Here is a 69,851-nt window from a genome sequence, read left to right on the forward strand (position 1 = left end):
TTGATGAATGAAAATCGCTCAAAAAACTGTTTCTTAAAAGATATAACAAACTATGTAAAGGGGTATAGTGTGCGAACAAAGGTATCTTATAAAATTCATTAGATCTTTGTTCATGATTAATTAGTATAACTCTTGGTTGAACTTTTCTTGGAGATTCGCGAATTATGGAAGATTCAGCTATATTAAATGATATTTCAGCAAGACCAACAACCCACTGATCAGTGAGAAAAATTTTTGAAGGTAATTTAGTTTGAAAGCATGATAAAGTATTATTAGGGAAATAATTGCTAGAAGAATTACTTAAAAGAGTTAAATAAAATTCATCTACTGTTGTCATCGACCCCATATTGCTTTAAAATTTCTTTTTTGCTAATCCACTTATTAGGTGTGTTTCCAGAAAACTTCACAAGATACTGAAGATTTTTACCAAGACCACGAGTTTTTATAATTTTTTCCATCGATGAAATATCATTTTGAACTTTTTGCAATTGATTTGAATAAAACCGTCCTGCAATTTTTTTGTTTTTATAATCACGTAATGTGTATAAAGCAAAAGGCTTCTTTCGTATAACATTATCGATATGAAATTTTTCTTTGGTCCACCGTTGTTCAAAACCTTTATCAAAATTATGTTTTGGTTTGGCCACGCGAACAATGTCATTTTTCTTAAGTAATATAGGATCAAGTTTTACCTTTGATAGCAATTTCTCGTACCGCTTTTTATAAATTTCATTCAGAGATAAAATATGTTCATCAGTAACATCCGATGGTCTCATTTTTATAGTTGAATGTATTTTATTATTGTAAGAATTTACTAAATCCTGAAGAACATCAATATAACGTAACGTATTTCTATCTGTAAAATACCTGTACATTAATTGTTTAAGTGTCCGATTAAATCTCTCAACTACTGCACATTTAAGTATAGGGTTGTATGAAAAATAGTGCTGTATATTATTTGCTTGCAAGAGGTTATTGAATGACACATTCTTAAATTCTTTTCCGTTATCTGATTGAACTATTTCAGGATTTCTTCCACTAGAACGCAATATATTCGAAAAAGCCTTTGTGACATCTCCCGCAGATTTAGATTTAAGAGGAATCGCAAAAGCATATTTTGAAAATACATCAACTACAGTCAATATAAATGAATAATTTTCGTTAAATTTTTTAATATGCCTCATGTCACACAGATCAATTTCCCAGAGTTCGTCAATGTTAAAAACACGGTATTGATTTCTTTTAAATTTTCGTATTACAGGAAAGTGCAATGTATATGAATCCTGTTTCTGTAAATAATTCTTAATATCTCTACTAGTTACATTTTCATCTTTAAGAGAACTGTATAATTTGTTAGGAGATGAATATAAATGCTCACTTTTTAAATCTGTATATAAATTGTTTATTTTATCGAATCCCATTTTACTGAAGCAGATTTTAATTTCTTTGCTGGAAAGTTCAATTTGGTTTGAGAAACACCTTTGGCTGTTCTGCTTAAATACTGACGAGTCCTTGGAAGTGATAGTGCTTTTGTTTTATTTGACATCTTTGGTGTAACAAATTTAGCTGCTATTCGTTCTTTTATCCCATTCGTATCTATATGATATACAGTACCATCGTCTCCTAGTATACCAATTGCTGGTGGCACTGACTCTGCACTCGGAGCATTTTTGATATATTCTTTAGCCTTCCGGAGGAAAGTATTCTGAACATCTTTAGGAAGTTCATCATATTCTTTGTCAGGAATTAGTTCTGTAGAATCATTTAAATCCAAATTGTCGTTATAAGATTTCATTTCTAAGCTATGAGGAGAAACAATTTCATTCATAGGCTGACTCTGAATATTTTCGTTATCAACTGTATCAACACCGTTATCGTCACTTTCAAAAATCATTTCGTCTAAATTATGTCTTACATGTTGATCCTTGAAGGGAGATATTTCTGTAGAAATATCTCTTTTCACTATTCGCTTAGTCTGAGTGCCGATATTTACTCTGGATCCATTTTTATTCATATCGTGAAATTTTACTTTTGATGAACTATCATCCGTACGTTTAATTTGTTTTATAGGTAAATTTATATTCTTTCGTTGAATCTCACCCTGGCGCGTAAGAGTTTGCCTATATCTGTACCATTTTTGAGATGTATTCAGATTTTTATCTTTCAAAATCTGATATATTTCTCGATCAAAATTATTCAATGATTTAACCAAACCAACTTGAGACATAAAATTTTCAAACAGTTCAGGAGTAATTAGGACCATACGTTTTAGTTTATCATTATTTTTTATCGCATTCATGATGAAGATAAAATTTTTCCAATAATTCCTGATAATACAGAAGAAATTAGTAACGGCACAAATCCACCTCTTTGTACAACAATTTTTCTCTTTGCACATTGCGATGAATTTGAGCATGTAAAATTTCTCAGCTCCCTTTTATATCTTTTCAGTGCATTGTAGCAAGGAGGTGATACTTTATGATTTCCGTTTAATACATTATGAGCAATTTCTTGAATTGATTTAATAGCAGAAAGAGAACAGTTTTTTAAAATAGATTTACGTAATTTAGGCTTTGCATCTTTAAGTATGAATAAAATATGCTTGTTCTCCATCAATCTCTTGATATTCGCAACATTCTTCTTCTTGTTCCGATTTAGTCCCATTTCTCAGAATATTTTTAGATATATTCTTTAATTCTGAATTTGAACAAAAACAAGATGTAAAAGTATTGTTAAATATATCTGTTCGAAATCTTAAAAGATCTGGCGTCTCTTGGGTTAAATCTATCAACAAATAACCATATGGCATGGACGTGCATTCTTTATATATCCTCAGCAGCTCACAAGGATTTTCAGGATGTAATTGTCTAGCAAGAGGTAAAAATTGTGATTTGTCGCGAACATTGCGAAAAACAACTAAATATTTTGTATTTAAAGAAATGGTACGCGCTAATCTGGATTGATAAAAAATATTTTGGCAGATAAATATAATAGATATATTTTTATGATGCGATTCTTTGATAAATAAATCACATATTCTGGGTTCATATTCTTTATTAGTCATCAAATCATCGAGGATTATGAGTTTTGGTGACTTATCTGATGAACCCTGTCCAATTTTTTCTGGAATTCCTTTACAAATTTCCAAATTGTTTAATTTTGGAAGATTTCCCACGCTACCGTTTTCTGAAAAGCACCAAATAATTTTTGAAAACTCGATGTTTGTTAATTTAGTCAAGTTATTTAAAACATTGTATGCAAAGGTTGATTTTCCACAACCAGAAGGTCCTGCAAGGATTATTGAGAAGGGTACAGGAAATTTTAGATGCATTTTGCGAATATGAATGAAAGACTGGTGTTTGAAAATGTTTTACGTTCTATTTATATCTTTGAAAGTGATAGATATAGAATACATTTGATAAAATATTTTTATTTTAAGATTCAAGAAGAATACATATATATTTATATAAAAAGTAATATAATTTACATTAAAACTAATGTACTTATACCACTTATACATATTTATAATAAATTTAAATTAGATTAAAACTAAATATATTAAAATCCATAGGGTAGAGTGTCATAGTTAGCTGTACATCTTCGTTTGTCCAAAGTGAATTTGACAATCTTTGATGAAGGACCCGATGACATACAAAAATCTGGACCCCGAAATATGGTATCAGTATATTTCACTTCTATCGGCTCTGCACCATTTACAAGTGATTTAAGAGTATCAAAATTTACTTTTTCTTCTACATGGCGATTCATTGTAATACCCTTAAATACAACTTTGTACGAGTGCTTACCTGTCATAGGGTTAAATATACGTATACCATATGACTTAGGTCCAGTTGCCACATATTCATCGATATAGGCCTCTTCACCATATGAAGCTATCTCATCCGTGAGGTCTCCGAGAAAAGACCCTGTTTTTAAAGGATTTTCTTCACCGTCACGAACCACGAATATAATGGAATCTGTATCACAATAAAGTGCATTTCTACCAACTTTCGATAGAGCTTTGTATAGCTCTATTCTTGCATTTGTAGTGGTACAGATTCCTACCCCAATATTTACGTGTTGAGACTCTGGGATGTTTTCAGTTAAATGTGACCAGGTCACAAATATTTTATCTTCGCCACATAAATATAATTGGTGCACCTCTATTCCCTCTTTAGATACGAAAGACATTAATTCTGCCTGCGAATTACAGATTGTTGTCTTTTTTAAATCTTCTCTTTGGATAAATTTTCCCCATAAACTGTTTAGCATAAGCTTTGACAGGTTACGGAGGCCCTTATTTACAGAAATATTTGCCCTGTCGAGTTTTATATGTTCATTCTCGAAATACTCCTGCAAATACCGTTCTCTAGACTCTTCAGATTCGCAATTCTCGGGCCAACCGCTAGACTCTTGTTTTATTTTAAGGAAATTATCCACATAATCTGCAAATAATCCCTTTTCTCCAGAATTACGGTCATATTGGATGGTATCATATACCCATAATTCAAGAGTATCTAATATTTTGTAGCCGTTTTGAACTGCTAGTCTAATCTCGTCTAGAGACCAGTATCCTAAGAGAGAACGTTCATGATCACTATGTGTACACACATCTAGATCGGATTTCTCTAGTGTACACATAGCACAGAGAGGAAATGTCAATCTGTCATTGCACCGATAAGGCAGACATGGTAAATAAAGGTTTCGCGGGGGCAATATTCGACATTTTGCAACACCATCATACTGCAAAATTTCATCCGGAACTGTGAAATTTCGAATTATTTTTGGATGTCCCACGAAATATTTAGTATATTTATTAGCCCAGGGGTACAAAGATGTAAAATCGTAATAATACATCTTATCACCTGGCCGAGCTTTATAATATAATTTAAATACCTCTGTGCGTCCTCCATAAACAGCTGATCTTAAATCAAACCCAGAGTTAACAATTTCTCGATGGTTTTCAAGAAGATTATTCAACTCTGGGTAAGATTTCAGAATTTTGCGAAATTCACATTCCCAGATGTAATTTAAATTGTATCCCAAATGCCGTAATTTGTTTATTTTATGTTGCGTCATTTTGTATCGATTTTCCAATGTGTCTAGCGGGTCTTTGCTGCAACAGTATTTTCGATTAGACAAACAAGTATGTCCATGGTAAAAACATCCAAAAAATTCGAAAACTGTGTTAGACTCTTTATCAAAACCGTCAACAATATAATTTGTATTTTTAATTTTTTCTTCATAGCGCAAATTAGGGTAATCAGTCTCTTTTTGAAAAATTAGCCAACGAAGACCGATTTTGCTCTGTAAATGAATGAAATTCGGATTGTAATTATTTTTAGGTGTAATACTTAGCGTATTCTCCTTTAAATAATTTTTTCTGTATGCTTTCATTACAGCATCCGCGATTGTTATGGACTGTAGAAAAGGATTGATATTAGTGGTTCTTAGAAAAGAAATCATAAAGTTCAAACAACCCGCGCGCAAAATATGTACGTCTTGTTGACAGTATTTTTTTAATTCCTCTTTATTGTTAAACACACGATGTTTATTTTCATCATACCATTTAACAAATTTAGAATACTTATCCTTAGACATATTGTCAATAGGATAATATTCTATCGGAGGATATGGTCCAACATAGTTTTCATTTTCCGGAGTGTTAAACTTATATGGATATTCGCCCTTATTGCAATCCTCTAATCCAAAACTTGAGGCGAATTTAGACAACGCGAAGGGAATGAAAGCAATTGAATCAATAAATTTTACGTCGTTAACAGAAATGCATAAAATTTTTCGTCCGACTAAAATAGGAGAAATTTTTACATCTCTGCTACATAATTCTCGAAGAATAAATTGTGCATCATATCCTTTGGAATTATGTGCAATTGCCACAACAGGCCATGTACGAAATTTGAGAACATAATCAACGAATTTTGACACGCAATCTTTCGAATCATTATTATAAACATTTTCAAATGGATTGCAATTAGGGCAGTTTGTCGGAAATGACGAAGCATAGCAACAAATATGGCATACAATATTGGTAATGCAAAGATTCGGAACGTGACGGTGAATCCCTTGGCCATCTTCAATCAATTGACATTCGAAATCATAAAATATGATTTGAAATTCTTGTGGTGGATTTTTTTTATAAACTTGTACAAAGCAATAGTGTGGAACATCGACTATTTTATTGCAATTGAAACATTTCTTTGTGTTACATTTATGTTTGGTTGATGTGTTTTTAAATAGAATGCCGCAAGAATCACAAATTTTAATTTTGTCACACATTTTTTTAATTTTATGATGATCGTAACATTCCATACCTCTGAAGTGCCTGTTACAATCTTTACATTTAACCAAAGTTTTGGAAAATGAACAAGGGGGTTCACGATCGCAAAATTTGCACTTAAGTGGGCATTTGTGATCGTGATTATACAATGTTTCGCATACAGTGCATTCATGCCTATAATTAAAAAATGACTTTAAATTTCGAATTAAAAAATAATGATTATTTCTTTTATCATAAAATATATTTATATGTTTCGAATTTTTGTCTGCAATTTTGCTGCTTCTATATGCGAAACTTTTATAATCCCCCAATTTATCATAAACGGTTATAATATATTTCGGAAATATTATTTCAAATTTCGGGATGAATGATAAATCATATGACCCATTGGTATGCAAGACCTCACCACATTGGCTTATTAGATCGATAGCGTGGCGTTCCAATTCTCTTCTGTAACGGGTCCAGCTTCTTAGTGTCCTGTCTCGGCGTTCGTGGTTTTTCATATGAATGACACGTCCAAAAAGCAATGCTATTGGCAAACAGAATTTCTCAGCCCCCGTGTCTATTATACTATACTTTTTGAACCTTCAATAGAATAAATTTTAAATAAGTTTTAGTTTTAAAAATATTTAATCATTTATTTATTTATTCATTTTATTTATTTATTTATTCATTTTATTATTTATTTACTTATTTATTTATTTATCAGTATTTAATACCTTCTTATTTCCGCCGGATTCATGTGGGCAGTTCTTCTTCTCCCAGCTCCATGCATCATATGCAAAATATTTGCTGATAGCATTAATTCATCGGAAGCTCCAAAAGACGCATTACTTTGATTAATTTTTTCAAATCGATCAAGTATAGTGTCAGCAGAGAGGGCAGTTATTGGAGTGAGAGGAATGTATAATGGCTTAACTTCTGGTTTATGAGGTAGATAAAATTCTAGCCCTGCCTTATCACCAGCATTACCCTCGCGACTGATCATTTCAATAATCTCCCTAAACGCGTTTTCCATCCACTCAAATCCAGATGCAGCGCCTTCGGGTCTTCTTAGACGAAAATTTAAAGCAAGCTGTGTTAAATTAAACCGCTTATTGTATGATTTCTCCTTGTTCAAAATTTCTACCGTACTTGATGAATTAATATTTGAATCGTTGCCTGTAATATTAATAAAACACACGAATGAAGTAAAAATCAATTAATTGTATAGCTATTCGAACATACCATGTCCAGTTTGGAGAATTTCATGTTCATTTTCAGCATCTTCTGATACAGTATCCATGTTAATAGAATTATCCAAAAAACTAGGTACTGATACCGGTGGAAGTAGCAAATTCGTTGGTGGTGTAGGTAGTGGATTTAAATGAGAAATAGGTAATTGATGTGAATTTTCTAGAGATGTGACAAAAAATAAAAACAATATAACATTAATAATATTCCGTTATATGAAAAAAAATGTAACTTACCTCTTCCGTTCCATAGCATTTTAATGATTCGAAAGCATAACATTTCATATTCATCAATATCCATAATAGCCCGAATGAAGGTGTTTCTTTCTTCTGGAGTCACTGTAGCACCATCGCGTAACACTCTCTCAATTTTTGTTAACACATTTTCTCTAAAGAACCTTAACTGCGGTTCTCCAAGAATCTTAAACAAGATAAGAAGGCTACTTGTAGAAAGCAACACTTCTTCCAAAAAGTTGTTTGAACTTTCCATTTCTCACTGGATGCACGATTAGCGTATTCAATGCACTTTGGGTGATGAATAAAATGAATTTCTCCAGATTATGGTGGAACTGCAATTGAAATATGAACACAAAAGTGCGTCATTTCCATTTTTTTTCGTCAGAAACAAATAAGCCAATGCAGCATTTCAACACATAAATGCACATACATAAAAAACACTTTTTTCTTCTTGCCAAATATTTTTATTATCATTCAGAATTGGTTTAATCTTCTAAGTTAATTTCAGTTACACTTTCGTACATATACGGTATTTCACTAAATAATCTAAAGTAATTTATTGGGGGTCGTAAATCCATTGGTGCTGTATATGATGATGAATCCAGCTTTTTTACTTTCATATTTTTACATGTTGCAATATATCTATCTAAATATTCTTTAATAAAATATTGTACAGAATTATTATAGATTAAAGTGGTATGTATAAAATCGTTTAATATCATTAAGTTTTGAAATTCAATTTTAGTTAGTACTAATGATACATCATTTTGGGTAAAAACTATACATGTAGAATTATTGAAGTCCAGGAAATCAATTTTGATTATATTTCCTTCTTTACTATTTGTTGATAATCCTGTTTGTTTGGTTTTTGCTTCAGCTGCATCTATTTCTAAGCATTCCTCAATAAATGTTCTGTTGCCGTAAATTGTTGACCACTGATTTCGTGTGAAGTTCACAGAGTCGATGCCAAAATGGTAATTTTGAGTAGATATCTGGACCCTTGGTATAAAATCAGAGGTTGAAAATCCCACAGTTACAAAAGTCGAGCAACTGGTATTTAAAAAGTAGACGTATCCTTGAAGAAGGCTCAAAGTATTTCTACTTTTTACTACTGTAACAGTTGATTTAGGATATCCATCTTTTTCTATTAGCAATTCCAGTTTCTTGTCGCTTTCATTTTTGTGGCTTCCTGTAGATTTCTCAAGCAATTTCTTTTTTATGTTCTTTGGTTTCTTTGGTTTAAAGAAATTTTCGCACTGTGTCTTCATTGCAATTATTTGTATATGCAATGCTTACCAAGATTCGATCTTGACTAACATTAATTTGTATGATATCACTTTATTTAAAAAGTTTTCTTAAGTTGAGAAATTTTTTCGAAATAGCTCGGATATTTTTCGGTCGTTTTCGGATAAACGATTTGAAAATAGTTTGGCAAATTTTTCCATCGATTTATTTTTTGACCTATACAATGCAAACATGCAACAGTAATGTCCACATACACTTGAAAAAGGTGACTGAATAACTTTTCTATTAAAAACCACTTTATTTACAGACGTATTTCTTTTAATAAAATTTTTCAAGTATTTGTAATTTAATATCCTTCCATAAGAGTCGAAAACTTCAAGAGGTTTTCTATATGTTAATGGTACATAAACAGCTATCCAATGTTCACCAGGATGTGTAGATATAGCTGTATTTATTATAATTAATGAAGGTTTTTTATATATGTGATCAGGTAGCTTATCTATTGGATAAACTCCATAAAATATTTTTCTAGTATATTTATTTCTTTTTAGACATGTTACTATTTGAATTGTATCCATGACTGAGGAAAAGATAATGTTGGTTTGTCTTTATAAAATATTTCGATTGTTGTACAGTGCCCGCTTTGTAATCCGGATGATTGGGAGACAAAATGACAGATGTCCGCTTCGTAATCCGGATGGATTTTTTGAATTTGTTCAACGTCTCGAAAATATAATACAAGATTTTTTTTATAGAATTAGAATAAAACTTAAAGAAGATTAAAGAGACATAATTGGAGCAGTCTATTCTATTATACTTCATTTAAAAAATATAAACATCACAGGATAGTTCATTTTCATTGCTGAAAACGCATGCATACATAACCTGAAAAATATTTTAAATGTAACCGTCGAGAACTTGTCCGGATTACGGCGATCCGGATTAGAAAGCGGGCACTGTATCTCGAAGAGAGAAAGAGTGAGAGTGAGAGAAAGACAGAGAACATCATATTATTTTTCTAACCTTAAAAGTATGCCTCTGCGTATGAGATTTAGCACTGTACATATGAGAATGTATGCTTGCACACAATGTTTTAAAATAAGGTTTAGTATTGTACAGTGCAAACGTGTACCTCTGTAAAATGAGGCTCAAACCTGCACAATACAAAAGTATTCTTTGAGGGTAAGGTTTGGTGTTGTACAGAGTGTGTGTATTTCTATGCCTAAGGTTTAGATATGCACAAAAAAGGGGGGCGTGCGGTACCATACTTACTACTAACGTCAAATGAAACATATAGGGTAACTGTGCCAAATTTCGGCATAGTTGCATACAAGCGCCAAAGTCTAAAGTTTGAACTGTAATATCTTCAATAGAAATTGTTTTTTTTTTAATTCCTTTTACTTAAGGAGTGTTGCTTAGAATCTTGTAGACCGTTTATCGCCTTTATCTACTCTAAAGCCATTTTTAATACATTTTAAAATGAATAAAAATGTAGACATAGCTTTGGTGCCCTATTTCGGCCACCTTCATTCTCATAGTTTTTTGCCCTTCAGGAATTTTTCCAATGCCTTTTTCACGTCATCTCGTTTGTCGAAGCTACATTTTTTGTTATTCTTTTGCATTGTATAGGGGAAGTTGGGCATGCTTCGCACGCTTTCGTGAAGTCAAATTTCAAGATTTTTTTGCGACCAAACTGTGAAATGTACAGTGGATTCCGCTTTACCTGATAATTCTCTGATCTTTTGGGTTTCTATTCGTACCTGATTCACTCCCGCAAAATCTTTGGTTTTTTCTGGATATGAAAATGAAAAAAGTATGACAATTTGTGCGAACCATGCCTGTGGAGGCAAGGTTCAACCGGTGGGTAGTATAGGTTCGTCATTGAGATTTTTCTTGGAGCACTTCTTCCTCACAATTAAGAATTATGTACCGATTGTTAGATTAAAGATCCATGAATCAGCGCGTATCATAATTTCACTAAACAGAGGTCTCTAAAAGACTTTTTTTGTAATTAATGTGAAGCACTGTTTTTTTTGAACTGGAATGTCGAAAAATCGACTGAAATGTGAAAATTTCAAATACGACAACCCTAAAATCAGCTGTTTACTTGTCATATAAAAAGTAAACAACGACTTTTATTTTGTTTAGTAAAATTAGTAGTTTCAAAGTGAATATTTAATGTTTTCTCTTCGAGGAAAAGCCTTGGGTAAGTTTAAATATGTGTTCCTAGTAATTGCTTGATTGACATATGGTGATATCATTTTTTCAGGTATTGAGGAGTGCAAGAAAAACTCCTGAGCGGTGGCGGAAGCCAATGAACTCGATGAGGCCCGAAAGGCAGGACCAGCAGCAGCTGCTATGGATGAGGAGAACAAAAATATCAATTCTCACATCCCAGTACATCTCCACAATTTCATTGTACTACGGCTCGTATTCTCCCAAGCTCAGGCATCAGCGTCCGCAGGAGAAAAAGACGAATGGTTACTAAGTACCGGAAGGAAGCAATGAGTCATATGAAGAAGAATTAATATAGAACACCCGAAAAATGAGGGAGATCGTCAGTGATTAGGATGGGCAGTGTGACAGCTGGAGTGGATACGATCCTGCATAGGACAGAAAAATTGTGGAGAAGTACCTGTACTCATGGACTTGCATCCTGGCTGAGCCAACAATGTCTAACTACTGCAGAATAAATGCAACAAAAAGTATCAGTTTAAGCCTCACGGAAAATATACGATTCTCGACGAGCACGACGGGGAGGAGAACCTCCAAATCTTTGCAAATTTCTGTTCCTGCACCAGACCGAGGAATATGTGGTGTATCCAGTATCCGGGAAAGTTATTAAAAAGGATGTACTCATCATAAATAAATTATAGAACGATTTTTTTCATTCACTGATTTAATTTTCATCTGTTGGAATTGTCTTTCCTTCCCTGACCCGTTTCATCAACACCATCTCCATCTGCTTTCCTCTTTGAGGTTAGGTTCTTTTTTTCAAGTGGAGGAGTTGCCTGATGGATTGGCGAACCATGGCATTTTTAGAGATTGAACCAATACGCAGTGTAACATTCTTGAACTTTCCACTAGTTGGAAAATAATTTCCCTCTGATGTAAGAAATTATTACACAAATATCAACCCATATTAACCCTTCATCAACTGTTGTAAATGATTTTTTCTGAAAATGATTTAAAGTTTGTGAAATCACATGAAATTTGCGCCATCAAAATTACCAAGTTTGGGTCAATTTTACATTTTTCATCCTAGAACCTAGGAAGTTAAGGCTAGGCTACCTATTTTTGCCATAAAGATGAGGTCTATGATAAACTATCTTTTGGCTAAGAAATTAGGATTCATCTCTTTCCTAACAAAGAGAAAATTCGGAATGTTCGAAGGCTCGCGAGTGCGAACCATGCCTAACTTCCCCTAATGTCTAGAATATGTAAAAACTAAAAATTCATGGAAATTCGAGAAACCAAAAAGTGGCCGAAATTACAAGATGGCCGGAATTTGGCACACTTACCCTACGTCGATGGCCAAAGCGCTACCAGAACAAACTTATTTTGACGTTTATTCGGTTTCAACGGTTCTTGCACACCTCTGATCTAGAAGATTGATTAACTGCGTAATCTTCAAATATTTTCTCAAGATTTAAGTAAGAAATATAATAAAATATTTTCTCATGCAATCGATAGACCTTGTGATTAAATTTTTGTAGAAATTTCTCCAAAGCCTGATGAAATTTACCTCTTTTTACTTTATTATAAATTATCTTGGTATGGAATAAATATCAAACAGAGAGCCAAATATCCCATACCTTTGCATATTCAATACATTTATGGCAAAATTCATAAGCAATCTTATGTTTTTATTTTCAATTCTTTTGTATTGGTAATATAGCAATGAATGAAGAACATCAGTGTCTGATGAAAACATTACTGTGATGCTTGAAATATAAATTAGTCATGAATTCAAGGTTTTTGCAGATTAGATAAAAAATGTGAAGAGTGTAAGTACAAAAGCGGTTGTCGGAAGCCGCTTAAACACAAATTGTGGACTCGGTTATTACTCGAGAAGATCAGTGTTCTGTAGACTTCGTTGTGGGGACACTTGCTGTGAAATAATAGTGCTGAAAAACATAAATAAAAATGATTGGCTTAATACTTATTTTGTTGGTGGTGTTTCTTGTTTACAAGTTTCATGATTTCAATACAAAAAATTCGGATTATTTCGAAAAACGAGGAGTTAAGAGCATTGTAAGGAGGAACTTTTTCAGTGGATTCTTCAAAATTATACTCCAAAAAATATCAATGGTAGACATCGTCAATGATATATATGAGCAACATCCTGAAGAAAAGTATATTATTTTTTTCCTAAATATATTATCGTTAGGGGAAGGTAGGGCTGTCTTTGAAAACATGTGTAAGTAGTCCCACCTCCCCTTACTTTGTTTATTTAAGTTGTAACCTTTTCAGGACGATTTGGCAATCGGGGACCGAAAAAGAATTTCTTACGTTTTCAATTTGGAATATTTAAGATCTTATCCATAGTTTCAGAAAGCCAAAGAGAAAAAGAAGAACAAGAAGACAAGCAACAACTGTTCTTCATGTTTTTTTTTACTTTTGTCCATTTGAAACGGTGAAAGAATTTAAAAATTACAAATTGAAAACTATCCAAATTACATCATTTTACCCTAAAATGTTGTGCTTTAGGAAGTCAGAAAAATGATTTTTATGTCTTCCAATTTCTTTATCCTCTCGTCCTTAAAGGGTAAGGGAGAAGTGGGGTACTTTTGAATTAGGGCACCTTTAAAATTCGCAAGGGGGAAACAACTCGCGAGTCTAGAACATCTACCAACGTGAATATCGCGAATATTGGCATTTTTTCATGAATATTGCGAATATCGCCAATAATTCCTGAATATTGCGAATATCGCGAATAATCCCTGAATACAGCGAATATCGCGAATAATTCCTGAATATTGCGAATATCGCGAATATTTCCTGAATATTGCGAATATTGCGAATATTTAGGGAAATATTCGATAAATTTCTTCTTCTCATATAAAATTGTGAATATTTTGTGAATATTGATTCTACGACATGAAATTTTGGTCAGTTGTTTGCCCATTGAAAATTCGTTTTTTTCTCCTATTTTAAATGTAACTGAACTTTACCATAATATAATTTAGCTCAGTAAACCCATGTGAAGCTGAAATTGTAGATAAGGCTCAATTCCATTTATAAATTTGAGAATAGAGCCCAATTTTGAAGCTGCAACAATTCAAAACAGCCCAACTTCCCCCTCGATCGTTTTATTAATAAGGAAATTCCGATACAGTGATAACGATTTTGTAATGTCTACTGATAAATGATTTTGTGTTATTTTACTTTATCAGAATTATCGGTCTCTGGGATGCTACAAAGCCAACGTTCATGCTTAAAGATCCTGATCTAGTCAAGTTGATCGCTGTGAAGGAATTTGATCACTTCCAAGATCGGCGAAGTGTGATTACTGAGCAAATGGATGAACTCTTTGGGAATTCATTACTTGTTCTCAAGGGTCAAAAGTGGAGAGATATGCGATCGACCCTTAGTCCAGCTTTTACAGGGAGCAAAATGCGTCTCATGTGCGAACTTGTCGTTGAGATTTGTGAACAAATGGTTGAATTTGTTAAACACGATGCCAAAGCTAGAGGTCCTCAAACTTACGAGATGAAGGATCTCTTTTCTCGCTTAACAAATGATGTTATTGCAACATGTGCTTTTGGAGTTAAAGTGGATTCACTGAAGGATAGCAAAAACGAATTTTACGAGTCCGCACAAGAGCTTTCGAATTTCGGAACAGCGAAGAAAAGTCTTAAGATTCTTTTCTTCCGGACTGTTCCATGGCTCATGCAATTATTGAAAATAAAAGTGAATGAAGAACGTGAGGCGACATTTTTGCGCACATTGATAACAGAATCAATGAAGATAAGGGAGGAGAAGCACATCGTGAGGCCCGATATGATAAATTTGCTTATGGAAGCCAGGAAGGGACATTTGGCTCATTCAAATCAAACAAATGTGGATAAGGACGATTCTGCCGGGTTTGCAACAGTTGAGGAATCAAACGTTGGGCTGAAGTCTGTAAAACGGGAATGGTCAGATAATGAAATCCTCGCTCAGTGTTTCCTCTTCCTCCTTGCTGGATTTGAAACTACCTCTTCCGTACTTAGTTTTACAGCCTACGAAATTGCCGTTAATCCTGAAGTTCAAAATAAACTCTACGAAGAAATTAAAGAAATTTCCGAAGAATTGCAAGGCAAGAAGCTTTCCTACGATGTCCTTCAGAAGATGAAGTACATGGACATGGTAGTTTCTGAATCAATGAGAAAGTGGCCACCAGCACCATTCGTAGATAGGATTTGCAATAGGAAATTCAAGCTGGACTACGATGTAGGCCGATCTGTTGATGTAGATGTGGATGTCAGTTGCTGGATTCCAATTGTTTGCTTCCACCATGACCCTAAGTACTTCCCCGATCCTGAAAAATTTGATCCTGAACGTTTTTCTGATGAAAATAAATCTTCCATAAATCCCAATACTTATCTTCCTTTTGGTATTGGTCCTAGAAATTGTATAGGTAAAATTTCATATACTAATATACTCATTAGGAATTATTTCAAATTTTAAAATCCTTTTATTTCAGGTTCAAGATTTGCCCTAATGGAACTTAAATCGATAATTTTTTACCTAATCCTTAACTTTTCCCTGGAAGTCACGGAAAAAACACAAGTACCAGTCAAATTGGCCAAATCACTGGTCAGTTTAACGGCTGAGAAAGGTATCCACCTGCAATTGCGGCCCCGTGAATGATAAAGTACTATTCATTAGTTCTCACAAAGGCAACCAAAATCGATTTCCTAATCTAATTGCCGCAACAATTTGTTACCACTGAGAAAGTTAATAAATTTTACCGTAGTGAAAAGATGAATTTTATTAGGTCATTGTTAGTGACTTTGAAAACTAGTTGTGTAAGAAATGAAACCAGGATCGACTTGTAAACCTAAGCCAAATAATATTGCTTCTGCTTTGAAGGAAACCTATAGCTTTCCTTTCCTTAAAGACTACTTCTTTTGGGTTTGCAGACACTGTTCCATGCATTGTGCAAAGCATGTCGGAGATCCTCGAAAGCATGTTCTAGAAAGGTATAGTCGGTGTAGTATAGGCTAAGATGGGGTAATTCGGAATCATGTCTGTTTTGGAATTTTGATATTTTCTCGGTATTTCACATGGTCAAAGAGGAAAAGAAAACCACGAAGAAGTACAAGCCTTTACATTCGAGAGTACTTCTTCATTTTTTTCGTTTTGCCATCTAAATCTGTTAGGAAATCTGAAAGTTTAAGATTAAACCTGATTCCAAATTACCCCATCTTAAGCCTAAAATAGACACTGGCTGATCCTCGAGAATATTTAGTCTGTAAAATTTGGCAGTACACTGAAAGAAATCCGAAAAAGTTAAAATAACATTCCAAAAATGTTTATTTTACCCTGCATTATTGATCCGAAATCGGTGTAAATATTATGCTTTTTAGGTGTATAATGGGTTAAAGTTACCCATTTTCATGTAAATTTTACACTTAAAAGGTGTAAAATTAACATTAAAAAATGTTGATATATTTTTACACCTAAAAAGTGTTAAAGTTATGAGGAAAAAAAGTTAATCGCACCCTCTTTTCTTCTTAGTGTAAAGATTTATACCAAACTGTCATACTCTAAGGACTCAGGATCATCAATTAGAGGTCCTTTGAATAATTTTCCTTTATCTAATTCTTTACTGCAAAATTTTATAAACTAAATATTCTTGAGGATCAGCCTAAGGCCGGCTTCAGGCCTAAGGTTTAGCCCAGTTTCTGATGGTCTCAAAATTCAAAATAGCAACAAATTTTATTGGTTTTTCAAAATTTAATCGATCACTAACCCATGTTGACCAATCCTAAGTGATAATTTTCCAAAAAATCTTGATTAAGAAGAAATCAGAGAAGTTAAGCCATATGGCTAAGCCTTAGGTCTGAAGCCCGTATAAGTCTATTTGGGCGCTTATCCTACCAAAGTAAAAATATTTTTCATTTTTAAGACTTTAATATTTCCAGGTTTATCTGCTTGGTTCTTCTGTTCGTCGCTGCAGGTTGTGCTATTAGTTGTGCTGTAGTTTTTCTCAAGAGACACCTTTTCCGACCAACTGTTGTCTCAATCGATCGGGATTATATGAACTGGGGCACTATTCTACCATCCCTTACCCTATGTGAATATGAAAAATTAAATGAAACTGCACTTGCAGAATATTTAAGCAGAAACGAAAATTCTCCGGAACTGGAAAATTTTCTAAGGCACTTGGTTAACCTTTCAATGTATAATCTTGAATCCTTACCGAATTATCCGAAGATCAATCCCAAAAACTACCTCAAGTTAATGAACGATCTTACTAATGTTTACGAAAATCGAGTAATATCAACTGCAACGAATATCTCTGTGCCTTTTGTTCGTGTTGTGACGGAAATGGGAATATGTTGGGCCTTCAATTCACTACAGTATCCCTATACATCTCCTGAGTATTACATTAGTGGAAAGAAAAAGCCTGCGCCTAATATTTTGCAAGCTATCTATCCTCAAGGGGACAATTTTCTCATCCTTCTGGCAGTCAATGGGACTTCATTCGACATTTACTGGCACAATCCATACGATTCCCCGTCGACAGATAAAGTGATACAGATGGAACGAGAGTATCCTACCTATACCTCTCTGGTTTTCCGATCCTTCCAACTTTACTGCACAAGTAAAGTTCGTAGGTTGATATTTTATCAGAGGCAGTGCCGTTTCGATGATGAATCCAATCTAAGTCACTTCCCTTACTTATATTCATTCAGTATTTGCCGAACTGAATGTAAAATTAAGATGATGCTGGAATTTTGTGGCTGTATACCGATTTTTTATCGGGCAATTAAGTCGGAGAGTTATTGTGGATATCGAGGATTAAAATGTATAGCCCACCACCGAACAGCTATCGAAATATTGAGTCGAAAGTGCGACTGTCTTAGTCGATGCGAAGGAGTGGCTTACAACCTAGACTCCGTGAAGTCATTATTCTGGATCAGAAAGAGCACCATCAAATGGGAACTTGCAACATCTAAATCGAGATATAGAAGAGATGTGGTCTATGGAATCGAAGAGGTTTTAGTGGCAATCGGAGCTAATGCTGGACTATTCCTAGGCCTTAGCTTGCTTTCTTTTATCGAGTTCATCTTTTTCTACTTTATGCACATCTTTCATTTTGATCGAAATCGATTGAATAAGGAATAAAATATTGTTATACCACCAAAAAATCAATGATTGAAATCTTTTCAAATGGCGTAAAATTGTCACAAAGCCAAAAACAAATTAACATTGTTCGTATTATACAAGTTTTATTGCAAACTAATACTGCATACATTGATGTCTTTATACTTTGCGAATTCGCTTATGTAAAAATAGATTACAAGTTTCTGGGTTTGAGATCAACCCAAAAACCCTTTTCTGGTTTTAAGGCAAATCCTGCTTTGGCCAATTTCAGCGGAACTTGCGTCTTCTCAGATACTTCAAAGGTGAACTTGGTCAAGATGTAGTAAATGATGGCTTTGGTCTCCATCAACGCAAATCTCGATCCTATGCAGTTTCTTGGACCAACTCCGAAAGGAAGATATGCGAACGGATTTATCTTGTGCTTATTCTCCTCACTAAACCTCTCAGGATCAAATCGAGATGGATTGGGAAAGTATTTCGGATCATGATGTAGGCTTACAATCGGAATCAAGATAGCTTCCCCGACTTTCACGTCACAGCTTATCTCGTCTGTCTTAATTCTGTAAGGTTTCACACATTTCCGATCCGTTGCAACACCAGGCGGCCAATAACGAAGACTTTCTACAAAAATCAAGAAATAAATGGACACGAGATTAGATAGAAATATTTTGCAAACTAAGGATGACTAAGGCCATTTACCTGAAATAACCATATCCAGATATGTCATTTTCTGAAGAGCTTCGTATGTCAATGGTTTTCCGCCAAGACTTTCTCTAGTAGCATCGACTTCTAGTAGAAGTTTCTTCTGGACTTCTGGATTAACTGCTAATTCATGTGCTGTAAAGCACATGCAAGTACTACTAGTATCGAAACCAGCCAGGAAGAAAATCAAACACTGGGCAGTTAAATCATCGTCTACGAATTCTAGGAGTGTAATGGATTATTTAAGAAAATAAATTTACAAAGATTTAAAACTATATTCATTCTTACTGCTTTGATGAATAGCTTCTCCGATTTTGGTTTCCTGAACAACGGCAAATCCTTCACTTAAACTCTCTTGTCCTTCTTCTTCATGATGAAGTTTACCCTTTCGAGCTTGAATTAAAAGATTAATCATATCGGGACGATAAATGTTTTCACGTTCTCGGTGATGAATTGTATCCCAAACAAGATTTCTGAAGAATGAACTAAATTCTTTAGTAAACAAAGAAATTCCTAAAGCCTGTAAATAAATATACAGAAGAAATAGTATAACACATCCTGAGAGATTACAAGTTCAACAAGATTCTCACCTTGGATATTGTGGGAAACTGAAGCAACATGAAGAAATATAAACTACGGATTCCACTAAAATCTGATGCTTTCTTTCCAAATTCGTAAAACTGATTATTTTTCTCATGAAAAGAATCAACCTTAATCCCAAAAGCACACGTTGCAATAACATCATTGGTGAATCTTGTAAAGAGATCCTTCATTTCCATTAAGATTGGTTTGCCATTTTTGACATCCTTTTCCAAAAAGTCCACGGTTGCGGAAGAACATTCAGAAACCAGTTGAAACATAGTTCTCATCTTGCTTCCTGTAAAAGCCGGACTAAGAGTTGATCTCATGTCTTTCCACCGTTGCCCCTTGAGTGACAGTAAGTTCCGTCCGAATAATGGATCATGAGTTTCGTCCAAGTTCAGGCGATGATCAAGAAAATGATCAAAATCTTTCACTGCTATTTGTTTGATTAATTCAGGATCTCGAACTAAGAAAAGCGGTCTTCGAAACTCAAAGATACCATAAAACCTAAACATTAGAAACGTCATTATTAGATATATATCTGAACAAGTTTCAATGGGATGTTTTTTTTCTTACTTTTCGGTAGGAAAATAATTATACATCTCAGAAATAGCATCTGAAAAAGATTTCGTTTGTAGAACCATATGCCTAAAGTTCCCTAAGAGTGGTACTGGCGGAATGAACTTGAGGTTCCTCCTTTTGAAAGTATCGTAAGTTGCAGTGCTCCATTTGTAGACAAAATACCCAAGAACAGCTATTAAAACGCTCCACTTGGAGAATATCAATGCGACTAAAGAACTTATTATAAAATAAATCATTTTCACTTAACTTTTACTGAAATCAACTGATCGCGATGGAAATTCTACACAGGTTTATATACACTTGGTTTGCCGATAAAATGTTCAACAGATAAAAATTCACACAGACCATTTCATCAACAATTAGGTATATACTGAGAATACACAGCCAAAAATACATAGTAAATGGGCAAATGAGTTAAACATCAAAAAATTATGACTTTAGCGACAATGTTTGGTCAAGCAAACATTTTGTATTATGATGAATAAGCAGATTTTCATTCAATTCCATGAACTGTACTAAGAAATTAGTCACGAACCACCCAGATTTTGCTATAAAGCTTTATTGACGTGTGCCTATCCACGTATTCATTAAAATTAAATCCCAAACGGCTAAAGATATTGACTTGGGGTTTTTTTTTGAGAACCTCAAATCAGTGAATTCTAAATAACAGGTTTTGCAACTTGAAAACAAAACAAAGAGTTTACGCCTAATGCCCAGCGCACAATAACATTTGTTTAGTAAACATGTTTTTGACACTTCAATGAGAGTGAATGAGATCTAGATCTAGTCATCTCGCTCATTCTCATGGTAAATTTTGAAAACATGTTTACAAACAAAAGTTATTGTGCGCTGGTCATAACGCACAACAACTTTTGTTTAGTAAACATGTTTTTGACATTTCAATGAGAGTGAGTGAGATCTAGATCTAGGAGATCTAGTCATCTCTCTCACTCTCATAAAAATTTTAATACATGTTTACAAAACAAAAGTTATTGTGCTCTGGTCATTATACGAGTATTTAATGATAATTTATTTTTCCTCTTACATACAAGTCTATAGGAAAGATACAAATGTATAAGAAGACACATACAAGTACAGAGGTGTGCAAGAACCGTTGAAACCGAATAAACGTCAAAATAAGTTTGTTCAAGTAGTGTTTTGACGACTGACGTACAAGTTTCTAAGTTTATAGGAACGAGTATTTGATCTGCAATAATTTTGAAATGAAAATTATATGAAAAACTCCATTTTGTAATGATTTATATTTTTTAAATTATTTCATCAAAATGTATTTAATTAACTTTATTTTTTTTTCTGACCAGTTACAGTTTTTGCTTTTCATTTGTTTGTGACCACTCTTAATTCCCTTCTCTCAAACCATTTTAAGATATTTTTAAAATGAAAAAAAAAAACTTTTTTAATCCTTGGTAAGGACAAGAAGACCCGATATTCTGCATATTTTCGAAGCCGAAAAAAACTGTGCGCAATAGCTTTTTATGCACATAAAAAAAATGTATAGGGTAACGAGTGGTATTTCGGGACATTTTTTAGGACTTTCAAGTTTCAAACAGCTTAACGACTTCTCAAATATTTTTTTTCTTTGTTGATACAAATATTTATGTTCCTTATGCTATCCAGACTGAGATTCTTATCGAAAAATTTTGAAAAATGCATAATTTTTTATACAAAATAGCAAAAAATGTAAAAAAGTAAGAGTGGTATATTTCGGGACAGTTGCGTATTTCGGGACAGACAAAAGTCGCTATTATGCAAATAAATTTCACCGAGCCTGATTATTTACCTTTAAGTAGAAGTTTTAAACTTTACTCTTTCATAAAAAAATTGTTTGAATTTCACTTTTAAAGTGACTTAAATCGAAAAAACTAAGCACTGTTTGTGCTGACATCTGCAAAATTGACCACACTGAAAGTTTTTTTAAAAAGTGAAATGTGACACTCACAATTCACGCGTATTTCACGCTTTAAAATAAATAAAATTTCAGAACTTTTATGCTTTTATGCTTTTCTGATACGTAAAGAGCTTAATATTTCATATAGAACTTAAAAATAATTAGAAAACAAATATTTATAGGATTTTTGATGTGTCCCAAAATACCTATATTATGTGCCGAAAAGCACCTTGTCCAGAAATACCACACGTTACCCTACCTATAGGAGATTCCTTTCCAATTAGTTACATACACGTCGTAATATATGCAAACATTATTGTTGCAAACACAATGTATGCAACATAATTATGATTTTATAGTATTTGGCATCTAGAATGACTAGGTACCTAATTCCTTGCTTTAAGATAAAGCCAGAATCCTTTCTCTGGTTTCAAAAAGAATCCCGATTTAATCACTTTCAGTGGAACTTGTGTCTTCTCGGATACTTCAAAAGTGAACTTAGTCAAGATGTAGTAAATAATGGCCTTGGTCTCCATCAACGCAAATCTTGATCCTATGCAGTTTCTTGGACCAACTCCGAAAGGGATATACGTGAACGGATTTATCTTGTGCTTATTCTCCTCACTAAACCTCTCAGGATCAAATCGAGATGGATTGAGAAAGTACTGGGGATCATGATGAATGCTTACAATGGGAATGAAGATAGTTTCTCCGACATTCACATCACAGCTTATCTCGTCCGTCCTTATTGTGTAAGGTTTTACACATTTCCGATCGGTTATAATACCAGCTGGCCAATAACGAAGACTTTCTATTAAGTTCAAGGAAGCAGACATGATAGTCTTTTTTAAACTCACGAGGACTGAAGCCATTTACCTGACATTACCATATCCAAATATTTCATATTTTGAAGAACTTCATATGTCAATGGTTTTCCGCCAAGACTTTCTCTAGTAGCATCGACTTCTAGTAGAAGTTTCTTCTGAACTTCTGGATTAACTGCTAATTCGTGAGCTGTAAAGCACAAACTGGAGCTAGTCGTATCGGAACCAGCCAGGAAGAAATTCAAACACTGGGCAGTTAGGTCGTCTTCAACTAAATCTAAGAGTCAATTTGGAAGATTATTAATGCCAAACTTTGATATTTAATTTATTCTTACTTCTTTCGTGAATAACTTCTCCGATTTTAGTGTCCTGCACCACGGCAAATCCTTCATTCAAAGTTTCCTGTCTCTCTTCTTCGTTTTGAAGTGTCCCCTTTCGAGCTTCAATCAGAAGATTAATCATATCCGGACGATAAATATTTTCACGTTCTCGATGATGAATTGTATCCCAAACAAGATTCCTGAAGAAGTCATGGAACTCTTTCTCAAATAGAGAGATTCCAAATATCTACACAAAATATTTATATACACAAAATAGACACTTAAAAACGTTTTAGAGCTCAACAGGCTTTACCTTATATAGTATGGGAAAGTGAAACAATGCAAAATAATAGAGACCACGAATACCACTGAAATTGGTTATTTTCCTTCCAAATTTGTAAAGCTGATTATCTTTTTCATTGAGAGAATCCACCTTGATCCCAAAAGCACATGTTGCAATAACATTGGTAGTGAATCTTGTAAAAAGGTCTTTCATGTCCGTTAGAAGTGGTTTTCCATCTTTTACTTCCTTTTCCAAAAAGTCCACAGTTGCAGAGGAACATTCAGAAATCAGCTGAAACATGGTTCTCATCTTGCTACTGGTAAATGCTGGTCCAAGTGTCGATCTCATGTCCTTCCACCGTTGTCCTTTGAGAAAAAGTAAGCTTCTTCCCAATAATGGATCATGAGTTTCATCCAAATTAATTCGATGGTTAAGAAAATGATCAAAATCTTTCACTGCCATTTGTTTGATTAATTCAGGATCTTTGATCAAGAAGAGTGGACTTCTCATCTCAAATATTCCAAAGAATCTAAAGAAATTTTGTTACTAAAGCTGTCTACACATATGCGCATTTTTTAAAAAAATTCTTTAAAAAAATTTTTAAAAAATAAGAATGGGTCGGTTTTTTTTACAAAATTGCTTACATACTAGGCAAATTTCTGTAAAAAATCCATTTTTTTACAAAAATTTTCACTAGTGTAGAGCCGATTCTTTTTAAAAGCCTTTTTAGGGTTATTTTTTAAAGAATTTTTTTAAAAAATGCTCATAGTGTGTAGACAGCCTAAAGGAAAATGCGTTTCATATGCAAGCTAATATCATCGACTGACTTTTCTTTTGGATAGTAGTTATAAAGATCACGAGCCACATCTGAAAAGTTTTTTGTTTTAAAAATTACGTGGAAAAAGTTTCCAAAAAGTGGTACAGGCGGTATGAACTTGACTCCTCTTTTTGCAAAAGTGTCGTAAGTTGCAGTGCTCCATTTGTAGATAATATATCCAAAAAGAAGTGCAAAAACTGTCCAGATAGATAATATTATATCTACTACATTATTAATGTTATATCCGAGCATTTTTAAACTTCTAACTTCACTGTCAATTGTTAAACTGATTTTAAACAAAGTTATGTAGTCTCTTATATACCTCTCATTAATTAGTAAAAATACCTTTAATAGCTATTATATAATTACGACAGAGCATTACATTCAAACTACTATTTTTAACTCGTAGCTATAATTTTTAAGAATATAGGGAAAACTGGGGCAGCACTAAATATGGAGTAGTACTGAACAGTGATTTTTGTTTCTAAACCACTTGGGCTATGACGAACATTGCTTCATTGGACAATCATCCCTTCAGTATCTATGAATTCATACAGGTCTCGTCCTCTGAAGTCTAATATCTAATTAAAAAATCGCAGTATTCGATGCTACACCCTGTTCGGTAGTGCTCCAGATTCCCTTATACACTGAGAAAACTTTGAAAGGTATTTTCACAAATCGTATGTTTAGAGTTTAGATTATACTCCCTCAAAACATAGTAAAAAACTAGTGATAAGCCCAGATAAACTTATGGTAGCTGAGATTCTTTACAGGTGACCTCGAAATGCGTGCAACTCGGGGTGCTTGCAACTCGGAATACGTGAAAATTCGATTGTGAGTTGAATTTTGGGGGTAAAGAATCGCGTCGAGTAAACGGTTCTCGGACACCGAAATGGATAAAATTGACTCCTCGCGATTCTTTACCCCCAAAATTCAACTCACAATCGAATTTTCACGTATTCCGAGTTGCAAGCACCCCGAGTTGTACGCATTCCGAGGTCACCTGTAAAGAATCTCAGCTACCATAAGCTTATCTGGGCTTATCACTGGTCATTTACTATTTTAAATAGTCTGAGTGGGGAAGACCAACAAAAGAAAAAAAAGTTCATTGAAATCGGTTAATAAACATAAGACATAGAGTCCGGTCCATATGGGTATAGTAAGGGTCGGGGTACAGTGGGTTGGGGTAGAGACGGATGGAACCCATCGTTAGAAAGATCTTGATCTCAGATATAATATAAACTAAAATTTTGTCATAATCGCTTCAGAAACACCAACCAATAAAAAGGCATTTTTATTTGAAAATCAAAAAAAATTTCAAAAACGGGAAATCGAAAAATTTTGATTTTTAACTGTTTATAAGTATTGTGGAGTACTGTATTCTCTGAAAAGTTGAACTCAAAATTTTGAGTTTAACTGGTATTTTTTCTTTTTTGAAAATGTTGTAAAAATTTGAATATTTTTTTTTTAAAAAATAAGCGCAAAATTGGAAGCTCGCCTTTTCAGGGAATGTAGTACTCAATGTTATACTGATCAACAGTAAAAAAATGAAAATTTTTGAGATTGGGGTTTTTAAAAAAAAAAATTATTTTTTAATTTAAAAAAAAATCAAAAAATCGTTACAAAAAAACTTGAGCTGATAATACGAAAAGTAAGATATCGTTTTAAAGAGAATAAAATTATCTTTCAAATAAAAAAGAATAAGAAGAAATCTCAACCCGTTCGCAAGATAGAGCATTTTGAAAAATTTGCCAAAAATCTCATTTGATGAATGAAGCACGAGACGCCATCTTTGGCGCCGTGTATCTCCGGCCAGGAATTTTTTTTGGGCGAAAACAAAATAGGGGTATATTATTTTATCGTTTATTTTAACATATGTAAAATTCAGAAACATCTGAGACCATGAACCCGCGATTTGCGATTTTTTCGGTCGTCTTGAGATGGATTGGCCCATATACTTATTTTTGTTGCGTTGATTAATTTAGTTAGGGCACATTAAATCTTTGTTCCAAAAGATTACTTCTAAATAATCTGTAAATTTATTTTCAATTTATCATATTTTGGCCAAAGATGACTTTTTTCATTGTTTTTATTCGTTTGTATTGGAGCTAAATAACTTGATGTTCTTGAAGAATCATCTGTTATCACAATTTCCGGTAAATAAATTCTTAATTGCCCTTAAGGAATAATTTACAGCATATGCTACATTGCGAAATTCGTATTTAAAAAAAAGTCCAAATAGTATAATTTGTTCAAATAATTTTTATTTTAGTATAGTTTTTTAAACAATATTCTTATTTCTTGGCTTAAGATCTACCCAGAAGCCTTTTTCTGGTTTCAAAGCAAATCCCGACTTAGCGAGTTTCAGTGGAACCTGCGTTTTTTCGGATACTTCAAAGGTAAACTTGGTCAAGATGTAGTAAATGATGGCCTTGGTCTCCATCAATGCAAATCTCGATCCTATGCAGTTTCTTGGACCAACTCCGAAAGGAAGATATGTGAACGGAGTAATATCGCGCTTGTTTTCCTCACTAAATCTTTCAGGATCAAATCGTGATGGATTGGTAAAGTATTTTGGATCATGATGTAGGCTCACAATCGGAATCAGGATAGCTTCTCCGACTTGCACATCACAGTTTACTTCATCCGTTTTTATTGTATAGGGCTTGACGCATTTGCGATCAGTCGCAATAGCGGGTGGCCAATATCGGAGACTCTCTATTTTACGAATTTATTAAAAATATATTAGCTTATATTTGAATTAATTTAAACACTGTGTAGTTGATCACGTACCTGATATTACCATATCAAGATAAGGCATATTCTGTAGATCTTCGTAACCCAAAGGTTTTCCAGCCAGTTTTTCCTTTGTAGCATCCACTTCTGCAATGAGTTTCTTCTGGACGTCTGGATTAGCTGCTAATTCATGAGCCGTAAAACACATACATGTACTAGCTGTATCGAATCCAGCTAAGAAGAAGATAAGGCACTGGGCCGTTAAATCGTCTTCTTCGAGTTCTGAAAATGTCAATAAAAAAATATTAGTTCTGTGTAAAAAGAGATTATCAGGATGTTACATACTGCTCTGGTGAATAGCTTCTCCAACATGAGTTTCCTCAACAGTAGCAAATCCTGCATTTTCTGTTTCCTCTTCCTCGTGCTTTAGCTTTCCTTTTCGAGCTTGGATCAGGAGATTAATCATATCCGGCCGGACGATGTTCTCACGTTCTCTGTGCCGAATTGTGTCCCAAACGAGGTTTCTGAAGAACGCACAAAATTTATCCGAAAACAGTTTGACTCCTAAAGCCTGCAAGAATATCGATTTTCAAAATGTAAAATCGTAAGTGAGGTTATTCACTGAGAGGATGAAACCTTTGCAATTGTTGGGAATTGGAGCATAATAAAGAAGTACAGGCTTCGGATTCCACTAAAATCTGATGATTTCTTTCCATGAAGATAAAACTCGTTATCTTTGTTGTTGAAAGAGTCCACCTTGATCCCGAAAGCGCACGTTGCAATAACATCATTGGTGAATCGTGTAAAGAGATCCTTCAATTCCATTAAGAGTGGTTTGCCATCTTTTACTTCCTTTTCCAAAAAGTCCACGGTTGCGGAAGAACATTCAGAAACCAATTGGAACATGGTTCTCATCTTGCTTCCTGTAAAAGCTGGACTAAGGGTTGATCTCATGTCCCTCCACCGTTGACCTTTTAATGAAAAAAGATTGCGTCCGAATAATGGATCATGAGTTTCGTCCAAGTTCAGGCGATGATCAAGAAAATGATCAAAATCTTTCACTGCTATTTGTTTGATCAATTCAGGATCCTTAACCATGAAAAGTGGTCTCCTCATTTCAAACATTCCATAAATCCTAAACAAAATTTTAATTATAAAGACAAATGTCTTTCATGTCTTTTGGAGACTAAACTCACTTTTCTTTCGGATAGTAATTGTAGAGATCTCGGGTCGCATCTGAGAAATTTTTAGTTTGCAAAATTATATGATGAAAATTGCCAAGAAATGGAACAGGTGGAATGAATTTGAGGCCTCTCTTTTCGAAAGTATCGTAAGTAGCTGTGCTCCATTTGTAGAAAATATATCCAAGAACAGCCACCAAAAGAGTCCATTTGGAAAATACCAAACCGACTACACAACTTATTGCGCAACCGATCATTTTACGCACAATTGAAGTTGAAGTTCACGGTCAAAAACAGAAATGAACTAATGGTATTTTAATGCTACCCGGTCTTTTATACCAGAAGATGAGTTAACTGTTTACTATCTTATCGACTTCTTCTATAAAAGAGATATACATGTATGCAATATAAGTCTACGCTATTGTTACTAATATGAGTGTTTAATACATATTTTTGTGATTTTTTTATTCTCTTGTGTGAATTTAGTTGTAACTGAATAGTAGTATATCCAACCACGGAACGAAGCTATACTCCCACATATCACAACACATACATATACACTATCATCTCTATATACCACAGGCTTGATACAAACCAATGGAGAACTTTTTGAATGTCATAGTGGTCCATAAGACCGATACTTTCAAACCAAAAGAAAGAAAAAAAACAATATTTTCCAATTTTAATCATTATTAAAAGAATTATAAATGTTTTTCCTTTAACCTTTTATTAAAGGGATAATAAATTTTTGGTGAAAATGAATCTCAAATACAATTTTGCTGTCAAATTGTTTTTCTATTAAAATTTTATTCACTTCGCGGCTTAAGATTTACCCAGAAGCCTTTTTCGGGTTTCATAAAGAACCCAGATTTGGAAAGTTTTAAGGGAATTTGTGTCTTCTCGGATACTTCAAATGTGAACTTGGTCAAGATGTAGTAAATGATAGCCTTGGTCTCCATCAATGCAAATCTCGATCCAATGCAGTTTCTTGGACCAACTCCGAAAGGAAGATATGTGAACGGAGTGATGTTGTGCCTATTCTCCTCACTAAACCTCTCAGGATCAAATCGAGATGGATTGGGAAAATACTGTGGATCGTGATGAAGGCTCACGATAGGTATTATAATAGGCTCTCCAACTTTCACGTCACAGCTAGTAGTGTCTGTCTCAATTCTGTAAGGTTTTACACACTCACGATCAGTTCCAGCAGTCGGTGGCCACTTTCGAAGGGTCTCTGTATTAAAACCAAAAAATATTGTATAATAGCAATTACAGCTTTTTGATATTAATAAAATACAAACCCGAAATGACCATATCCAGATAATGCATATGTTGAAGCGATTCATAAGTTAGAGGTTTATCACCGAGCTTTTCTTTCATGGCATCTACTTCTACAAGGAGTTTCTTCTGAACTTCTGGATTCACAGCTAGTTCATGAGCTGTGAAGCACATACACGTACTACTGGTTTCGAATCCAGCCAAGAAAAAGATCAAACATTGGGCTGTTAAATCATCTTCCTGGAGCTCTGGAAAAGTGTGATTGAAAATTAATGTAATAACTCTAAAAATTAAAGAATAAATTAATAAATGAAGTGGTGTTTTCGGAGGGAAAGTCCGTCCGGATGCGGCAACACTATTTGGGGAGTTTTCAATCCAATATCAAAAACTACTTCTTCTCCAGAGCTTTCGACACGCACCGTGTCTTCCTCAGTGGTCGAGTGTTGTCAGAGATCTGGGGGTTTCATTGGATAAGGACTGTTTTGCATTATTGGTGGGAAATTTCCAGGATTTTCACAAAAAATATCAAAGGATGCATCAAACCCTCTTCAATTATTAAATGATTGAATGCACCAATGCAAAACAACCCCTATCCAACGAAACCCACAGACCTCTAACAACACTCGACCACTGAGAAAGACACGGTGCGTGTCGAAAGCTCTGGAGAAGAAGTAGTTTTTGATATTGGGTTGAAAACTCCTCAAATAGTGTTGCCGCATCCGGACGGACTTTCCCTCCGAAAACACCAACACGACAATTTTCAAGGGGTTACTAAAATTTGAAATACCGACACATTTTATCGTTTGAATCTATAGGATCCACGGAATCACTCGTAAGATTCTAATAGAATCTGAAATGATATTCCTTCAAGAATCACTGGAATCAAATGGAATCACAGACACATTCCTAATCAATATTTCGCGACAGATAATGATAAGCTATAGGCTAATTCAAAACCTGCTTCAATTGGAAATTTTTCGCTACTCCAAATGGAAACGTCATTGTTTTCATGATAAATACAGTACTAAATTGCTATATTTATATATATTCTATACCACAGTTTCATTATTTAGTTAATTTTGCTCCAAATAAAGCAAAAATCCATTCATATTCACAAGTTTTAATTTGTTAATTTCTCAGAAAAATTAAAAGTGTACCTTTTCACCATTGAATTTTTCATAGATCGACCATGTTTTCCAATGAAAAACACAATAAGGTGACTGTTGTTTATTCGTTTTGTTTAATATTTAATGTCATATTTCTGGCTAATTTTGGTTAAATTAAATGCTAATCTTTATTGTTAACGGTACGTGAAGTTTTCAAATGAAATAATTACCTATTTTGTGAACAAAAAGAGTTTTTCTGAAGTATCTGCAAATGCTTCAATAGGAAACCCCGGAAATATGATTTTTTTCTGGAGAGATTTTCTTATTGTTTTAGATGGGAAAAGAGAAAAGACCAAAAATAAGAATAAATTCTGCACTCAAGAGCAACTCAACAAGGTTTTGGAAGCCTTTCGCCGTGGCTTCACTTACATTATTTGTCTCCAATTAGAAAATTTCCCTTGTCTCCATTTGGATTAATTTATTTCCAATAGAAGCATTTTACAGTAACAGTAACATTCTAGAAGAGTCAAGGAACAAATTTATGTAATTCTCTTCAGAAAAAATATCAACTTAATGTGTTGAATCTTCTGTCAGAGTTAAAGCGTCTGGAAATGGTTTTGAATTAGGACATTTACCCTAGTACATTACAGATTTCTATGGATATGTTTAATTTTTCAAAGGAATCCAGTTACGATCTGTTTTTCGAGGGAATCACCGTGCCGATTTATACGATTTTGTCGGATTTAGACAAAGGGTACAAAAGCGTTTTCATGGATCTGAGTGAGTAGCTTTCCGTTCCAGGAAATTGCATTTTAAGTTTGAGGATCCCAAAGCGATGTTCTTCGAGACCAAAAGAGCTTTTAAACTTTATATGCTTGAAAATCAGAATCAATCTTATTGCAATCATATCTTTTTGATGATTTTAAGTGGTTTTGATAGCACATAATCAGATTTAATTGATTTCCAAAAATAAGTACTAGCTTTTTTTTATTTCAAGGAAAAGGGATTGAGATCACCTTCCCTTTTTTAACTTTCTTGCTTTCTGTTAAAAGTTCACAATAAATTAATTTTCAAATCGTTTTTTTTTCAATGATATCAACATATTTTCAGATAAAAGAAATATTTTTCGCATGTTTAAAATCAAAAATTTAATTAAGGCTTTTTCTTGAAGCTGGAAAATTTTGATCAAAAATGGACTAATAATGCTATTTTTAGAGTTTCTTTGAAAACTTTCTTTCAAAAATTGAATTTTAACCCTATTTTGATTATTTTGAAGCCTGATGTAGAAAGCTTTCTGACTAGATATTTCTTAAACCTGTTCCATAGCAACATTGTATAAGGGGTCTCGGATTTATGCATATCGAGATTCGGGATTATGCAAGCACATCTATGCATCTTTGCCTATCACAAGGAGCTTATTTGTGAAATCATTTTTGATCTAATCCCTAAATGTATGCAATTTTTTGAGGCGATAAATTTGAAATGTATAACTTTATGAACCGTGGACGCTGAAAATAAGCCAAGAAATTGGTTCCAACAATATTTTGCATATTTTACAGTGTTTCCGTAACTTATTCAAAAGAAGTCTCTTAAAAGTATGAGAAAATTCTTTAATGTATAAAGTCGTTTCGCGCGTTTTTTTCTCCGTGACGAAAGCAAGCATAATCCCGGGATCCCCTGTAGCTCTTCCTATTGTTCAAAAAGTACCTTGATCGTATTTGGCAACATCTAAAATTCGATAAATTCGAAGATATCGGGAATGTCGGGAATAAACAGAATCACAGAATGGAATAATTAAGAATCACAGAATACCGAATTGAATTATTAAGAGAATCACACATTTGGAAGCACTAGAATCACATTTGGGATTACAAGGAATAAACGGAATATGGACACAAATTTTCGATCTTGACTAACCCCTTGGCAATTTTCTACAGTAAATAAATAAATACACAATATTCTTACTACTCTGGTGAATAGCTTCTCCGACGTGAGTTTCCTGGACCACAGCGTATCCTTCCTTTTCATTAACTTCATCGTCATGTTTAAGTTTTCCTTTTCGAGCTTGAATTAGGAGATTAATCATATCCGGACGGACTATATTCTCACGTTCTCTATGTCGAATGGTATCCCAAACAAGTTTCCTGATGAATGTTGAGAATTTCTCTGAGAATAGAGAAATTCCTAAAACCTAGGAACCACATTATATCAGAAATTTTTAGAGGATATCGAGTCTACTATAAATTCAAACCTTATATAATTTTGGAAATAACATCAGCATGAAAAAGTAAATGGTGCGGAGTTTACCAAAATTGGATCCTTCTTTCCCGTATAAGTAGAATTCATTGTTTTTGTCTTTGAGAGAATCAACTTTAAGCCCAAAAGCACATGATGCGATAACATCATTGGTATATCGTGAGAACATATCCTTTAAGTCTGTTAAAAGGGGTTTGCCTTCCTTAATTTCTTTTTCTAAAAAGTTTACGGTGTCAGAACAGCATTCAGAAACCAGTTGAAACATGGTCCTCATCTTGCTACCGGTAAAAGCTGGACTTAAGGTGGAACGCATATCCCTCCATCTTTGGCCTTTCAGAGTTAAAAGATTTCGTCCGAATAGTGGTTCATGACTCTCATCAATATTTATTGGATGGTCGGAAAAGTGATCAAAATCTTTGACAGCAATTTGTCTGATCAACTCTGGATCACGGATCCAGAAAATCGGCCTTCGCATTTGAAACACACCACAAAATCTAAACAAGATCATACATCAGCAAAAACTTTAATATATTTTTAGATAATTTTTAAACTCACTTTTCATTAGGAAAGTACCAGTAGAGTTCATGAAATCCATCCACGAAAGTTTTCGTTTGCAAAATAATATGTTTAAAGTTCCCAAAGAGTGGTATTGGTGGGATGTACTTAATACCACGCTTTTCGAAGGTATCGAACGTTGCAATGCTCCATTTGTAGGCAAAATATCCAAGAATAGCTGATATAAGGGTCCATTTAGAGAATATTACATGCACTAAACAATTTATTGCACAACCGACCATTTTGCGCGCAATCTTAATGAAAACTCTGGACTTCTACTCAAATTCAAATGATGATATTTTTATTCTTTACACTCGTTTTTGTGTATCATAGAATGACTCGAAGAAATTTTACAAAACACTGAATACATTTGAACTGTTATCAACTCGTGATGTGAGAAAGGCACTCAGACAGTTTTGATATCGCAAATCGTAAATAAGAAGTGTTAAATAAATAATATTCTCTCAATGGATCTTGACACCTAGAGCCAAAATTTAATAATGAGTAGTAGTGGAAAGCTTACTGCTAAAAGAAGTCTCACGCCGACAATATTATATGATACCAGTACACATCTGAGTGTATGTAGTTGTTTCATGATATCACAAAAATTTGTGAACTTTATAGGAACCACCACAGAAATAAAAGGCAAAAAACAAATGGTCAGTAAAAAGTCAAAAGTGGTCAGCAGAAAATCAAATTTGATCAGCAAATAATTCGAAATAATCAGCAAAAATTTTCAATTTTGTCAGTAAAAAGTTAAATTCGAGTTGATCAGTAAAAACTTAAAAATTAATCTGCAAAAAATTAAAAATGATCAGTAAAAAGAAAATATGGTCAGTAAAAAATTAAAAATGAACAGCAAAAATATTCGAGTTGATCAGCAAAAAATTAAAAGGTCAGTAAAAAATTAAAAGTGGTCAGTAAAAAATAAAAATCGGTCAGTAAAAAATTAAAAACGAGCAGTAAAAAATAAAAATCGGTCAGTAAAAAATTAAAAGTGGTCAGTAAAACAAAATAAAAATTGGTCAGTAAAAAATTAAAAGTGAACAGTAAAAAATTAAATGTGGTCAGTAAAAAATTAAAAGAGGCCAGTAAAAAATTAAAAGTGGTCAGTAAAAAATTAAAAGTGGGCTCTAAAAAATACAAATTGGTCAGTAAAAAATTAAAAACGAGCAGTAGAAAATATAAATTGGTCAGTAAAAAATAAAATTTGATCAGTAGAAAATCAAAAGTGGTCAGCAAAAAATAAAAAGTGGTCAGTAAAAAATAGAAAGTGATCAGCAAAAAATTAAAAGTGATCAGTGACTTTTTTTACTGACCATATTTTATTTTTCACTGATCACTTTTAATTTTTTTGGCTGATAACTTTTAATTTTTTGCTGACCACTTTTTATTTTTTACTTACCACTTTTTGTTTTTTACTGACCATTTTTTAATTTTTTACTGCTCATTTTTAATTCTTTCCTGATCACTTTTTAACTTTTTACTGATCATTTCGAATATTTCTACTGCTCGTTTTAAATTTTTTGCTGACCACTTTTTATTTCTTACTGCTCATTTTTAATTTTTTGCTGCTTTTTTAAATATTTTTACTGATCATTTTTAATTTGTTGCTGACCAAATTCAATATTTTTACTGTTCATTTTAAATTTTTTACTGACCACTTTTTATTTTTTACTTACCACTTTTTGTTTTTTACTGATCATCTTTTATTTTTCACTGATCACTTTTCACTTTTTACTGATCATGCTTAATTTTTTGCTGACGACTTTTTATTTTTTACTCACCGCTTTTAATAAAGTACTGCTCTTTTTTAATTTTTTACTGGATCTTTTTAAACTTTTTGCTGCCCTTTTTTAATTTTTTACTGACCATTTTTTTTACTGATCATTTCGAATTTTTTGCTGACCAAATTTGACTTTTTACTGCTCGTTTATTCAATGCCGAAATAAAACAACACAGAATTATATTCATATTCATGTTTTTTCTTTATCTCCACACATCATGAAAGAAAACATAATAAAATTCTCAAAAGAAATTTTTATGTATTCCTTGGTTTAAGATCTACCCAAAAACCTTTCTCACCCCTCAAAAATAGTCCAGATTTGGCAAGTTTTAAGGGAATTTGAGTCTTTTCGGATACTTCAAAGGTGAACTTGGTCAAGATGTAGTAAATGATGGCCTTGGTCTCCATCAATGCAAATCTCGATCCTATGCAGTTTCTTGGACCAACTCCAAAAGGAATATACATGAACGGATTTATCTTATCCTTGTTCTCCTCGCTGAACCTTTCAGGATCAAATCGAGATGGATTGGGAAAATACTGCGGATCGTGATGAAGGCTCACGATAGGTATTATAACAGCCTCTCCGACTTTCACATCACAGCTAATAGTGTCTGTTTTAATTGTGTAAGGCTTACAACATTCCCGGTCCGTTGCAACAGCCGGTGGCCACTTTCGAAGGCTCTCTGTATAAAAAAAAGAAAACATTAACTATTGCTTTAGAATTTTAGCATTTGGGAACACAAACCAGAAACTACCATATCTAGATAATGCATGTCTTGAAGCAATTCATAGGTCAAAGGCTTCCCATCGAGCTTTTCTTTCATAGCATCTACTTCTACAAGGAGTTTTTTCTGAACTTCTGGATTCACAGCTATTTCATGAGCTGTGAAGCACATACACGTACTACTGGTTTCGAATCCAGCCAAGAAAAAGATCAAACATTGAGCTGTTAAATCATCTTCCTGGAGTTCTGAAAATAATTAAAACTCACTGCTTAACTTATGACAGAAATCAAGTTTAATATTTACTTACTGCTCTTATCAATAGCTTCTCCGACGTGAGTTTCTTGGACCACGGCGAATCCTTCCTTATAATTTACTTCAACTTCATGCTTAAGCTTGCCCTTTCGAGCTTGGATTAGAAGATTAATCATATCCGGACGAATAATATTTTCACGCTCTCTATGCCGAATTGTATCCCAAACAAGATTTCTGAAAAATTTTGAAAATGCCTCTGAGAAAAGGTTGAGTCGCAAAACCTGAAAAATGAAGATATTTGAAAATATTTGCAATATCAATTGCCCAATTACTCATCACCTTAGATAATTTTGGAAATATCATTTGCATGAAGAAGAATAAAGTACCCAATCCTTCCAGATTTGTAGCTTCTTTGCCATACAAATAGAATTCGTTGTTTTTATCTTTGAGAGAATCAACTTTAAGTCCAAAAGCACATGATGCAATAACGTTGTTAGTATACTTGGAGAAAAGATCCTTAAGATCAGTTTGTCGAACTTTTCCGTTAGCATCGTTTTCTAGGAAGCTTATGACTTCGGAACAGCATTCAGAAACCAATTGGAACATGGTCCTCATCTTGCTTCCGGTAAAGGCTGGGCTTAAGGTGGAACGCATTTCCCTCCATCTTTGACCCTTGAGTATCAAGAGATTTCGACCAAAAAGCGGTTCGTTTCTCTCATCAATGTTGAATCGATGATCGAGAAAGTGATCGAAATCTTTCACAGTAATTTGCTTGATCAACTCTGGATCACGGATCATGAAACGTGGTTTCCTCATCTCAAATACACCAAAAACTCTAAAAGGTATAATAAAATTAAAATTATCACTTTTGTCTTTTTTTTTAATTGAAAATAAACTCACTTTTCATTAGGAAAGTACCGATAGAGTTCATGAATGCCATCCATAAAATTCTTCGTTTGAAAAATAAGATGCTTAGTGTTTCCAAAGAGTGGTATTGGAGGGATGAACTTGATACCACGCTTTTCAAATGTATCAAAAGTAGCCGTGCTCCATTTGTAGACAAAATATCCAAGAACAGCCACTAAAAGACTCCATTTGGAGAACAATAAACCGGATAAGATACTAATTGCAAAATAGATCATATTGCTAATTTTGGTCCACTGAACTATTTGCGAGCGCACACACAGGTCGACTGAATTATCGATAGAACATTGCGAGATTTTTATACTTACTTTGATACTCTATGAGTCACAAAACCTGTGTAAGTAAAATTCAAGAGCAATAAAGTTTAATTCAATCTTGGTCTCCTTAACGATAAGGACATGCAAGAATTTAAGTAAAATACAAAATTGATCTTCTCAAAAATACTTTAATGCTTAATTCATACTAAATACTTTAATACTTTAATTCAATCAAGAATTGAAAATTTGTAATATTAGTTATACATTTTATGCAATTTTACTCATGCTTTTTGTCATTTACGCTTCTTGAGATACAAAAAATTTACAGCCATCCGGCGTTTTTGGGAGAAACCGTGACGTATATAGTTTTTAAAGTAGTATATAAGGGAAGAGCACCAGCGATCGGCAGTGTTCCTCGGATCGTCAGGTTAATACCGTATCGTTGCGACTTCCTGGCATTCAAGACTAGACCGCCATTGTAGCAGATAGTGGGCGGAAAAATAGATCCCTCTTGATTTTTACTCTTTATGAATGTCCTCTTCATTAGGTTTCGAATTGAAGGGAAAATGCCTGACACAGAATTCTGTGTCAGTCTTTTAGATTGTGAACATCTCCGTGAAAAATTGTGAAAAAGTTCAAGTGAAGTGCAGCAGTAAATTTTCCAACCTATACGTGATTTTTCCTCCAATTCGAAAACTGATGAAGAGGACATTCATCCTCGAAACGTCGTCGTGAAGAACTAAAAGAGTAAAAATCATGAGAGGTCTATTTTTCCGTCCACTATCTGCTACATCTCATCAGACCGAAAATTCATTCTAGACCATTGTTGTCGGCCCAGTGTAAGATCCTCTCCAAATCATCAATCACAGCATCGAACGCGTGAGATAAATTTAATGGATCTCCAGAGCGATAAATCTGAAGATCGTTTGCATAAAAATGGTTCCCACAATATCTGGGAATCTGTGGAAGATCATTTATGAAAAGAGAGAATTGGATAGGTCTCAAAATGGTACCTTGGGGTAGATCCTTCATCATCATTATAGGCTTCACGGGCGCGCGGCGGCCAGGGCCATATGCACCACTTTGCACTTGTACACTTGTGACATTGTGTAGGAACCCCCAGCGGAGAGCCCCTTTGAACTTACATGAGTTTGGGGTAGATCCTTTGGGTATCTTTGAGATGGTACCTTTGAGCAAGATCAAAGGCAGACGAGATTGATTGACTAGACCTTACAATCTGAGATCGAGATGCAAGTCCTGAGTTTAAAATGCAATATTTTTAATACAAATTGATTTTTCTTGTACATGGTTTATCGTCTTTGTTTACTTTAAAATCATTCTTAATACATTTTAAAATTAATAAAAATATAGGCATAGCTTTGGGTAATATTTCGGTCACCTTGACTCTCATTGTTCCATGCCTTTTCGGAATTTTCCAAAATCTTTTTTTTCATCATCTCGTGGAAGCAACATTTTTGCTTTTTGCATTTTTATAATCCCTATGGGATTCAAAAGCTAGAAATTTATGGAAATTTGAGGAGCTAAGGTAGTGGCCGAAATTGTAAGTTTTCCGAAATTTGGTACAGTTACCTTATTTTCTGATAAATTAGGTCAGCTTTACTAAAGAAATATGGAAAAAATATTAAGTGTTCTAAGCTAGAGTATGTACGAAACCTGAAAACCTTCCCCTACCAAATAGGGAGACGTGAGGTACCATTTGAAATAGTGTACCTTTGAAATTGGTATTTCTTCACTTATTTTTGAATAGAACTGGACCTTACAGTGATGTAGCTTAGCTTCATAAAACCAATTGCAAAGCTAAATTACATTATGATAAGCCTTAAATCCTTTTAAAATAGGAGAAAACAAATTTCAAAGGTTTCCCTATTTGAAAGATGCTCCACTTCCTGTTTTTTTACTACTCCATCCAGATATATTTTCAAGCAGTCAGTGTACCAATCGGGTTAAAGCGCTATAAGGAATAGTACAATGGAAGAAGTTTTGCAAAATATTTCAATACGTAAGTACTAGGGCAATGTTGGCATGGTTCGCACAGAGCGAGCCTTCAAACAATGCAAATTTTCTCTTTATTTACAAAGAGCTAGTTCGTAATTTCTTAGCCATAAGATAAATAATGATTAAGCTCATCAAACGAGATGAGAAATGGTTAGTCAGCTCTTTGCAAAAAAATAGAAAATTTGCATCGTTTGAAGGTTCACTCTGTGCGAACCATGCCTACATTCCCCTATAAACATCGAACTGATGAGTTTGAAGAAATGCTCTTCAATCATTACAAGAAATTTTATTATCTCCAAAAACACGAGACTACTTAAGACGTTACTTTGCTATATAGTCAAGTGATAAGAAAATGAGGGAAAAAATCACTATCGAGGATATAATTGGATTATAAAGGTGCTAAATAATTCAGCTTAGACTAGGCATTACGACTCTTGCAAAAACGGAATTGAAATTTAAATAATCTCAGCTAAAAGTATATTTTTGTTGTCAGTATTAAAATTGAAAAGTCGAGCTGTTTGACAAAACATAGTCGTTAACAAGTCAGATAGTCAAAATATATTTTATTTAAATAATAAAGTTCTTTACTTAAATTTTATTTCCGTCAATTTGGTAAAAGAGTGCAAAAAATATACCATGAATTTCGAATATAAAAGAGCATGATTCGCAAAGGAAGAATAAATAAAATTAAACTTGCCATACTATAGTATTAGGTAATAAATTTTTTAATTTGACAATTTCATTTCAACTGATATTCTTTATTTTTTTACTGTTTGATTTTCAATATTACATACTAAATAAAAAAGTAATAAATTTAGCATCAATTTTATACACTATGCATAAAACTACTCATTTTGAAGAAGTGTAGAATTCCCGAGAAATTTAGAAATTTTTAAAGAAAATATAATTTAAGGTAAGTTTATTTTCTTCATTAAAACCATTAAAACATTCAGGAATCATTTGGGATTTATTGGGGAAATATTTCGGATCATGATGAAGTTTGACAATCGGAATCAATCTTCACCTTTTCCTTCGCATTTTATCTTTTATTTTAGTAGGGTTTAACCGCCTTAACAGACAAAAAAATTCAAAACAAAATATTGATAAGATAAGATTCCGGAACTAAGCAGAATCCAGAGATACTAACCTGACGTACCATTACCTAGATAAGGCAATTTTAAGAGCGTCGTTCAGTTGTAGCAAATTTTTTTATTCTTTTTGTATTTTATAGAGTTCCCCTGTGATTTAAATTACACAAGTCGCAAAGATAATTGTTATAGTAATTCACAAAAAAGACCTTTAAGTTCGTATAGTATGTTGTTTTATTTTTTTATTTATATTTTTTTATAAATTGATTTGTTTTTCTGAAAGTTCACTGTTATAGAAGTTACAAAATAATTTTCGGAAACACGTCCATTTGACTTTATGTCTCCTTCATTTTGGCAATAAACTGTTCTATTAGTTGTTTTCATTTTTCTTTTGAAAATTTTTTAAAAAGTTTTTCAAAAGTCTTTTAAAACAGTAAAAAATCAACACACGACTTGCCTTCAGGAAAAAGAAGTCAATTTGAGAATTTTGTTTTGCAAATGTAATTCTAAGATCAATCACATATTTTTATAATTATTTTCTTTTTAATTTGATCCTTTATACATACGTAAACATCAATACTTTTGCATTACTAACTCCTAGGTTTCAAATTTACCCAGAAACCTTTTTCAGGTTTCAAAGCGAATCCGGTTTTGGCAAGTTTCAGAGGAACCTGGGTCTTCTCTGATACTTCAAAGGTAAACTTGGTCAAGATGTAGTAAATGATGGCTTTGGTTTCCATTAAAGCAAATCTCGATCCTATACAATTCCTTGGACCAACTCCGAAAGGAAGATATGTGAACGGAGTGATATTGTGCTTATTTTCTTCATTAAATCTCTCAGGATCGAAACGGGACGGATTGGGGAAGTACTGGGGATCATGATGAAGACTCACAATAGGAATCATAATACCTTCTCCGACTTTCACTTCGCAATTAATCTTGTCCGTTTTAATAACGTAGGGCTTAACGCACTGTCGATCAGTCGCAACTGCCGGTGGCCAGTACCGGAGACTCTCTGCAAAATTTATGTGAAACTGATTAGATAGGATTCAGGAACTGAGTAGATTTGGGAAATTCTCACCCGAAATAACCATATCCAGATAAGGCATTTTTTGAAGAGCTTCGTAAGTCAGAGATTTTCCACCAAGCTCTTCTTTTATGGCATCGACTTCGAGAAGGAGTTTTTGCTGGACTTCTGGATTAGCCGCTAGCTCGTGAGCTGTGAAACTCATACATGTACTACTTGTGTCAAATCCAGCCAAGAAGAATATAAAACACTGGGCAGTAAGATCATCTTCTACGAGTTCTGAAAAGAAGAATATGGAATCACTATGAATATCTTTAAACTTTGATATTGTGTTAACTACTGGTGTGGTCAAGAGCTTTTCCAACATTGGTTTCCTGAACAACAGCAAATCCTTCTTGATCTGTTTCTTCATCTTCGTGCTTGAGTTTCCCTTTGCGAGCTTGGATTAGGAGATTAATCATATCAGGACGAACAATACTGTGCCTTTCCCTTTCCCTTATTGTATCCCATACAAGACTCCTAAAGAAGTTACAGAATTTTTCTGAAAAAAGTGTTAGTCCAATGGCCTGAAACAAGAAGAAATATAAAGAAGTAAACTCTCGGATGAGATCTGGGATTTTTTAACCGACCTTGCATAATTTGGGAAACTGGATAATGAGTAAGAATTTGAGATTCCGAAGTGCACCAAAATCCGAAGCTTGTTTTCCAGCCATATAGAATTCGTTGGTTTTGTCATTGAGAGAATCAAGTTTGATTCCAAAAGCACAAGTTGCAATGACATCGTTAGTGAATCTTGTAAAGAGGTCCTTCAAGTCCGTTAAAATCGGTTTCTCATTTTGGACTTCCTTCTCCAAGAAGTCCACTGTTACCGAACAACATTCAGACACAAGTTGAAACATCGTCCTCATCTTGCTTCCGGTAAAAGCTGGACTGAGGGTTGATCGCATATCCCTCCATCTTTGACCTTTGAGGGCAAAGAGGTTGCGTCCAAAGAGAGGATCCTGATCCTCGTCCAGATTGACTCGATGATCGAGGAAATGGTCAAAGTCCTTAACTGCCATTTGTTTAATCAACTCGGGATCCCGAATTAAGAAAAATGGTTTCCGCATCTCAAAGATACCATAGGCCCTATATTAGTTACGTGATTGAGAACTATTCAGAAAGAACTTATGGTAAATACCGTTTTGACTTACTTTTCTTTAGGAAAGTGCCTATAGAAATCGTGTATGACATCTGTGAAGGTTTTTGTTTGAAAGACCATATCTTTAAAGCTCCCCAAAAGTGGTATAGGGGGGATGAACTTGATACCACGCTTCTCGAAGATGTCGTAAGTAGCAATGCTCCATTTGTAGGCAAAATATCCAAGAATTGCCGCAATGAGAGTCCACTTGGAGAATAACAGTCCGGTCAAGCAGCTTATTGCGCAACCGATCATTTTGAGCGCAATTTTATTGTGAAAAACTCGCGAACATACACAGAACACAACTGATAGCTCGTAAAATTTAGCAAGGTCTTTTATACCACTGTGCCTTGTGAGTAATTTCACAAAAATCACTAATTCACTTTTGATAAGACCATTGAACCCTTATCAATTTACGATAACACTGTCTGTAATTTCTACTATTTTTGGTAAAGATCTCTTGTGCTCCAAGAAGATATACTATACCTTGTGCACAGAGAAGTGGTTTAAGACTGAGACAAGTGGGAGAGATTGCGTGCTTGGATGTGTGAGGAATTCCCACCACCATCTGGCCAAAATATGGTAGGAATCGTGTTGCTATATTAATCAACTGAATTAAGAAAATATATACTTAATTATTAACTCTACAGTTCCCGCCAAGAATATTATAAAAGAGAGAAGCTCTGATACAAGATCAAATCTTTATTTTTATTTCATGTGTACAAAAAAAATTTACAAATCCAATCTCAAGGATTATGCGAACAAATTCCACCAACTCATAATATGGGAGTTCATCATATTAATCAATTGTGTAAGAGATTTATGATTTTCTCCAGAATGCTCCTCTGAACTCGTTCTAGCCTCTTCCTGCTTTGTCACTTCAATAGGATCAATTTCATCTGGTGTATCTCCCTCGATGAATGGATTTGTCTTCATTGGGATGATTTTATTTGTCTTAAGAGCTTCAGCAAGATCCTTAAGGAAAATAGGTCGGTCCTTAATCTCATCGCTCCAAGGAGAACTTAAAGGACTACGAGTGAAACGACGACGTTTCTTAAGGAAGATCTTACGAGGCAGGAACCAATCCAAGATTTGCATCAACTTCTTTCGACTGATGTACTTCGCAGCCCTCTTGGCCATATACCGTATGTCATCTAGTGTATCATGGAGGCATTCGTTCTCCATGGCCACTGACAGGATCTTACATTGCTTCTTCATTTGATTACTATCACTCTGGATGGATTCTAGATGAGGATTTTCTTCTGTAGTAGGCTTTTTAATGCCCTTAGGAATAAAATTCAGCAACTCATCGAGAGAATTTCTTAACTTATTGATTGCGTCGCCTTCCGCAGGACTCACTGGCTCCTCCAAACTGATTGATGGAAAGACATCCAAATCCAGGACATTTTGTTTAATGTCAGAGAAGATTGACCTGCGTCGTCTGCTATGGATCTTGCTCGAAGCTTTGTCCTCGTCCTCAACTTTCTCAATTTCATGGTATCCCAATTGAGCGAGGATTGAGAGCTCATCAGCAAAGTCATGATTCTGGGAATCCTTATTCTTTCCCAGATACTTCACCTGGTCATTTTTATTCAACTGAATTGCAACCTCTGGTTCATCTTTCAGGAATTTTCCTGTAAGAAAGCCAGATCTGATTTTATCTGCTGGATTTGGCGAGGTATCACTGGCAGGTGCTTCATCGTGATTATCAGTAGATTCCCAAGCTCTATTATAGGGTTCTATCATATAAACCATTGGTTTATCTTGGTTGCCTGAAGCAGGCAAACTGTAAGGTTGCGAAGTTTGGAATAAAGAAGACAAATCAGGATACGATAACTGCCCAGTTTCTAGCTGATCATCTTGATAGGGATTAAGATAAATCGATTGGGTATTTGCATACTGATCTACTTGCGATTGGGTATACTCCGAAGGTGATTGATAGGCCTGCTCTCCACCAATTCCATTTAGATAGAGTTGAGCTTCAGCCTCGGACATCTCGTATGTTTGTCCAGGGAGGATTTGTCCTGTGAAAGGGATCTCTTGAGTACTTTGAACAGGAAGAGCATGTTGAGCTGTGAAGAATTGTGGCTGAGTCTGTACGATTTGCTGTTCTGGAATCTGTATGGACTGGATGGGTATTTGGAACATACTCTGTTGAGTCTGATGAACCGGTTGCACCGGCTGATGCACCTGCTGAACCTGCTGAACCTGCTGAGCCTGTTGCACCTGCTGGACCTGTGGCATTATTTTCTGTTGCTTCAGGACACTCACCGGGACTACCGTTGCTCCTCCATATGATTGTCCAAAGAGTTGTTCAGGGTTCAATTGGATAGGATTCTCAAACACCTGACTAGCACTTTGCGGGCTGACCGTATAGATCAAGGGTTTCTGATATGCAGAATAAGTTTGGGTATTGTAATCGGAAGTTTGACTCTGTTGATTTTGGTGTCCTGCGAATTCACCTCCAGCTGCAGAAAAGAATGCATTTCCCTGTATTCCCCTGATTTTCTTGTTAAACAGCCCTCCAAGGATTTGCTTAAATTTCTCAGATACATCTCGCTTCTGATGCTGAAAGAGTCTTGGAATTGATCTTCTTTCCCTCCTAAGAGACTCTCCTGAATGCTGGGAGACCTCATGAATTAGTTCCTGAAGAAGATTTGACATTGACGTCTCAATAGGATTTCTAATCTTGGGTTTGGCGATCAGATCATTTTCTGTGCAGATTGAAGCATTAGCTTCGGGAATTTCCCAAAAGCCTACAGATTGTGGTGGAAGGGTCAGAGATAGTGATTCATCCTGGATGAGCTTCTCTAGGAACACTGGAGAAATGTCAATTGGAATATTATCTTTCAAGAGGTGATCATTCAAGTAAATACGATCATTTTCAGGACGGAAGATCATTTCTTTAATTGCTTTTCCGAGGATTAGTTCCGGGAATTTTGTCGTGGTCTTTAATGATTTATCTGCAGAATTGATTCCCATCAAGACCAATCCTCCAGGATTTTCTCGAGAACAATAAGCGTAGAATTTTCCAAAAAAATGATCACTAATTGATTTTATCTTCAGTACAGTCGATCCTATCATTTTCTGATAAACTTCCGAGATGTAGGAACTGAAATCATGATGCAGAAAATCTCTTCTGCTCATTGATCTGAAGACATTGCTAAATCCTCTCCCAGTGATTTCTCCTAACTCTTCTGCCCATCTCAATCCCTCAGAGACACAGTCACGATCGCACTTTTGAAGATCACGTGGTTTGTAGGGATAGCGGTAAGTCACGCTCACTGGCAGGTAAGTCTCATCCATTAAATGTTGAATTGTTGCGCTCAAGTCTGAAGCTGAAGAATCGAGACGCCTGGAAATTTCAAAAAAGATTATTAGATGCTCTCAAGAATGATCTACAAAAAACCTTAAGAGAGGAATGAAGAGTCAGTCCCCTGGCTATACTTACTGTTTCCAATTGAAAGACGCCACGTAGTTCCTGGCCAATTTAGTATAAATTCTCGCATTAACCAGTGATACTGTGTCTGCAAGATCACCTCCTACAATTCTCCAAGTATTGTCGTACTTCCTATAAGCTTCGATCATATATCTGAATGTTGAAAGATCATCGGCATATGTGAAAGTGTCTTCCCCGTTGAAATCTTTTAAAAGAAGATCGCCAGGTAAGTTTTCAATTTAATTTTTTTATGAAGATTTTTTCTCATTCTAAACTTTAACCCTTTAAGAAAGAGCAAGTAGTATATTTTTTTCTAAACATTATTGGCATAATTTTATATTAGAAAAAATCATTAAATCAAAATTTCGCATTAAAATTCTAATTAAATTTGTTATAACGCTTACAATAGGAAGCAGATAAAGAAAGATTAGCACAGACATACATAACGCTTAAGGGATGAATATTTTGATCTCATGAAATTTTTCTGTTGTACAAGGTGTGCCGAAGTTAAGTTATGTTTTTTCAACTTTAAATGCAGCAAAATTACAATGTAAATTTTAGTAAAGAAAAAATAAAAGGTATTTCGTTACCATTTTAAACCTAAAAGAATTTTTTTGCACTCGCGACCGTTACACTAAATAACAAAAAAGTGAGAAGTTTTTCCGTATTACAAGATACCTTTCCGTATGGAGGGATAGATATACTAAATTTTTGTTTAAATAAATTTTTCCTCGTAGCACTGTGAGCTGAATCCGAGATCAATTTAGGAATTGGCTTCAAATACAGTAGAGTCTCTCAAATCTGAATCTCTCAAATTCGAACGACGTTTGGATTTAAAATGTCATTTGTGGGGTTATGTCAAAAATTCTTATCCTCGTTGAAATAAAATCATATTTGTGTGCTTCTTCCTGAATATTTACATACATTATAATCGTATAAAATGAAAAGGAAGTATGTTAGCACTAAGACTTGCGAGAAAATATGGGAATTTGATTCAAAGTACATTTTAATTTCACATAAATTTCGTTAGTTTTGAAAAAATTTTTTGAATTTGGGAGGTGAGAAATGTCAAAAATACCCCCCGAGCGTTCGAATTTAGAAGACTCTACTGTAGCTCCATATAAAAAAATTAACCTGCCACATGCTTGACTAAGATGATTTTAAACAAAAGATGGGCTGTGAATGAAAACTTTTTTGGGATAGAAAACGACGAGTACAAAAAAAATTAGTAAAATTGTTCGTATAAATGTTGTTTGTGAATTTTTACTGCGATTTTACAAAATGCTCATAAATCAATATACTGCCTCTGTTCCCAAAAAAGTCTTACGGCGTTATCACACTTGCATATTAAAATTTAAATGTGATTCACATTAATTGTCGCTTGTCAGCGTCCAAATATGTTATTTCCGTCTTTGAGTCACTTAATATTTGGGGCTTTTTTATTTATTGATAAAGAAATGGACTTGTCCTGCAAAAATAAGTTTAAACTTACCTAAAGCATAAATATTTTTCACATTAAAAAATTAAAGAGAAAATCACATTAATTTTTCGTATTAATGCTATAAATCAATTTATATCAAATTTTGTGGGCCAAGTCTACCTTTTTATCAACAAATAGATTAAATTTTGAATAGAAAATTATTCAAATACACAAATTACACATTTGGACTCTGACCAGCGACAATTAATGTGAATCATATTAAAATTTTAATGTGGCAAATGTGATAACACAGTTACGTTTGCTAGCAAATTTTGTCAAAAAAATGTACGACTTTTTTGCGGAACGGGGTAGTAACTCTCTAAAAAGTTCGTAAAAGTTTGTAATTTTTCACAAATATTGTTCGTAATATGAACATTTAACAAGCATTTAGGGGTTCTTTTGAAAACATTTGTTAATAAATGATCGTAAACAGACAAATTTGTAAAGTTTGGTCATTTGTTCCGGAAGTTTTGTCATCCAAGCAAAAATGTACGAACAAATGTTTGTAAAAAAAACAAAAAATGTTCGTTAAGTGATCATGGCACGAAAAATATTTGTGAAAAAGTACAAAACTGTACAAACCTATTTGTAGGTTGTACGATTTACGAGAATTTCGTAAGTGCCCTGTAGGAATTCACAAATATTAACGAACAATTGACAAAATATTTCTTCCTGATTATTTTCTTGTTCCTTGGTATGACCTGTACATTCCTCCTGAAGAAACTAATGATCCATCACGTGAAGTTTCTGAGATATCTTAAAATTATTATATTTTTTTAAATTGATAAAAAATATTTTGTGAAACTTGTGTTATCCCAATAGCGGTACATCCTACGATGTTATCAAAGGATTGTTTGTAGAGGAGGACTCTAAGAATATTTTCCTACAAAAAAAATTATACCCCTATCTCTTCAATTTTCCTGAAATTTTCCAGTTTTCTTTATAATTTCTTAGATAATCCTTCAATTTCACGAAAAAATTGCGTGGGGCGACTTGTCTTTTTGTGAGTCGAAATATAAGGGTAGGGGAAAGTACTCTTCCTTCGATCATTCATGCCTTCGAATAATGTGAATTTTCTTTAAGTTTTCCTAAGAGACTTAAACATTTCTATTAAATATATTAGCTAGCTTATTATCAATTATTTATAATTATATGACAATCATGTGGAAGTCTCTTAGGAAAGGTAAAAGAAATTCACATTATTCAAAAGCATGAACGTTCGAAGGGAGAGTACTTTCCCCTATCATGTTTAATACGTTTATAAAATTTTTGATAATATTAATATTTTATTTGATTTCAAACTACCAAAAACTTAACGAAATCCAAATCTTCATCCCAAAATTCATAATTTCCTTAAATTTAGATTTCATAATTTTTGTCAAAACTAAAAGATCTGCCGCAAGAATTTGAAATTTATTGATCTTATTTTAATTTTTTTTAGAATAAAAAATCCAGAAAAAATTTTAAATTAGCTCTTACTTAGAGTTACGAAAATGTTTAAGTTCTGAAAACTGTAAAAATCTTTAGCGGAAAAAGTTAGATAATATCTTGAGAGGGGATAAACTATTTCCGGGTGAGTTTAGGACAACCGCGAAGGAGTTTAGTGCTTTTACGATTATAGGGGAAACTGGGGCACCACCAAACACTAATTTTTAGATCTAAACTACTTGGACTACATTGATCATTTCTTGAGTTTAAAAGCATCTCTATAATGCCTATAAATTTCTATAAGTCTTGTCCTCTGTAGTTGAATATCTGATTAAAAACTCGCAGTGTTTGGTGCTACCCCGTGTTTGGTGGTGCCCCATAGAGCATTAAGTTTTTATTAATGCTCTAAAGTAAAGTTTTAATAAAAAGAAGTAATGGCTCAGTCAGAATATAAATAGCTAAAATTAATTATTTCTCTTTGACGTTTAATTTAATCGTGAGAATTTTACGAACTTTAGTTCAATGTTAATTGTATTTATGTACAGAGAATTACTCTTTAATTTAATCCTTCAAATCGTTCAAAACGCATCAAGTACTTTTATCATTAATTCTGGGGCCTTAAAACCCAGTAAAAAAATGATAAATGTTATGAAACAATTGTTAACCAGATTATTTATAATTCTTAAAGGGTTAACTGATACAGTTTGAAAAAACCAACCTGTTCCAAGTTGAAAAGTGCACCTCTTAATTCCAAAATCGCTGATTTTCTGCAAAAGCCTCAAATGCTGACGAGGATTCCAGCTGTTTGTTTGGTAATTCAAAACAATAATTGGCTCAATTTTCGCTGACCTAAATTGCAATGGATTTAAAATTAAACATCGCACTGTGACCTTAAAAATATTAAAGGTATTTACTTGGTCAATTCTTTAATTGCTGGAAGATTTTCGTAATCAGAAGGAAGATCAATTCCATGAATCTTCACATAAATCACATCTTGAGCGTTTGAAGAGAAATTCCTTAAAAAACACAGATTATGATCACTTCAAAGATAACGCTTGGAAGATCACCAGTAACTCACCTGAGACCTTCGACACATTTTGAGTAAGTCAAACATCCCGAATCAATGGCAAATCCTATAAAATCTTCATTCACAACACTTAGAATTCTTTTGGTATTAACTTCAAGCACATTTTCCTCCCCGAGACTTCCTCCGAGAAGAAAAAGTCCAATAATCCAGAGGATCATCGCTAGATCACTATTTTTGAACCACTCACAGTCACTTTCCACGAAGAACTGAAAGCTCTTTGGACAAAATGCTAGCTTAATTAACTGAAAATTCTTGCACGAAATTCTTTCACAGTGCAAGTCGGAAGGAAAATATTTACAAAACAGAGCAGAAAAGCTTATATGCAAGAAAGTAATCAGCAAATTTTTGTGAAATTAAAATTTGCGTAAGCATCGAAATACAATGAATAATGAGTCAGTATTTGCGGAATTGTTTTTTACTTTTATTTCCTTTATTTTTCTTCTTTTTTAAATGGCTGCAGCGATCGTGAAAAATTGAGATTTACGTGCACTTAATAATGATTCATATTTTAAATGACATAAAAGAATAATATTTTGTTTTACAAAATGCTTTCTATTGATGTTTCTATGATCTTAAATGTTAGAAGATCACGACATTCAGGACTGTTGAGTGGGATGATATATCAAAGAAACATCATCAAACAACATTTAAGAAATTCATTAAAAAGGTGTTTGAAATAACAAAATTTAATGTATTTCCAAAATTTCTTGTTTTGTTTAGTTCCAATGAAATGCTTGTTCTAAAAGTTACGTTCGTAAAAGATCACAATCCTGATATTATAAGTGATTCACAAACGCTTTTCCCTTAAAAAACTATTCTTGAAAATAAATTTAAAAAAATGACAAATTATTCTTGATTGAATTTTTTAAAGGATTTTTATTTTTTTATTTTTTGTAATATTATAAGTATAAAATATCTTCGGTCGTAATGAAACAATACAATATATGTAGAATTTATAAGTAAAAGTTTAGAGGAACCTTTCCTAAAAAGAGAAAATGTAGGGGAGACCGGGGAGGTGTGGGACAGTTTTTCATGTTTTGACTTTGAGACACTATTCCAAAAAACCACGATAGTGTGCGTCTATAAGATATACTTATGGGTATTGACTTTATAAAAAGTACTCGATAGAACTTGGAAAACAACTGAGTTTTCTTGGAGAAGATAAAACATTTTACTTGACGCTTTGTCCCAAACCTCCCCGATGTGGGGCAGTATGGGACGCAAAAGGGGATGTTTGGGACGCGTTTTTTCCCGCATAATTTGTATTACTGGAACACGTTAATTAATTTTAAATACCAGATTAAAAATATTTCTGATAGAAATAAAAATGGTTCATCTTTTATTTACACTTAGAAATTAATATCAATTTTATTTGTACAGTAGTCATTTATTGTCAATCAATTATTTAAAGTATTTTCTTCTTATTTTCCATCTACCTTTCTTTTCTTTTCTTTTATTCTAAATATTGCAATCATGATTATCAAATTCCTCAGGCGAGTAGATTTTCTTGAAACTCTTAATTTTGAAGTCATTGATGGATTCCTGTTTGATTTTACGACAACTGCATTGTACCTGTTTTCTCATTATTTCTCTGTATTAGGGGAGACTGGGGCAAAACTTGTCAAAACGCATATTTAATTCTTTCACGAGCTCTGAGAAAACTTAAACATTTTATAATGAGCATATTCTTATAGGAAATTTAGTGCTCTACAACATTGCAGAAGACTATTTTCCTCTATCTCGAAAGAAATGTGATTTTCGAATCATTTTCTAAAAGTCGATTTTGTGGAGATTCTCAAAATTTCTGGGGCAAATTTTGTCAGTCTTCGGATAATTTGTGACGTTTTACTCTCGTAAACGTTAAAAATATCAAATAAACATATTTTTATAGGAAATGTATTCCTCTACAACTTTGTCGAATATAATTTTTCTCTATCTTAACGAGAAATGTGCTTAAATTGAGCTAATCAGTAACTGATATTTTCTGTAAGCCAAATAGGGTGAAGTAAGTACTTTTGGCCACTTTAAGGTTTCATGTGTTTGTAATTTTTATGATCTTTATTTAAATAAAATGAAATTTTGTACAAAGATATGTTAAAGCCGTTTCTGCCTAATAATCCAAGAGAAATCCTAATTTTTTTTGGATATTTTAGGGAAAAATGCATTTTATGCAACTATGCATGTTTCAGTACTTTTGGCCACTTTGTAAGCACTTTTGGCCATTGTGTGTAAGCACTTTTGGCCATTTGTTTCCAATAGAATTTTAATAAAATAATAGAAGAAATAGCTCTGGAAAACTTTCACAAATACACGGTACAAGTCCTATTATTATTTAACACCAATTTTATGCGATTATTAGAGTATTTTAAACGACTTTTTGCACATTTTCTATTTGATGTAAAAATCAGTCAAAAGTCACGATTATTTTTACTGAAATCCGCGAGGTGCGCCACGTGTAAAATGTATGGGAAAATGAATGGCCAAAAGTACTTACACAGCCGAAAAAAGTAAGCTCTTTTAGCCACATCCGATTTTCATTTAATTTGTTAGAAAATCTTATTAAGGATGATATCACAATAAGATTTAGTTAATTAAGAAATGGACTTTCATTGAATAACATCAAATATTTTCATAAAAAATATGAAATAATGCAAAACAATTTCTCTTAACTTAACAAGTTTCTTAAGGATCCCATGTTTTTTTAGTGATTGTTTACCTTGTCGAGAATTTCTTTCAATAACTTAGAACTAATCAAGTCGATACAAAATCAAATATGGTTTTCTGATTCGTTAAATTAGAGGTCACGAAATAAGACCCATTTTCCTGTTCTAAATAAACTCATAATTGCCTTACAATGTGATTTTACCTTAGGGTGCCAAAAGTGCTTACATGGCCAAAAGGGCTGACTCTACCCTACAGTAGATTCTCGCAAATTCGGCTCTTTTAAGATCGGGCTACTTTTTAATTCGGGCAGCGGTTACATTTGAAAAAAGTTTGTTGTCATTTTTCAAATTTGATTATGACTATCGAATGAATCAAATATGCTCAAATTTGGCATGGTTTGTCTTAATTTTGATGTGATTTTGCATTATTGAGGGAATTTCATGCAATTTACGTTATATATATGAGTGTGTAAACTCAATATCTATATGCACAGCACATGAATAAAAAATCGTTGCATTTCAGAAAGTTTGTCGCCCGAATTTCTGTCTAATTCGGCTGACATTTCGGTCCCATATGCCCGAATTTGAGAGAGTCTACTGTATTTCAAAAATAGGGCTCAAAATTTCATTATTTTTTATTTTACATAACCCTTCCTCGAATCCCTTGAAACTTTGTCTCTTTTATTTTAGAAAATAGTGAATATTGAAATTTTCGTTTTGACAGATTTTGCCCCAGTTTCCCCTACTTTTGAGGTATATCGTCTAAGTCGCGAGTTCGAGCATTTCGTAAACGCTTTGCCACCCCTGTTTACATACCATTTTTACCAAAATACTTACCAATCTGCTACAGCCTGAAATATCTTAGATCTCGCAGGCATCTCGGGTATTAACTCTTTCGTCTCCTTTGGGACTCTGGGTACCCATGGAAAAAAGATTTTTTTTAGACTATTTAGAATCAATAAAAATCCGATTCTTGTGGATGATTACAAACTATAAGGATGTCCAAATCTAGGATATATTTTGCAGGATCCTAATTAACTCCTGAGCTTAGATAGTTTTGGTCAAAAATCGTAAATTTTTGATCTTTTGCTTCCTTGCAAATATTGTGACTTTTTTTGATATTTCTAGACCCGAATAAGGAAAAAACCTCTCGGGACCAATAAGTATGATAACTAACAATTACAGATTACATAAATTCAAAAAATAATTTTTTTCTTAAATTTTCAAAAAACTTGTTCAAACTTTATGGGTACTCTCGTCCACAAAAATCTAGAGGTCAAATGTAAGGTTATTCCGCCAATGCCCGCCATTTGCTTTTTGACACCAACCTTGTAACAAAATTCCAAGCGGAAGCGATATTTTTGCCAATATGGCCGATAATTTTGACATTTGGCAGCGCGGGAGATTATTTTTAGGGAAGTTTTTCCTATTCTTCCAGATTTTGGTGAATTCTGATTATCCAGGAAGTATTTTTCTGGCTCTAGAGAAAGCTTAATGTGTCTACAATAACATCGTGTTGAGAAAAATGAGTTTTAAAGTGTTTTTGTGTAAAATATTATGAGGAATTTGTTGGCAAGCAGGAGCTGGGTGTCCTTTTTTAGCACTTCCTGGACATCCCACAAGATACTGGTCAATAATTCTTCTTGTTTTAGTGATCAACATTGTAAAGGAGTCATTTTACCTTTAGCGTTTTTGTTTATTCCAATTCGTTGAAATAATTTTGATATAGAAATGTTCAAATGATTACTTTACGCCAAATAAGTATTGTTTTGACCGCTAGAGGTGTCTATTTTCCACAGAATAGATCAATAGTGAAATTTGGTTTGAACAACATGATAGGACCACTTTCATTTAAATTTAAATTAAAGAATGCGGTCTATAAATCGAATAAGTTTAAATAAAGCCATATTTTGAAACCTTAGAAACCATAAATGACAGTTCCCAATTTTTTTGGCCGAACTGAATTTCAATATTGACTCTGTGTAAAATAGAGACCTCTACCGGTTAAAACAACTTATTCTAAGATTCTAATACAGTAGAGTTCCTCAAATTTGAACATTTGGGGGGTATAGATGACATTTCTCACTCCTCAAATTTGAACAATATTTTCAAAAACATAACGGAATTCATGTAAAATTCACTTTTCCTAAATTAAGATAAACAATTTTAGAGAATATATAAATGTAATTTATTGTGAAAAAGATGGAATTTGTTGCGGAAGTTAATATAAGACGATAATATTAAGGAAACTTTAGAGAAAAATTGTTCTAATTCAGACTTTACGCAAAACTTTATTCACATAACCTCAAATTTTACATTTTGAACTCAACCGTCGTTCAAATTTGAGGAACTCGACTGTAATTTGAAGATTTCCACTTAAGAATTATATCAACAAATTGGGGAGAAATACAAGTTAAAAAAAATATAAACTTTGCAAAGTGATTCTACTATTTTGGCCGCCACTGTATCTCAGGTATTAAATAAAGTCATGCAGACCTGAACTGCCCCACTTTCCCCATGTCAAAATAAATAAAAATTGGACAAAATTTGCTTTATTTTTTTCACTTTATTATTTTTTCTTTTTCTTTTACAAAATGTCTTCAGGATGATCTTCAATTCGCACTGATTGGATGTCGCTGGCTCTTGCGGGATCGGACTTTGATGGGTGCTTGGGAGCTGGGTCCAGTTGTTGCCTTCCAGCTCTCCATTGCATTATCAATGATTGACACACTCTCCGCCATCATTTCCTTGGCCATGGCATAGATGCTGCTGTCCCTTCTGTGGAACATCATGGCATTGTGACACATGAGCAGAACATCCCTCTGAAACTCTGCTGTCGTCCTCACTGCTCCCGTTTCGATATTCCTCTTGATCGTGCTGAGATCCATTGGTCTGAGTATCACTGATCGATACCTCGCCTGCTGATCTTCTGTTGCAGGGCGCAGGAAGATTGAGGCGTATTTGTGGGTGCTCAGGAGATTGTAGGCCGGCATAATGGCCTTCTTCCAGGCTTTGTATTCGCGATCTTCGCTGGAAGCTGGAGAATTGGGAATTGAGTCTGTGGCATGAGTTGAAGAATATCGTCTTCTTGTCCGTGGAATTACATCGCCGGCATCATCATCCGTGACTAGAGGACTTTCTGATCTCTCTCTTTCCTTCAGACGCATTCTGAGGCTGATATTGGACTTGCTATCTTCATTGCTGTCCTCACTCTTTTTGCTGTCCACACTGAGTGTTTCCGGCTTTTTCCTGGAGTAATCTCTCTTGGTGCGACCAACCTTGTCCTCCTTGATCACTTCGATTGGATAATCATCATCTGTATCGACACTGGTGAGTTGCTGTCCGAGATCTTGCTGCGGAGGATCTTCTTCTGGGTCTTCAATGGTTTCCTTGGCGTCTTCAAAGATATCCTCATCCAGAGATGTCTTTCTTTCGATTTCCTCTTTCTGAGAGTGTTCGGGGACTTTAGCTTCTGCTACAGCTTCCTTTTTTTCCTCTTCAGATGGCTCGAGGTCCATTTTGTCGGACTCCCTGGAATGACCATCTGCCTTCCCGTCATCCAGGTCAATTGTCACTATTTCTTTTTCTGCTTCTTTCTCACACAATTCACTCAGCTTCATGTTTGAATCCTCATCATCTGTTGACGTTTCAATCTTAATGGGCTCTTCGGATGTTTTTGGCGGGATTTCAGTTCCTCCGGAATTGCTGGAATCACTGTCTTTCTTCCCTTCTTCCGACCTATTTTCTCCCTCATTGCCGCTCTTTGTGCCGTCGGCTGATTTGGAGTCATCCGGAGTTGTGGCCAGATTCACTGAATCCTCCTGGGCCGGCCGGGAATTCTCATCACTTCGAATTTCACAATCCGACGAAGATTCCGGCTCACTCTTGATCTCAATTGTCTCGGATTCGGCTGAAACTGTTGGAGGTTTTTCTGTCTCTTTGGACTCATTGGAACTGGAATTGTCATTTTCGGACATTTTGAGCTCTTTTGACTCTTCCGGAAGGCCCTGGACAGGGGCTTCTTCTAGTTTTAGGGACTTTTCTTCTCCCGGACTAATAACAATGACATCCTGCTCCGTTCTGGTGTCCAGGACTTCGGAGATTTCATCCTTGACTTTAGGCTTGACCTCTGTGGATCCGATCAGGGAATCCACATTCTCAAGGATCGATTCCTCCTCCAGTAATTCCGGACTGAGAATAATGGCATTATTGTCTGTTAGAATGTCCGCCAGCTCGTCAATATTGTCCGGGATTAGTCCATTGAAGTCATCCATGAGCTGCTGATCCTCATCTTTGATGTCCGGAAGTGTCTGTGAAATCTGTTGGATATTTTGCTGGCTCTCCTGGACAATTTCCATTGGTTCGGGCTTTGTTTCAGCCGGAAGGGAGTGCACTTGTGTCTGCATCCGGGACTCAGTTTTCAATCCGCCTTTTGTGTCCAGGAGCATTGAGAGCGTCGGAGCTGCCTGGGAAGGCGTCGCCTGGGGACTCGTCATTGTGTCCAGCATCCCCGGAATAAATTGAATGCTCGAGGTGATTTCCGGAACACTCTGAGGAGTACTCGTATGGATCTGGCCATGCCCAGTGAGAAGATTGGTGATTGTCGGAGCTGCCCGGGAACTTGTCGGAGAACTCGTGGTCAGAATCTGCTGGGTGGGATTTGGTGCAGGAGATGGAGATTTCAGCAGAGAAGTTAGCAGAGGGGATGTTCCCTGCTTCGCTGCCGAATCATCAACTTCCATCTCTTCCTGCTTGATCTTCAGACTCGTCAAAGGGATCAGTGGCTGCAGTGGAGATCCCCTTGGAGATGATCCTGGTGACGATGTTGCATACAGATGCTGCTGACCCGGACGCCAAGCCTTCTCCATCTCCAACTTCCTCTCTTCCCTCTCCTTCAGCCATTGCTGATGCTGAATCTGTTCCCGCTCCTTCTGCTTCTTCTCCTGCTCAATCTGAGCCCACATCTCCCTAATCTTCCCCTCATCCGTCGTGGCACTGTGCAGATAGACGATATCCTCCTTCAGTCGACTGAATTCCTTCTGATCCTCCTGAATCTGCCTCTTGAGCTCCTGAATTCGTTCCTGTGTCAACTTCCTGTAAATTGACTCACCTGGTGTATCTGCAGTCGGTGTATCCCGCTCAGACGCCGTACGCTTCTTCCTCTTGGGCATCTCCACATTCTCCAGGAGCTTCCCGTACTGAGCAGCACAGGATTTCTGCGAGAACCAATCACTGGGTCTGTTAGATCCGCAGTACATCTTCAGGGAGCGACTAACTGACATCCAGTTCTCCCCACTGCAGGCTACAGCTGCCGCTAGGAAAAGCTGCTCCCGGATGGACCATTTGTCCAGTGGAATCCTCTTTAGCTGCAATCTCTCCTGAATTGATGCCATCTCAACTGTAAACAAAAAAAATGAGGTTAGGTTTCTCCTTTATACCTTTCTTTGAATTAAAAAATAAATTTCTAAAGATTTCTCCTTAGAATATGATTAACTTAGTTCCATAGAGCCAAATTTTACAAAAAAATCTAAAATAAATAGTTTAATAGTGCAGAAAATTGAGAAAAATAACAAAAGTTATGTTACAAAAGTTTGTATTGTTGCTTATTTCAGAGAAAAATTACCTTTCAACACAGTATGGGGGATTATTTAGTCGTAGATTGATTAAATAAGATTCACTGCACCAATTAGCACTAATTTAAAAGTAATTTTCTTTAATAATTCGCGTTGTTTGTGAAAACTTGTAAAAAGCACAACGCTTCCCAGCAGCGAAAGTAAAACTTACATGTAAGGCATGTAAGTGATAGTAATTTGTAAGGCTTAGTGTAAGCCTTACTTTTCAATGACATGTAAGCCATATGAAAGCTTTACGAGTGTACAGTAGAGTCTCGCTAATTCGGGTCTTTTAAGATCGGGCTACTTTTTAATTCGGGCGGTAGTTAGGGAAGAGTAAGTACTTTTCGCCACCTTAAGGTTTGACACCTTTATAATTGTTACACTTTTTGTCGAAATAAAATGAAAATTTGTGTAAAAGTGCTTTGAAGCATTGTCTATCTATTGAACCAGGAGACTTTCCGGGGACTTTTGAGTATCTGGTTGAAAAAGTACATTTCCTGCAACAATGCATGTTTCAGTACTTTTCGCCACCTTGTAAGCACTTTTTCGCCACTGTGTAAGCACTTTTTCGCCACTTGTTTTCAATTGGTTTTTAAGAAACAGCTGCTTTCGATAACCTTCAAAAATACATGGCACAGTACTTTTTCACATTTAACACCGATACCAGACAATTATTAGAGTATTTCGAATGATTTTTTGCACGTTTTTTTTATTTGCGACAAAAATCATTTGAAAATTACGCCTGTTTCAACTAAATTTCGTGAGGTGCGCCACTTGTAAAATGCTTGGAAAAATGAGTGGCGAAAAATACTTACACAAGTGAAAAAAGTAAACCCTATTTCGCCACATCCGTATTTCTTCATTTTTTGGAAAACAATATTAAAAAATGATATTAGTACAAAGCTTAGTTAATAACAGATTGACTTTCAGTGAAAAAATACCAAATATTGTACTGCAAAAACATAAAATATTGCAAGACAATTTGTCTGAGCGTTGACAAGTTTATTAAGAACTCCATATTTTTTTTTTGGTGACTGTTCACCTTCTCAGGGCCTCGAGTGGGTCAGTGGATAGAGTAGTAGCTCTATGACTGCGAGGTCTGGGGTTCAAAGCTGAGCAGCAGCAGAAAAAGATTTCTCATGCCATATCGGCTTTGAATTCGTCCAGTGAATGAATGAATAGTAATGTCAATGGTGCATATTGGCAAAAAAAAGTGAACCGCCTAAACAATAGATGCTGGTACGAAAACGAGTTTCGACATGAAAGTGGTACTTCAATCGATACAAATATTCGCTGTCACTGATCCCAAACACACACCGAGAAGGGATGCTGTGATATAGTAGCGGCACTGATAGCCCACAGAGCTGAGATATGAGCGGCTACCCGTATCGGGGGATAAGATAGAATAGGAGTGGGGAAGCATAATGGGCCCAATTGGTGGCCTGGATGCATCGGAATATCCGAAATGGAGAACTGACCCCTGGCAAAATCTTATCTTATCTTCACCTTCTCGACAATTTATTTAATTAACTCTTTCGTCTCCTTTGGGATTCTGGGTACTCATGGAAAAAATATTTTTTTTTAGACTATTTAGAATCGATAAAATCCCGATTCTTGTGGATGATTACAAATTATAAGGATGTCTAAATCTAGAATATTTTTTGCAGGATCCTAATTAACTCCTGAGCTTAGATATTTTTGGTCAAAAATCGTGAATTTTCGATTTTCTGCTTCCTTGGAGATATTGTGACTTTTTTGATATTTCTAGACCAGGATAAGGAAAAACCTCTCGGGGCCAATAAGTATGGTAACTAACAATTACAGATTGCATAAATTCGAAAAACATTTTTTTCTTTAATTTTAAAAAAAACTTGTTCAAACTTTATGGGTAGTCTCGTCCCCAAAAATCTAGAGGTCAAATATAAGGTTATCCTGCCAATGCCCGCCATTTGCTTTTTGACACCAACCTTGTAACAAAATTCCAAGCGGGATCGACTTTTTTGCCAATATGGCCGACAATTTTGACATTTGGCAGCGTGGGAGATTGCTTTCGGGGAAGTTTTTCCTATTCTTTCTGATTTTGGTGAATTCTGATTGTTCAGAAAGTGTCTTTTATGCTTTTGAGAAAGCTTAATGTGTCTACAATAACATCCTGTGGAAAGAAATGTGTTTTAAAGTGTTATTGTGTAAAATATATTATGAGGAATCTGTTGGCAAGCCGGAATTTGGTGTCTTTTTCAGCTCTCCCTATACATCCCACAAGATACTGGTCAATAATTCACCTTGTTTTAGTTACCAACATTGTACAGGAGTCCTTTGACACGCACAAATAGTTTACAAAATCGATAATATTGGCTTTGGGAAAATTGAAGTTTGTCTCCTTTTCGTTCTTTTGGGGACGAGAGTACCCATGAGTTTTCCAATTTCCCAGAGGAGGAAAAAATTCTTTCTATGTAAAAGTATCATATTTGACCACTAAGAGTTACAATAAAGTGAGTTTTACTGAAATTCGTTCGCTGGATATGTTGTGGTCCGGAAAGAGTTAACTTGCAAATAATCTAGTCGGTGGAGCATCTGATATGGTTTTCTGATTCATTTGGTTGTAGGTCACGAAATAACACTCATTTCGTCGTTTCACGAACTCATAATTCTCTTAAAATGTGATTTTAATTTAGGTGGCGAAAAAGGGCTTACTGGCGAAAAAGTACTGACTCTACCCTAGTATATACATAGTACAGTAGACTCTCATTCAATCGGCTCTTTTTCAATCGGGCGACAAATTTTGTTGACAATTTTCACGTTTAATTATGAAGCTAATTCGCTCAAATTCGCTGTGGTTCTTCCTATTTTATCGTGATTCTTTATAATTGAGCGCTTTTTGTGGAATTTACAAAGGCTTTGACGCTTAATTCTATCGCTAAACCGGATGACATTTCGCCCCGTATTCTCGATTGAGAGAGAGTCTACTGTAAGTGCGGAAATTAATATTTTCCTCACATAAATACACTGTATATACTCAGTACGATCTGTGAAGTCAGTACGAATAGCCGGCCGGGATGTAATACATGTGTAAGGCATCTTTTAGCTGCTGGGTTTGTTTGTTTTCCGGCTGTCATTGCTAGCGCCTCTCGCGGAAAAAACAGTAAACAGCGTGACGGAGTAGGAAAAAAATCGGGAGACTCATCTTGTACGGTTTTTGTTAATAAAATTGTGAAGAATCCACTGATTAAAGTAAAAGTGTCCTCCTGCGGTAGAGGAGGTACTATTCTATCGATACCGTGTGGAAGATTTGGCGGAAAGTGCGTGAGAAAGTTGTGTGAATTGGTCAAAATAGAGGATGCTTCCATCAACTGGCTTGTTTAAGTCCATCAATTGTCCATTCTTCGCCTCTGATTCATGCTCCAGGCCTTTTTGTCACTTCAAGCACTCCCGGAAAGGTACATGAGAAGATTGAGAGTGCTGCCGGATGTGATGGCAGTGTGAGTGAGGTGAAGGACGCATTGAGTAACTTTGTGAAATCTTCCTTTGCAGATGAAGCTGAGACAGAGGCACCTCCAGTGTACACTCCGACGCAGAAGACTGAGACAGTGGTGGCCAAGGAGAAGGGACCAGTGGCGAAGAAGGCAAAGCTGGAGTATGTGCCGCATAGCATCAGCACGAAGGCTGTGACGAATGATCATCCGGCACCTTCGTATATTCCCAATTTGTCTGTCCTCAAGACCAATCCCGATGATATCTCCTTTGAGGAGATTGACGAGGAACTCAATCTAATATCGGACATTCTGCAGGATGTGGAGTCCAATGGGGATGCTGTTGAGGCTCCTGTGGCCACGTACAAACCCTCAAAGATTGTCAATGATGACGCTCCGGAAGTCAAGGTTACGGAGAAAGAGAATATCGAGAAGAAGGAGGAAAAGCCTCCGGAGAGCGCGAAGGAGAAGGAAATGAAGCCAAAGGAGGAGAAAAAGCACAAATCTTCGAGATCTTCTGATCGATCTCATTCTTCAAAATCCAGGCATCACAGCTCCTCGAAATCTTCCCATCGGAGTCACAGGAGCTCATCGAAGTCGCGGGATTCAGACAAGAAGAGCAGTAGCAGCTCTAGGAGGCATCATTCTTCCAGGAGTTCCTCCAAATCTTCCAGTGACAAAAAGTCCGGAAAGAGTTCATCGAGTCACAAATCGAAAGGATCTTCCTCATCCTCTCGGAAGTCAGACAGTCAGAAACAGAAGATTTTGGCAGATCAGGACGTGGATATCTTTGCCTTGGAGGCGGAGAGTAGCGACGAGGATGATATCATGGAGCAATGTAAGTTGATCTTTGAGGAATTTCAGGAGAAACAGCCACAGGAACCTGCGCATCAGGAAGAGAAAAAACCCATCCCGGAAGTGCAAGAGCCGTACGAGGATGTGTCGAAGAAGAAAAGAGTGGCTCATGAAAATGCCCAGAAACGTCCATCGTTGCTTCCGGCACCGCCAAAGCGTACCAATCACATGCAAAATGCCCTCCAGAGCGTCTATCAGAGGCAGAAATTGGTCCGGAGGCAGCTGGAGGCTGCGAAGGAGGTCAAAGAACCCCAGAAACCAGAACCCCAGTTGAAATCCCCGCCACAGTCTCCTGGTCAGAATCCCACTCCGAGGCGAATGATTGCGCCAGTTTCGAACACAGTCGCCCTCATGAATGCCAAGAAGCGCATTGAGGAGCTCCGGAGGCAGAAGACAATCGCCCAGACAGCTTCGAAAGTTGGAAAGAGAATTGCCCATGCCAATCCGGCAATCCTGACAGAACAGCCCGCTCCGCCAGTTCTCGAACCAACAGCCACAAAAATCTCCTACAATCTCCGGATGCAGTACTACAACATCATGGTCAAGCACTGCCAGGGCATCTATCCCAATTTCGAGGATGCCTGGCAGAGGGCACAAACGGAAGAGTTGACCGTGTTCAAGAAATGCAGCAGTCCAGTGATTTACAAAAGCAGTGCTTCCCTCGTTGTCAATAAACTCCGGAAGGAGTCCATTGAGGCGGGGAATCATCACACAGACAGGTACACAAATCCCTCAGCAAAATCCCTCCCAGCCCAGTTTCACCTCCCAAAAATTACTTTCAGGAACAATTTAGTGTCGCACGATGTGATCCTGGCTGGAAAGTCAGCACGAAATACTTCATGGAGCATCAACAAAAAGACGTAAGTAACTTTCCTTTAATCTCAAAATACAAAAAACAAAAAATTCTCAGCAACTGGAAATTGGAGAAAAATATAAACATCTGCAAATGTACGATTTGCAAAACAACTGATGCACTCCTCTTGGAGTACTGAAGAAAATGGTCAGTCTTCGCAATCTAAGCCATTCAGTCAGTTGTTTTTTTTTAACTCACTTTAATCGAAAGCACTATCTCAATCGTGAGTAATTATTGCGTCGTTGTGAGCTACTCGCAATTTCCGGGAATATTGCTTAATTTTTTTCAGCGACTGATGTGTGATTATGTTTCTGAAAACATGGTACAATATTGGGGTACCCGTAGCTCCGGTGTATTTTGTGTAAGTGATGAAACGCAATTCCGTTTTTAAATGAGATGCTAATAAATAGGGGAGGCTGGGGCAGTTCATACTTGCAAGACTTAGAAAATCTCAAATAGTCTTTTTTAGAATTATTAAAAAATCGTGATACGGATAAACCTTCAGGAAAAATGTGACAAATTGGATATTTTATTTTTTCGCATGTTCCAATAAGATCTCATAGCTTTCTAATAAGCACATTCTTATAGGAAAATTACCGCTCAACATCTTCATCCTTTAAAAATAGCAAATATAGGGTAGAGTAAGTACTTTTCGCCACCTTAAGGTTTGACATCCTTATAATTCTTATATTTTTTGTCAAAATAAAATGAAATTTTGTGTACAGCTGCTTTGAAGCATTGTCTCTCTATTGAACCAGGAGACTTCACGGGAATTCTTGAGCATCTATTTGAAAAAATACATTTCCTGCAACAATGCATGTTTCAGTACTTTTCGCCACCTTGTAAGCACTTTTTCGCCACTTGCTTTTAATTGATTTTTAAGAAATAGCAGCTTTCGAAAACCCCCAAAAGTACACGGCACAGTAATTTTCTTATTTAACACCGATACCAGACAATTATAAGAGTATTACGAAAGATTTTTTACACATTTTTTTTGCGATGAAAATCAATTGAAAATTATGCTTGCTTCAACTAAATTCCGCGAGGAGCGCCACTTGTAAAATGCTTGGAAAAATGAGTGGCGAAAAGTACCCCGTCAAATAATTTCGTCAGATATCTTTAAGTTTTCTGCAGAAAATATCTACACCTCTGCCGAAAATCTGCCGAGAAATCTGTAGATATTCCTACGAATTTTATTTGGGCTTGGGACAAAATTCGTCAGAAATTTTTCCAGATTTTCTGACGAATCCTGGTGCACACTCTGACGACTTTCTGTAGATATTTTGCCGATTTTCTGTAGATTTTTCTACATTCCAGACTTTCCAAGTTTGCAAAATTCTATAGAGTTATTCTTAGTGATATCACAGTGTTTATATAAAATGAAGAATTCTGCGACGCCGTGTTATAAGTGGAGAATAGTGAAGTGAAAACTTTAAGCAAAATGTCAACCTAAATTTCGTGTTTTTGTATCATTCAATTGGCGATTTTTAAGAAATTAGTATTTTTGCTCGCAACTTTTTACATGTCGAAAATGTGTACTCGGTAATGCTTATTAAGCAGAGCATACCATTTTCTTTATAACTTCTACAGTTTCTTCATAAATCAACAATATTTTTGTGAAGTAATGGAGGTTATGCAGATTTTCTAGGGAGAATTTCCGCCGAGAATCTACAGATATTCTACGCAGAAATTCTGCCGAAAATCTACAGATTTTCTCTGAATGTACTAGAATATGCCGTTAAAATTCAAAAAACCTCTGAGTAAAATCGGCAGGTAGAGCAATGATTTGACGGGACTAACACAGCCGAAAAAGTAAGCCCTATTTCACCACATCCGAATTTCTTTATTTGTTTCGGAAAACATTATTAAAAATTATATTAGAATAAAGTTTAGTTAATAACAGATTGACTTTCAGTGAAAAAATATCAAGTGCTGTACAGCAAAAACATAATTATGCAAGACAATTTCTCTGAGCGTTGACAAGTTTCTCAAGAACTCCATATATTTTTGGTGACTGTTCATGTTCACCTTCTCGAGAATTTCTTTAATTAACTTGCAAATAATCTAGTCGGGGAAGCACCAGATATGGTTTTCTTATTGGTTAGGCTAGAGGTTAAAGATTAAGATTTGTCCATGGATCGGTTATATTCCTTGCGGAACTGCTGCACCCAGGCCACTTATTTGGGCCCATTATGCACTCCCCATTCTCCTGTCCTATCTTAACCCCCAAGGCGAGTAAACCTGTTCCATATCACAGTGCTCTGTGTGCGTTCTGATATACACAGTACCGCTTTTACATCACGGTAAACCAACCTTGGTTTGTGGATCTGGGCAGTGAATGAGTATTTGTATTCGACTGTACTCTGCATGTCGAAACTTATTTCCTATACCAACCTCTATTTTTAGGCGGTTCATTGTCAATACATTGGCATTACTTTTCCATTCATTCATTGGACGAATTCGAGACTAATACAATAGCTGAAAAATCCGCAGCTGTCCCCCAGTCTCGAACCCGAGACCTCACAGTTATAGAGCCACTACTTTGATAGAGTTACAGTTATAGATCCACTGAGGCCCTCTACTATATATAGGGCGGCTTGACCTTCTTTTCTACATATATGACATTGTTGTTGGCAAACCATTCCAGGGTGGCTTTCGCCTAATGACATGATGCCAAATCAGGCCAAAATAGAGGAGGGATGTCGTGGCTTTGATACAGTGGCAAAAGTCGTTTTTGGAGGCACTCTTTAATGTAGATATTCGCGTTCATCATCCCTGTCATGAAAAATTCTTCGCTGCGACGTCCACAAGAGCAGATTGCCATCCAAACCACATATTTCTTCGGGAACTTGTCGTACTCTTTGAACCTGTACTTTGCTGGCTACACCCGTACGAGTCGTCGCCGTGTAAAATTGTTGGCCGGGCAACTGAGTAAATTCACCTTTTACGACAGTTTCGTCGTCCATCAAAATGCATCCTTGAAAGCCTTTCAAAACTCGCTCACTCAGATTTCTCGACCACGTTTTGGCGCTTTGCCTCTGCTTGTCCGTGCGATGGGGAGCAGCTTGAGCTTTGTACGTTATCAATCCGTTATTCTCTTTGATTCTCTGCACTAAGCTCTTGGAGATACCCAGCTTTTTGCCCACATCTCTGACTGAAAGGCAAGGTTGCTTCTGGAAAAGCGCCAACAATCTCTTCTCCAACCTCTTGTCTACAGCTCCAGGTTTTCTGCCACATCCTGGCTATCGAACAACAGTCCTGTCCTGAGTTCCTTGAAGCGTAATATAACCCTTCGCACCGTGGATGGACACTTTCCGGTGATCCTTCCGATTTCAGAATAGCTCGCTTTTGGATTCTTTAGGTACGTGTCCACGATCAATTTGCGCAGGTTCTCCATTTTTATCACTTTTTTCAGCCAAAAAACAACCTTTTTCAATATTTTTTTCAGAAATGAAAAGCTGACGAAATTCTCTTGAAACGGGAAAAAAATCAAAACAAAACTCAATTCCTATTGTGACTAACTTCATGTCGAAAACTTGAGAATTTAAATCTAGGACACGCTTTATACTGCTCTGTCTTTGAGTTTGAGCATTGTAGTGTAACTAGAAAATGTCAATTATCAACTTATAGGAAGAAGGAGTCACTTAAAACCGAAAGTTGATACATCTCGCTGTTTGACCTCTAGCTCAGTAGCAAATTGAAAGCTTTTCGGACTGCCTTTAGGTCGGTAAGAGAGTAACAAAAATACAGTTTTCGGAAGCTTGATTTTGAAAGATTTGTTAAAATAAATTGAATAGAATTCAATCACGTTTAATGACAGAAAATTTCTGGTGCATGACCTAAAGGGGATTCGAACGCAGAACACTTAGGCGAAACTGGGGCACCATTGAACACGGGGTAGTACCGGACAACAGCGATTAGACCTGTGTGAATTTATAGATACTATACACTGAGAAAAAAGAGGGTGCGATTAACTTTTTTTCCTCATAACTTTAACACCTTTTAGGTCTAAAAATATGTCAAATTTTTTAATGTTAATTTTACACCTTTTTAAGGGTGAAATTAACATGAAAAAGGGTAACTTTAACCCCTAATACACCTGAAAAGCATAATATTTACACCAATTTCGGATCAATAATGCAGGGTAAAATTAACATTTCCGGTATGTTATTTTAAGTTTTTGGGATTTCTCTCAGTGTACTTATATTACTCTCATTTGTGGTCATTCGATACTTAAATAGAAAAAGTACAAAATGCTTTTGAACATTTGATGTTCGTCAGACTGACGATAGAGGCTCTGTTATCCCAAAAATCAATTTTAATAACACATAACCTCAATAACTGCAGATCTACTTTTGAATGAAGATCCTTACGTTTTCTGCATTATGCTGTTTCTTTCCCAAAGACGCACTGATTCAACGTACAGTGGAAATACCTTCGATACAATTGCCAGTTCAAAGGCTTACGATTTAGCAGCTGATTGTGTTTTGACGGAGGATCAGTTGCGTGAAAATGGTTTCCCCCGTCCGGGAAAACACAAGGGACAGGCGACCATTTGCAAAACCTACCAGAATCACCATCTGAAGCCACCGAATCCGGACGAAAGATACTGCAGTCGCTGTTCTAAACTCTTCACAATCACCTGCTATGATCGTCCGGGAGTAGATGAATGCAATTACCATCCCAAGAGCACTGGCTTCCGAAGGGGATGCGCAGACAATCATCACAGGTGCTGCCAGCAAGTGGCTGGAACTCCGGGATGCATGTACGCTAACTACCATGTTAGTCATCAAGTTGACTACGAGAATCTCACGGGATTCGTAACGACAATCTCCCGGGATGAGGAGTACGTTTGTACCAGGAATGATATTTTTGCATTGGACTGCGAAATGTGCTACACGACGGAAGGGTTGGAATTGACGAGGGTTACGGTCGTGGATGTCAATCAGAAAGTCGTCTACGATGCCCTCGTGAAGCCAGACAATCGAATCGTTGACTACAATACTACGTAAGTAGAAAAATTTTAAATATTTTCAAATTTATTTTTTATTTAATTTTTTTCTTTGATTTTTTTGTTGAAATTTTTAAGAAATTTTGGAAATTGATGAAATATTTCCGATGAAACATTATTTTAATTTTATTTCTCAAAACTTCTTTTAATTATTTTAATTTATTTTTCTTTCCTTATTTTTTCAAATTATTCCAAATTGAATTATATGATTCCGATTGAAACCGATGCAATTGGTTTGAGGATTTCAATACTTTTTTTTTTAGAAAAAATCCAAATTTTAGCAAATCAAGTGGAAATTAAGCCCTATAGAGTGATTGACCTTTTGTAAATCTCTTTCGACCGAATATTTACAGTCCGTGCTAGCCAAAATTTCGAATGGGTCGAAATCCCGTAAAGCTAAAGTCCCGAAAGTCCAAATACTGAAAAGTTACAATTTAGAAAGCTCCATATAAGAGGTAAAATCCCGAATGGGTCAAAATCCCAGAGAGGCAAAATCCTAAAAAAGTCAAAGTCCCGAAAGCTGAAATCCCAAATGCCAATTCCAAAAAGCCGAAATTGCGAATGATCAAAATCCTTAAAGGGACAAAATAATTTCTCAAAACACAGAAAATTTCCCTTTGCCTCCAGCAAACCGGAGCTCAATCGTGGGAGTAGCTATGACACTTTTAAGAATTAGGAATATTGGTTTCCGGGGATTTTTGCTTTTGGGATTTTGACGTTCGGAATTTTGTTATTCGGAATTTTGGCATTCGGAATTTTGGCGTTTGGGATTTCAGCGTTCGGGATTTTAACGTTTGTAATTTTGGTTTTCGGGATTTTGACGTTCGGAATTTAGACTTTCGGGATTTTAACGTTCAGGATTTTAACGTTTGGAATTTTGGTTTTCGGGATTTTGGCGTTAGGGATTTCAGCGTTCGGGATTTTAACGTTTGGAATTTTGGTTTTCAGGATTTTGGCGTTCGGAATTTAGACTTTCGGGATTTTAACGTTCAGGATTTTAACGTTTGGAATTTTGGTTTTCGGGATTTTGGCGTTAGGGATTTTGGCGTTAGGGATTTTGGCGTTCGGAATTTTGGCGTTCGGGATTTCAGCGTTTGGGATTTTAACGTTTGGAATTTTGGTTTTCGGGATTTTGGCGTTCGGGATTTCGGCGTTCGGGATTTAAACGTTCAGGATTTTAACGTTTGGAATTTTGGTTTTCGTGATTTTGGCGTTAGGGATTTTGGCGTTCGAA

At 35.2% G+C, this 69,851-nt stretch overlaps 9 protein-coding genes across 10 annotated transcripts in view; 3 read left to right on the forward strand and 6 right to left on the reverse strand.

Annotated features, from left to right (window-relative positions):
- The first annotated feature begins 13,003 nt into the window (after nt 1-13,003).
- LOC129798028 (probable cytochrome P450 9f2) lies at nt 13,004-15,979 on the forward strand. Its single transcript, XM_055840972.1, has 3 exons — nt 13,004-13,367; nt 14,409-15,634; nt 15,701-15,979. Exons 1-3 carry the CDS (start codon nt 13,159-13,161, stop codon nt 15,865-15,867), a joined length of 1,602 nt encoding a protein of 533 aa, XP_055696947.1. The 5' UTR covers nt 13,004-13,158; the 3' UTR covers nt 15,868-15,979.
- Nucleotides 15,980-16,225: 246 nt separating this feature from the next.
- On the forward strand, nt 16,226-18,362 carry LOC129799505 (sodium channel protein Nach-like). The gene is made up of 2 exons (XM_055843455.1): nt 16,226-16,230; nt 17,145-18,362. The coding sequence occupies exons 1-2, from the start codon at nt 16,226-16,228 to the stop codon at nt 18,349-18,351; spliced, it is 1,212 nt and encodes a 403-aa protein (XP_055699430.1). The 3' UTR covers nt 18,352-18,362.
- A 93-nt stretch (nt 18,363-18,455) lies between these two features.
- LOC129799506 (uncharacterized) lies at nt 18,456-24,601 on the reverse strand. The gene is made up of 11 exons (XM_055843456.1): nt 24,360-24,601; nt 23,563-24,061; nt 23,265-23,496; nt 22,982-23,206; nt 22,504-22,916; nt 22,365-22,377; nt 20,191-20,404; nt 19,623-20,121; nt 19,321-19,552; nt 19,030-19,254; nt 18,456-18,951 (listed from the first exon to the last, which is right to left on the reverse strand). Exons 1-11 carry the CDS (start codon nt 24,599-24,601, stop codon nt 18,524-18,526), a joined length of 3,222 nt encoding a protein of 1,073 aa, XP_055699431.1. The 3' UTR covers nt 18,456-18,523.
- Nucleotides 24,602-26,593: 1,992 nt separating this feature from the next.
- Nucleotides 26,594-33,941, reverse strand: LOC129799507 (uncharacterized). The gene is made up of 10 exons (XM_055843458.1): nt 33,462-33,941; nt 32,902-33,400; nt 32,616-32,841; nt 29,568-29,792; nt 29,081-29,500; nt 28,282-28,549; nt 27,722-28,220; nt 27,431-27,656; nt 27,143-27,367; nt 26,594-27,067 (listed from the first exon to the last, which is right to left on the reverse strand). Exons 1-10 carry the CDS (start codon nt 33,701-33,703, stop codon nt 26,631-26,633), a joined length of 3,267 nt encoding a protein of 1,088 aa, XP_055699433.1. The 5' UTR covers nt 33,704-33,941; the 3' UTR covers nt 26,594-26,630.
- Nucleotides 33,942-35,463: 1,522 nt separating this feature from the next.
- Nucleotides 35,464-37,045, reverse strand: LOC129798060 (cytochrome P450 9e2-like). The gene is made up of 4 exons (XM_055841026.1): nt 36,564-37,045; nt 36,280-36,505; nt 35,993-36,217; nt 35,464-35,930 (listed from the first exon to the last, which is right to left on the reverse strand). The coding sequence occupies exons 1-4, from the start codon at nt 37,038-37,040 to the stop codon at nt 35,503-35,505; spliced, it is 1,356 nt and encodes a 451-aa protein (XP_055697001.1). The 5' UTR covers nt 37,041-37,045; the 3' UTR covers nt 35,464-35,502.
- Nucleotides 37,046-40,719: 3,674 nt separating this feature from the next.
- On the reverse strand, nt 40,720-43,292 carry LOC129798027 (probable cytochrome P450 9f2). The gene is made up of 5 exons (XM_055840971.1): nt 42,730-43,292; nt 42,166-42,664; nt 41,877-42,102; nt 41,591-41,815; nt 40,720-41,524 (listed from the first exon to the last, which is right to left on the reverse strand). Exons 1-5 carry the CDS (start codon nt 42,969-42,971, stop codon nt 41,100-41,102), a joined length of 1,617 nt encoding a protein of 538 aa, XP_055696946.1. The 5' UTR covers nt 42,972-43,292; the 3' UTR covers nt 40,720-41,099.
- Nucleotides 43,293-43,398: 106 nt separating this feature from the next.
- Nucleotides 43,399-50,363, reverse strand: LOC129798014 (uncharacterized). Its single transcript, XM_055840951.1, has 5 exons — nt 50,142-50,363; nt 49,978-50,079; nt 49,782-49,912; nt 46,168-46,360; nt 43,399-46,071 (listed from the first exon to the last, which is right to left on the reverse strand). Exons 1-5 carry the CDS (start codon nt 50,306-50,308, stop codon nt 43,470-43,472), a joined length of 3,195 nt encoding a protein of 1,064 aa, XP_055696926.1. The 5' UTR covers nt 50,309-50,363; the 3' UTR covers nt 43,399-43,469.
- Nucleotides 50,364-55,359: 4,996 nt separating this feature from the next.
- LOC129798016 (bromodomain-containing protein 8) lies at nt 55,360-58,592 on the reverse strand. Its single transcript, XM_055840954.1, has 2 exons — nt 58,437-58,592; nt 55,360-58,211 (listed from the first exon to the last, which is right to left on the reverse strand). Exon 2 carries the CDS (start codon nt 58,204-58,206, stop codon nt 55,426-55,428), a length of 2,781 nt encoding a protein of 926 aa, XP_055696929.1. The 5' UTR covers nt 58,207-58,211; nt 58,437-58,592; the 3' UTR covers nt 55,360-55,425.
- Nucleotides 58,593-61,554: 2,962 nt separating this feature from the next.
- LOC129798017 (RNA exonuclease 1 homolog) overlaps nt 61,555-69,851 on the forward strand; it is a 9,525-nt gene continuing 1,228 nt past the window's right edge. Inside the window, exons 1-4 of one of the 2 annotated variants that reach the window (XM_055840956.1) lie at nt 61,555-61,865; nt 61,960-63,472; nt 63,536-63,613; nt 68,012-68,614. In XM_055840956.1, coding sequence (XP_055696931.1) covers nt 61,766-61,865; nt 61,960-63,472; nt 63,536-63,613; nt 68,012-68,614 — 2,294 coding nt within the window. In that variant the 5' untranslated portion in view covers nt 61,555-61,765. Of the gene's footprint in view, nt 61,866-61,959; nt 63,614-68,011; nt 68,615-69,851 lie in introns of both variants that reach the window. The other variant, XM_055840955.1, reaches the window with a different exon arrangement.

This window comes from Phlebotomus papatasi, chromosome 1, assembly GCF_024763615.1.
Source record: "Phlebotomus papatasi isolate M1 chromosome 1, Ppap_2.1, whole genome shotgun sequence".
NCBI classification, from domain to species: Eukaryota; Metazoa; Arthropoda; class Insecta; order Diptera; family Psychodidae; genus Phlebotomus; species Phlebotomus papatasi.

Coding starts and splice junctions, on each gene's coding strand:
- LOC129798028 (XM_055840972.1), top strand. CDS start 13,159: ATGATTGGCTTAATACTTATTTTGTTGGTGGTGTTTCTTGTTTACAAG. Junction 13,368..14,408: donor GAGCAACATCCTGAAGAAAA/GTATATTATTTT, acceptor TTACTTTATCAG/AATTATCGGTCTCTGGGATG. Junction 15,635..15,700: donor TGGTCCTAGAAATTGTATAG/GTAAAATTTCAT, acceptor CTTTTATTTCAG/GTTCAAGATTTGCCCTAATG.
- LOC129799506 (XM_055843456.1), bottom strand. CDS start 24,601: ATGCTCGGATATAACATTAATAATGTAGTAGATATAATATTATCTATC. Junction 23,207..23,264: donor AGAAGTTATTCACGAAAGAA/GTAAGAATAAAT, acceptor ATTGACTCTTAG/ATTTAGTTGAAGACGACCTA. Junction 19,255..19,320: donor AGAAGCTATTCATCAAAGCA/GTAAGAATGAAT, acceptor TTACACTCCTAG/AATTCGTAGACGATGATTTA.
- LOC129799507 (XM_055843458.1), bottom strand. CDS start 33,703: ATGGTCGGTTGTGCAATAAATTGTTTAGTGCATGTAATATTCTCTAAA. Junction 33,401..33,461: donor TGGTACTTTCCTAATGAAAA/GTGAGTTTAAAA, acceptor GATCTTGTTTAG/ATTTTGTGGTGTGTTTCAAA. Junction 32,842..32,901: donor TATTTCCAAAATTATATAAG/GTTTGAATTTAT, acceptor TGTGGTTCCTAG/GTTTTAGGAATTTCTCTATT.
- LOC129798060 (XM_055841026.1), bottom strand. CDS start 37,040: ATGAGGAAACCACGTTTCATGATCCGTGATCCAGAGTTGATCAAGCAA. Junction 36,506..36,563: donor TATTTCCAAAATTATCTAAG/GTGATGAGTAAT, acceptor TTCATTTTTCAG/GTTTTGCGACTCAACCTTTT. Junction 36,218..36,279: donor AGAAGCTATTGATAAGAGCA/GTAAGTAAATAT, acceptor AATTATTTTCAG/AACTCCAGGAAGATGATTTA.
- LOC129798027 (XM_055840971.1), bottom strand. CDS start 42,971: ATGATCGGTTGCGCAATAAGCTGCTTGACCGGACTGTTATTCTCCAAG. Junction 42,665..42,729: donor AGGCACTTTCCTAAAGAAAA/GTAAGTCAAAAC, acceptor TAACTAATATAG/GGCCTATGGTATCTTTGAGA. Junction 42,103..42,165: donor AGTTTCCCAAATTATGCAAG/GTCGGTTAAAAA, acceptor TTCTTGTTTCAG/GCCATTGGACTAACACTTTT.
- LOC129798014 (XM_055840951.1), bottom strand. CDS start 50,308: ATGATCCTCTGGATTATTGGACTTTTTCTTCTCGGAGGAAGTCTCGGG. Junction 50,080..50,141: donor AAATGTGTCGAAGGTCTCAG/GTGAGTTACTGG, acceptor GTGTTTTTTAAG/GAATTTCTCTTCAAACGCTC. Junction 49,913..49,977: donor GCAATTAAAGAATTGACCAA/GTAAATACCTTT, acceptor ATTGCAATTTAG/GTCAGCGAAAATTGAGCCAA.
- LOC129798016 (XM_055840954.1), bottom strand. CDS start 58,206: ATGGCATCAATTCAGGAGAGATTGCAGCTAAAGAGGATTCCACTGGAC.